This window comes from Cryptomeria japonica, chromosome 6 (assembly GCF_030272615.1).
Source record: "Cryptomeria japonica chromosome 6, Sugi_1.0, whole genome shotgun sequence".
Taxonomy (NCBI): Eukaryota; Viridiplantae; Streptophyta; class Pinopsida; order Cupressales; family Cupressaceae; genus Cryptomeria; species Cryptomeria japonica.
Window position 1 is genome coordinate 555,732,306 of NC_081410.1, and position 72,089 is coordinate 555,804,394.

The window sequence follows — 72,089 nt, forward strand, 5'->3', positions numbered from 1 at the left end:
GTTATTTCCTTCAGCTACAATTTCCATTTATGCTTATGTGATTGATGTATACTTGTGTATGTAATCAAATGAGCCGAGTTTGATGATGTTATTGTGTCTTTAAGGTGTATTCAATAAAGGGTGCGTGAAACAAGTTTTAAATCTTTAAAAATCTCTAAATTTCTTGAGTTTTTCACTTTCCCGAGTCTGACTCCGAGTCTGATTCGGCCTTGCCGAGTCCGAGCCGAGTCCGAGTCCCGTTTCTTTGATATTAATATAAAGTAGCTCTGCCAACTTTGATTAATAAAAAACCTTATTTTTATCTTTATGTACTATATTTGAGCACAAATAACAAGACAATTTTTTTTTTAAGGAATATCATGTTGTATTTCCATTTCCTGAGTTTTTGACAAATTTTCCATGTTTCAAACACAGGTCATTAAATTCTATTTACAGTTTTGTCATACCGTGTCAAGACCATATGAATTGAATGCTAATATGATTTCAATACAGCTCAGAACTATTGATGAGAAGCTTCAAAATTTAAACAAACATGAAATAAGGTAGTTCAGCAAGAAGAATAGGAATAGAGGATGAGCCTGACATAATCCCAATGGCAGAATTCAAATTTCAATTATTGCTCTGCAATTTTAATATAATAATATGAAATAGAGTAAGATGTTCAAATTAAAGTGTTAAATAGCTACACCATGGCTCAATGTTTCAACAGATTTCGAAATAAATATATTCAAGAAAATGGATAAATGCATATTATAGCATGCTCAATTATAATCACCCTATACTTGTTATTCAACCTATCCAAAAGATTGTGACACTAAAAAGGTAGCCAGATTCCACATACGAGAGGACATTCAAGTTTGATTCACCACTTCTGAAATGACATATGAAACATCACATTCCACTATGTCTGATCTTGTAGCCTTTTAAAAGCATATATCAAGACCATATTGACTAAATTAGAAAATTCTCGCAACTATGAAAACAAAGGTACACATGAAACTGTGTTGTACAAGCACCTGATAGTCACTGGCACTGTAAATGCATATGCAACTATTCGATAAATCGTTTTCAAGAGCTATATCATCAAGATGTTGAAATAGTCTATAAGAATAAGTCTGAAAAATAGGATTGACCAACTGGTTGGCATCAGAATGATACATCTTTAAGTTCAATGGTGTCATTATTCTGGCCAGGACTCTGTGCTATATCTTGCCCAAACTTTCAGGCATTGCAAGAATTGAAAGGCAGATTTCCTAAGATTCAAGATATTGTTAACTACTCGAGCACCACAGCATTACCTTTCTAGAAAATTCATAACAAATCCAGTAAAAGAAGAAAACAATAGAACTTGACCATTCTTTTCAAGAGTTGTAATCAAATTCCTTACCTTCTCCATAGGAATCCTAACTGAAACTTCTAGTTATCATCTGGCAAGACAAGTTGTAGGGGAGAAAACAAAGGGCTTTGCAAATTTCCTTTGAATTGCATTATCACCACAGTTAGTCTTTTTTATTTGGAACTCTATTTCTTGAAAAATACCTTGGAGAGTCTTCCCTTCTGCAGTGTTATACAAGTCCGTAAAAGCTCAAAGTTTATGAGCAAAAATAGTTCTATGCCTATAATTCAGCCGGTTACAATTAGTTAATATTGTTTGATGGTTTCCTAAGGTACCTGAGGAAGCTCCACATTACAGTAGAGACAAAAAATAAAATGGCTCCAACAGCAATAGCATATTTGATTCCAAGATTCACCAATAAATTAACTAGCAATCCTGCAAAAACAACCCCAAAGAAATTGGCAGAAAGAGCATCCCAGAAAGGCATATCTAATATCGTAGCTGCAAAGGCTCCAGTCCATGCCCCAGTTCCAGGGAAGGGAACAGCCACAAACAATATCAGGCCAAGCCATTGGAACTCTTCTATAGGACCTGCTTTTTTCCTTGTTCTTTCAACTAGATTTTGCAGGAAGCTTGAAGCAACAGAACTCCTCTTTCCCACAAAATCTGTGATCCGTTTCAAATAGAGTAAAATGAAAGGAATAGGCACCATGTTTCTGCAAAGACAATTTAATTGATCAATGTTATAATTAACACAAACTTGAAACATAATTAAATAGACAGCTAAATGAGGGAAAATTGATTCTGCCGATTTGGATTTGCCTTTTGTAGTCTGTATTGTTTTCTGTTGTACAGAGCAGAGAAACAGGTAAGGATATGATACAGGGCACAGATCACAATAAGTGATTGCATAAGGTACTTGATATGATTTGCGCTTGCAGCTTTTTGATTTCAATATACCAAGTGAGCAAAAGGACACGAACATCAAATTTATTGAAGCAAACGAAATAATTGATGAAATGTACAGCAGCTCTAACTATGATGTAATTTTTTAATCATTTAGTTTATCATATCACATCACAGAGCTAAAATATGCCAGAAACAAAAACGCAATGACAAATCAAAGATGTGTCAGCTGAAATTTCACAGATATAGAGATGCATCCCAATTAGCTTGGGCTATAAGAGGAAAGCAGGAGACAAAAGAAGATGATAAATATAGAGAATCAAAGAAGAAAACCATCAGATGTGGTAGATATTGAGGACTAAGAAGATAACAGAGCTTTGGAAACCTTAGGAGGCTCTTCATTTGTTATGCATCTAATGCTTACAGAAATGGGGCATCTAATTTCAAACAAACTGGAACAATTCTATCAAGATATTGAATGTACTGGTCATTGAACTACAAGCAAGAGGAATTGAAGCCGAAACAGGTGAAAATTTTTGCACAGATAACGCTGGCATCAGAAAAAAAGGAATGTTTGAATTAGCTAGGCATTGTTTCTCCAATGTGATCTCAGATAGCATTAAAAATTAAATATTGAGCTGCAGGAATAACATAGGGATTCCCTCTTTCATTGTTTTTCTATTTCTGAAACAGCAATGGAGATGCAAATAACCTGGAAACATTTCCAAGATGATTCGGACTATTTCCAGAATTTTTAAATCTTCTCAATATTTTGTAACAACCACCCTCGGTTGCTACTAATTATTTTTTTACAAGTACCAACTTAATTGACCAAGCATCTTTGTTCTTAGCTTAGAAGTGTTGACTTAATAATTTCTTCAATTACTTATGCTTACACTCAAAGGTGGTAAGCCCCTAATGACAAGATCATCCCTAGACCTAGTCCTATGCCTCAAGGGTTCATTCTTGATGACCCTGCCTACGTATCCCTTCAAAAGGCTTTGTAGTTTACCCTTGAAGGTTAGTGGGAATTCATTATCTACTCTTGTATGAGTTCTTTGATCTCTCTTTGAACCAGGACTATTTATTAAAATAAGTCCAATCAAAATATAGCAATAAGATAATAACTAATTGCCATCAAGTAGTGTACATACAGACACAATTACTCAAGGATTGTATCCCTTCACAATTCCCCAATTCCACAGAGTGACTCAAGCGTACCTCACAAGATGACTGGCCCATACATATCACATATACATAGTGACTAGCTCTGGCATACGTCACATATACATAGTGACTAGCTCTAGCATACATCACATATACTCAAAGACTAGCTCTATCGTGCATCACATACATAATAATAACATTTACACGGTGAGAGACTAACACATCCACAATGGCTAACTATCACTTGCCCATAGTGCATCCCAATTAAAGGAAATGTCGATGCATTTCACACTACACCATGGGTCACATTCCTTTCCCCAATCTTCTGCACCAATGAGCAAGAAGAAAAAAGGATTCGATGTATCCTATACTACATTGAGTGTTTGTCCTCATCCAAACATGGTAAAGTATACTATTTCTGTGTCAAGATATGCCCAACATTCTACTATGAGCTTGGTCCAATTATTACCTACCTACTTGTTGTGAAGTATTCACACATCGCCCCATTGCAAATGGGGACCCCCTGCTTTTTGCTTTCTAGGGTTTGCTTTCTAGGTTTTTTTAGGGTTTTGCCTATTAGCCTTTGTAGGATGAGTGTTGTCAGGGGGGATCGTTGGATAGCCGGCTCTACTTGAGCTAGGATGGGTCAGTGGATGCTCCGAGTTGGGGTTTCCTTCAAGGTCTTCCTTAGGCTTAGTTTTTGCTAGTGGTGTCCCATTTGAGTCCGAGGAAGTCAGAGAGTGGTTGAGCAAATTTGGCAAGGATATAGAAAGAAATGGATCTAGGATCAAGTCTAAGTCAAAGTCAAGTCAGTTTGGAGGTGAATTGAGCCTACAAAGAGGAATTTCGCTCCTGACCCTTCCAAAGGGTCCAGAGCGAAATTTATATTTCCTCTATTTTGCTCTTTGGCATGACCAAATTTGTAAAACTTCTAAAGCATGGTTTGGGGGCCTTGGGCACATGTTTGCCTTGAGGAAGAGGTTTAAGACTTTGAAATGATGAAAATCAACCTAGGAGGAGAATTTCACTCCTGACCCTTCCAAAGGGTCCAGAGCGAAATCCTCCATTTTGCCCTCTCTTGGCCCTAAAAACCTAGTTTGACCCTGCCTGGACCCAGTTAGGTGATGGATTATCTTGACAGTAAAAGGAAGAAGTTGTTTTGATCAATTTTGGAGGAGAATGAAGTGAACCTAGGTGAGAAACTAGCCAAGGATATGATTTTCGCTCCTGACCCTTCCAAAGGGTCTAGAGCGAAAATCCCATTAAACCTCAATTTCTCACTTATCAAGGCCAAGTTTTGAGTCCTAAGGCATGTATGAAAGTATTTTGACTTGTTCTAAGCCTTAGAGAGTGACTTGAGGTGGAGGAGATGAAGGATTTTAGCCAGGAAGATGAATTTCGCTCCTGACCCTTCCAAAGGGTCCAGAGCGAAATTCACTATAAACCTCTTTTGCTACCTTGTTTAGGATCCAATCCTTGTTCCTTAGGTGGAAAATGATATAAGTTTGCTTCTTGAGGTAGTTTGAAGTTGGAAAAGTGAGTGATCAAGCCTAAACTAAGATTTTCGCTCCTGACCCTTCCAAAGGGTCCTGAGCGAAAATCTTCCTAGACCTCATTCCCTTCCTTGTTTGACCAAATTTTGACATTCAAGACATGATGAAAGGGAGATTGGGCATGTTTTTTGCCTTTGAGAATGTTTGAAGCGTTGAAGAGTGAGGATTTTGTCCAGGAGGGTGAATTTCGCTCCTGACCCTTCCAAAGGGTCCAGAGCAAAATTCCTTACACACCTATTTTTTTACCTTGCTTAGACCACAAACCTTGTCCCTTGAGTGGAGAATGATGTTTAGCTACCTTCTAGAGAGGATTGGAGGTGGAGAAATGAAGGATTCTAGCCTAAAAAGTGAATTTCGCTCCTGACCCTTCCAAAAGGTCCAGAGTGAAATTCTTGAAAGCACTCATTTTCCCTCTAGCCAAAGTCAAGATCTTGGTGGAAATGCAAGAGAAAGGATCTATGTTTGCCTCTCAAAGAGGATTGAAGTTGGAAAAGTCAAGGATCAAACCAAAAACATGATTTTTGCTCCTAACCCTTCCAAAGGGTCCAGAGCGAAAATCTTTGTAGCTCTTATTTTTCTCCTTATTTTGGCTAAGCTTTGGCATGATGGAGAAGGAATTAGTATGTTTTGGCCCTAAGAGGGAGTGGGATGCTTTGGAAGATCAAGATTTTAGCCTAAAAAAGAATTTCGCTCCTGACCCTTCCAAAGGGTCCAGAGCAAAATTCACTATAAACCTCATTTGCTACTTGATTTTGGCATCAATCCTTGTTCCTTAGGTGAAAAATGATCTAAGTTTGCCTCTTGAGGTGGTTTGAAGTTTGAAAAGTGAGTGATCAAGCCTAAACTAAGATTTTCGCTCCTGACCCTTCCAAAGGGTCCAGAGCAAAAATCCTCCTAAGGCTCATTTCCTCCCTAGTTTGACCGAATTTTGATTTGCAAGGCATCTTGAAAGGAAGGATGGACATCTTTTGCCATTGCAAATGTTTGGAAGCATTGAAAAATGAAGGATTTTGAGCCAAATAGTGAATTTCGCTCCTAACCCTTCCAAAGGGTCCAAAGCGAAATTCCTAGAAATACCTATTTTTCCTTGGATAAGGTCAAGTCCTTGGGTTTTTATGGCGTGGATGGAAGTGAGATAGCATGTCTTTGCCTCTTGAGGTGATTTGGAATTGGAGAAATGAAGAATCAAGCCTAAAAAATGATTTTCGCTCCTGACCCTTCCAGAGGGTCCAGGGCGAAATCTTTTGAAACTCCTATTTTTTCACCTTGTTTGGGCCAGGCGAGGAGCTAGTTGTGAGGTAATGTTGAAAAGAGTTCTAAATTGGCCAGGAATGCAAAATTCGCTCTTGACCCTTCCAGAGGGTCCAGAGCAAAATTCTTATGGGGCCTGTCCCTGGGAAGGATTTTGAGCAAACTTTATTTTGATGTCTTCTTGTTGATGATTTAAGGTAGAAAATGCTATGTTAAAATGAATTTATTATATGACCTTAATCATCTTTTGGTTTGTTTTGCAGATGAAAGAAGACCAGGCCAGAGCAGGGACGACCTCTTCCAGTCCAACATCACCAAGGACGACCTCTTCTAGTCCAGCATTTTAAGGAAAGGTACACCATCCATCCTGCACATCAAAGACAAAGGAGGTTAAAGCAAGGGTCCATTAGAGAAGCAGATAGTTTCAAAAGAGTTAATTAAAGTTAGCTTCTCAACATCATCAAATTGAACATCAACCAAGTTGCAAGTGTTAGACAAGGTGGCGTCCCAATCATCATTCCTCCAGTTGGGTTAGTCCACCTCAGCATGTCCAGATTCAATGTAACTGACTCATCAAAGATAACACAAACTTCGATGTACCTACCCCGGTTATCCATTGGTCGAATATTCCAGAGAAGACATGTGTCCAAATAATGCAATTATTTCATTGGCCAAAATTGAGTTTGTTGTAACAAACCCTAATTAGGGTTTTCATTGTAAAATCTCGTCCATTGATCTCAAATTGATCTATGCCATTGAATTGTATTGTGGGCACTATATAAGCCCTGGCTCCTCATTTGTAAAGGCTAATAGTTAGTCTGTAGTTAGAAGGTGAATAATTAGCTAATAGTGAATAATTAGTTGATAAAATAGCAATTAGAGTAGATTAGGAGGACAAGGCAAGAAATTGTTGCCATTGATTGTAAATAAACTCCATTTTCATTGAAGTTATGGTGAAGTGTGTTGTTTCTTTGCAATATGCATGGTCTCTTGTTGAATCTTCATTTTAGATGATAGATAATTAAATTGAATGAAAGAAGTTATTGAATGCACTCGCGTGGAATCCACCTAGTCCAAACCACTAGCCTTTTGCTGACTATAAGAGCACCTTGCGTGGTCAACTGGCATAGAACGAGCTTAATCCCGAGTCATAGCACCTCTGTTGTTCATGCATTATCTTGAATGGTGATCAGTATCTGATGGTGTACGATTTGGACATATTTGAAACATCCCTTAGAAGATCGCACTGAGTTGGTGTTGGATTGTTCAAACCTAATGGTGAGACCCAGCCCAGTAGGACTCCACCTAGTCATTCAATCATCTTCTCGCACTCTAGGTAGTAGAGTAGACTTCCTAAACCCTGCATCTTTTGCCATTTGTTTATCTTCCAGTTAGTAAATAGGACTTGTGATTCCAGCAAATCAGACGTTCAAGTCATCGAGTGTAAGTCCCCTTGTGATTCCAGCAAAATCACATCATACCATGAAGAGCTTATCCATGAGTAGAGATCCTACATAACAGAACCTTGGAGTTGCCTTGACTGATCCTTCGGCAATATCTTTAGCAGTCGGGAAACTTTACTCAAGAGAGGATAAGGTACCCTAGGTATTTTATTATGTGTTCGCATGTGCATAAAAAACATATCAACACTACTCTATGTATGCGGGAAAAGCGGGTCGATAGAACTCGATATGTAAAAATATTCCAAAAAGACTTGTCCACACACACACACAGGACTTCTTGGTGCAAGCTATGGAGTCATGACGTATAACTCAGCTTCCCAAGGTGGGTCCCATGGTTCTCTATCCTACAATGTCCCTCAAACCAATGTTTTTGCTCTCAGATCACTGAGCAAAATGGTTTAGGGATGGCAAATGCAAGAACGAAGGATGCTTTGATAGATTTTAGAATGAAATGCATCCTAAGCTATGCATGATTCTAGAAATGCAATAAACTAGATTTATAAGATGACAAGGTTAGTATGAGTACTATCCTAACATGATATATTTAGTCTATGATTGAGCTAAATGATAAAGAAAGTATTCTAAATATGCATATTTAGACTAATTCCTGATTTAAAAGAGGCTAAAATGGTGAGCATAAAAATGATATGAAAGCTTGAATGTATTTGAGCATAAGTGTGATACTACAAACTTGGATTTATAAAATGGAGGATGGAGAGCTCTATTTATAGCAAAAATAGGACAATGGATGGTTAGGATTGAAAGAGTTGATCAAGGGTTGAGTTTGAAAGTTGGGAATCCATGTTTGCAATTTGCACCAATGAAATGGTGACAAGTGTCAACATAGGGTTGGGTTGAGAGAAGGGGTTGGAGGCATTAAATGCCTGAGAAGACCTTATGGTTATCTAGAAGGTAAGGGTCAAGCCTAAATTAAGATTACCCATTGGATTAAGAGTTAATCCAAGGATAAACCCTTGTGCAAATGATTAAGAGATAATCATGGTCAAAGCATTAAAGGCCTGATGAGACCCTTGGGTTGGATAAAGGTTGAGTTAAAAGAAATTCTTTAACTATGTAAGAGGGTTTGAGTTAACCATTAATGGTTATGAAGACTTTGGGGAATTAAGTGGTTGAAGGCTTGAAGCCTTTAAAGGTTATCAAAGATTTTGAGGAATTAAGTGGTTGGAGGCTTGAAGCCTTTAATGGTTATCAAAGACTTTGAGGATTTGAGAAGTGACCTCCCCTTGCTTAGGGATGTGACAAAGTTTAGAAGAAGGGTTATGCTAATTAGAAGCGATTAGAAGAGTCTAGAAGGGATTAGAAAGGGGTTTAGGAAGGCAAGTGGGAGATGTAGGATTTTGCAGGTGGATGGAGGGATAATAGGATTTAATTGAATTTAATGAATTTCATTCAATTTGGTTGCAATTTGGGGAAATTAAATAAATTAGATTTATTCAATTTAGGATAATTATTTAATTAAATTTGAATTTAATTAAAAGTGTATAGGGGGAATTTAATTGAATAAAATGATTTATTCATTAAATGGGTATAGTGAATTTAATTTAAATAAATTGAGTAATTTACTTAATTAAATAGAGGAATGCGGGTAATTTAATTAAATTGGATTTAATTAAATAGAGAAATGAATATAAAATATTCATTTAGGAATATGGTCATTTTTATACGTCTACACTCTACACTAAGAATTATCTTCCCTGTAGTCCATCGGATGGCTAATCAACAAGGACATCCATTGTCTACATACAACTGGCCCCCAAGCCCACATGCTCCTACCGAAATCTATCCAATACCCTAGATCAATGTGGGGTATCCCTCACTTGCATGCAACTGGCAGTAACCATCCACTAACTAGGTGGTACAGCTAACAATCTATCAGCATAGTACGCTCCTTGACTATAGTCAATCTCAAGTCGATAAGCTTACCTTAAGTGGGTCATAGGATTTATCTTTTGGTGATCACCTCGAATAGAGAGGACTAGTCTACATACTAGAGGAATACAATCCTCTACCTATGCCATCGTAGGGTCCTAACTCCATCCTTCGCCATAAAAGTCAGCACATGTACTTGGCTTAGCACTATAATTGGAAGAGAGGTTCCTAATTCAAAACAAGTAGATCACAATTGACTAATCTAGGAGTATATACACAGTCTTAAAGGTCTGGGATTAAATTTCACAAGCACATAAGATAACTATTGGAATCAATGAAACTGGGAGGGGGGGGGGTGAATCAGTGTTCTACAATTTACAAATTTATTAAATTGATTCTTAAACCACCGGATGCATAATAATGAAAGTAAAGTGCAGAAACATAAACCAATCAACCACAAAACCATAACACCAAGATTTTTACGTGGAAACCCGGAAAGGGAAAAACCACGGTGGGATTTGAACCCACAATATTATTATACTATGGCCGGGAGTATGATAATATTACATAAGGGGAATGCACATGCATTCAGGCACATTGCCTAGAGCTCGCTGCTCAAATACAAAAGAGGGCTACAACCCGAAGGAAGGCTCACTGCTTTACAAGTGAATAGAAATGATTACAATAATGAATGAACTGAAGTATAGCATCTACATATACCTAAAAGCAGTTCCGATTACGCTCAATTTGACTTTTGGAACTGTTATGTCTCTCTGCTTTGTTTTCTTGCTTTGTCATATACCGAAGCACCAAAATCTTCAATCACATTTACCAATCTCCGCACACTCGCTCATACAAACTTCTCACACTCATGTTATCCCACAAAATGCTTAACCAAATCGATCTTATAATCGCACCAACAAAACAAATCAATTTCCATGTCGGGTTCCAAAAACCACATACCACGCAACATGAAACGTGTAACCAACAAGTCGGCTCAATCCGTCCACAAATCCATATGCGGACCCAAACAAGATGATAACAAGCTTCACATAAATCAGCCCAATCTCCTCTAACACTAAACCAATCACCGAAATCATCCCAAGGATTTTGGACCACACATTACATCAAAATGGCTTTGTTCTTCTTGGATTACCGGATACCGGACTTTCAATCTCGCTCATGAATCAACACCGAGTATCAGGATTACAAAACAATTTGTCTCGAACCACAAATCATCTGCCTCTATCACCGCAACCAAAGTTATGCAACCAAAATTAAGATATGCACATTGTACTCATAGTCTACCGGTTACTGAATTCCACCTTCCAGACTTATGCCTCATGATAATATGACTTCTAGTAAATCAAATCTCCATGCACTAGATATGAATTCTGAACTGAGTTGCCATCAATGACGACTCCTAAGCATTTCTCATGCATCAACTTTCACCGAAACAGTGTCTCTTGCCAACAATCTCCCCCTTTGGCATTGATGGCAACACTGTGAAAAATGAACTGTACACTCAAGACTGCAAAACTTCAAAACTTCAAACTTTCCCAAAAATCTCCAAGACTTTACAAACTCAACAAGCTCCCCCTGAGGATTTGCACCATTTTTCACTACGCTCTCTCCCCCTTTGACAACAATGCCAAAGATAGAAATTTGCCAAAATCTATGTACAGGGATATATGCAGTTATTTACAAAAATTTGAAAATATTTGCAAAAATTGTCTTTAGGCTCAACAAGTGGTTATCCCAAGCCTTCTTCAAACTCTCCAAAATACTAATCATCCCACTGAAAAGATATGCATGCATCTCTGCTCCTCTTTTGTCTGCTGAACACTCTTATTCAGAGCATCCTTTGCATCGTGCATACTACTCATCAATGAGTATCCGGGGAGTGATAAGGCTTCTTACTTCTCCCACTCTGTCCTTTTCCTGATTTAAGCTCTTAATCTTATCCAATATACTCATAACTTGACCTTCAAAATTGCTAGCCAAAACTAATTGAGGTGCATAAGACTGAGATATGCTGGCAAGCTGGCCTTCACATTCTTTTATTTTTTTGTCAATGTCAATGGTAAACTTCGGCTAAATTAGACATGACTTGTATATTTGGTCGCCTTCATCTAATGCATCTTGTATACTCTTCATAGCAGTTATTAAACTTGCCTTGTCTCCCTCAATCATCTTCAAAAATGTTTTAAGTCTCATAGCATTAAACTAAGTCAAAACTCTAGCGTCTGCAGCTTTCTCCAAAGACACAAAATGAGATTCTACAGCATTCAACATACTCCTAAGCTTATCGGAGGGAGTATCAGTTATATCCAGTTTGAAGGATGGCAAAATCTTCTCCAATACATTTGCCGCCAATGTTATCAACTCTTTGTCTGCGGTGTGGGACTTGAGTTAGTCCTCATTGGCTTTTGCTTGTGCAAGAGTTGCTAGCTTCAATGCTTGAATAGGAGATAATGAACTCAGATCAATAGGCCCTTGAGTGAAGTCATCTGAATCGATGACAACTTGTTTACCCTTGTCAGCTACAATGTCTCTTGCCACTGTCACCAGAGCCTGATCATCCTTCTCTACTCCTTTCTCCTTCTCTGTTACCTTTGCACTTGCAGCTTTTACTGTATCTTCACCATTCTCCGCATCAACTTTACCAATCTCCTCAACTACTTTCACTGAATCAACATCTATTACCGGAGGGTCTTATTCGACTTCACCGGAGTTATCAACCCTTTGATCAACATCAACTACTGCATGCACTTCCGGAACAGATGTATCATGTGACTGCTCTTTCGGATGAGTGTCATCATGTGCTGGATAAACATCATACCTGTGCTCTTTCAAAAACTGTCTCAGAATTGCTTCGGTCTCTTTAGTCACTTCATCTATTTTACCGAGCATGATTCTATTAACTCTCTTCTTGCTTCTGAATCTTTCCTTTGCTATCTTTAACAATCTATCGACTTCGGCCTTAGAAATTACAGAATTCAAATTTACTAATATATATTCCTTTATCCTTTCATCTTCCAAACTAGTTGTATGTCTCCTTGCATCCAAAATATCTTTGAGGCTCTTGGGTATCATGGATGATAATTCTATTAATGCTTTACTAAAAACATCCATATACTGTACAACTGCTTCTTCCATAGCTCTTTGATCTTTATCATCAAAATTTTCATAATATATAGGTACATTCTTCAAATTTCCTTCCTTAAGCACTTACTTTGTCGGACTTCAGAGCTTCATCTAATTCAGATTTTTGTTTCTTGCTTGCTCTAGCTCTATTGGATGGCTCAGCTTCTGTCCTTGGCTTCTTGGTTGGTTGGGCTCCATCGAATTGAGGCTTCCTTACTACCCTTGCATAAGTGGTTGTCTTCTTCACCTCTTTCACCGCTTCATTAGATTTTGTTTCTATATCCTCAGCAGTGGCTGCAACATATTCTCTTTGGGACATCTCCTTCTTCCTCTTCTTTGCTCCATCGATTGACTTGGCTTGTGGCTTGGGTGGAGGGATAGGCTTCTGAACACCAGAGGTAGGTGCAAACCGGGCTTGCCTTGGCTTGGATTGCTTGGGAGGAGTGGAGACCAATTTTGTCTTCTTGGGCTTTACCATGTCCTCCTCCTTCAGTATATTCTGCTCCCTAGCCCTTTGAACGACTCCTTTTGATACTCCCATTTGTTTTGCAAGTTCTTCAACCTCTTTTCTGACCTTCCTCTTCCTTGCAGGCTCAGTGAATTTTTTATACAGGTCAAAATCCTTCTCCTTGTAGGTACCGAACCTCTCTTCCTTCTCATCTACCAGTTTACTCAACAGGTGTTGAGCATATGCATCAAGTGTGTTTACATCTACCTCATACCCCATGGGCATGATCCAAATTGTTCTAGGTTCTGTTGCCTCCATGTGGCATTGATCTTTATCTACCATAAAGCATATGGTATCTTCATATTTTTCAACAATGTCTTTTGGGATCCTCTCTTTGCTTTGCATCATAGCCTGAAATGATTTGAAGTAACCCCACAAAGCAGATTTCTGAGCTATTGTATCACCCAATCCTTGCAAACCTTCTTTGATTTGGACTGCCACCAATTTATCATAAGCCCACTAAACTTTTCCTATGTCGGGGATCTCATTCAAGAAGTAAAGTGCCAAACAAACAATCAAGGAACCAAATTTGAAAACATGTTTCTTATCTTGCTTGATCTTCTTCAGATTGCTCATTAGCTCACTGAGAAGTACTCCACACAGATCATATCTTTTGTCCTCCTTAAGCATTTGATAGGCCGCATATATTGCAGTACCGGACACTGAATTCTATCTGTTGGACTGGTACACCTTGTATCTTGTCACCATCAAAGCAAATCTTACATCATGCTCTATGATATCACTTATTGTCATTGATCGGTTGTCATGTTGGGATCTGGTAAGTGCGTTCACTGTTGTGTTCTTGACATTTCTCGGACCGGGGATCTCATTGGTTGCACTCAAACAAGTTACCGCTTGAATGGCTTGCTTTGTGATCTTGTGAGGTCTATCTAGCCATATAAACTCATCATGGATTCGGCTCAAGGCATACCTGACCCATTCGAGTTCATTGAACACCGGAAAATGAACAAATTGGATAAAACCCTCATCTTGCAATGATTTAAATTCGAGCTTCAGATTCCCCATTCCATCCATCATAAGCTTGGTGTACAATGATAGGATGTCTGCATTCCCAAGCTCTTCGATATTACAGTGAATATATGCCCTTATATCTTCATTGTGCAATATGCCATACGATACACAGGGAAATGCTCCTTCCGAATCATCTTCAACCGATTTGAATGGATGTCTCTTAAACACTAGCCTTGCCCTTTCAGTGATTTTGACCACCAATGGAGTTGCTACACCAGATGCAGATGCCATTTTGAAATTAGGGTTACAAACAAATAGCTCAAACACAAATAAATACTTTTTCAAGTTCAACCGGATGCTAGGAATCGCTTTCGGATCGCTTCAAGCTCTGTTATCACTGCTTAATCTCGTTCGCCTCGCTCTCCTGCTCTTCTTCTCTGTTCGCAATGTAAGGAATGAATGATAGAATGCCCTTTTTATCTTCTGAAAAACCTAATTTCACGTTGTAATAAATGCACAACCCTAAAGGCTTTCTGGATACCCTGTTTCTTCAAAAATTCATCACCGGATACTCAAATAGGTGTGAAATCTTCCGGATATCAACTGCATAGCTAATCTCCATCATCTGCAACCTTCCTCTGTCGGTTACAGATCTCCGAAAAGGGGTTTTAAGAATCTGCATGAAAAGCTTCTCCCTAAGGCCAAAATGCCTTAGTTACTAGATGAGGTTCCAACACCGGAATCAAGTGTGGAGCCATTCTGAACATTTGAATCTTCCTTCTTAACCCACATCTTCTTATGCTGCTCTCTAATTTCTTCAACCTTTGCTTTGCCCTTCTCATCTGATTTGTTCTTGTCTACCGAGCATTCTTGCTTCCGCAATATTTTGCAATGTGACCAGATTTGTTGCATGCATAGCAAACAACATTTCCTTTCATAGGCTTGAAGTTCATCTGATTTGGTCTCATCCTGCATTGGTTAGAAATGTGTCCAAACATTCCACAAGCATAGCATCTCTTATTTTGGAAATTATTCATCACTGCTCTACACGTGTTTGACTTATGACCAATGTTGTTGCATTTGAAACATTGACTGGTAAAGGTATGACCAGTATTCATCACCCTATTTTTGCATTCTTTTGCCATATGACCGGCTTTATTGCAAACAAAACATTTACCATTGAATTTATAAGCATTAGGCTGTCTTACCGGAGGTCTTTTGTTCTTCTGATGATTCCTTCTCCAGAACCGGAGGATTCTCCTTTCTCATATCCAAGTCCTCGCATGTCTTTTCCACTTCTCTGACTTTCTAGCATCTCATCTAGCCTAGCTAAGCTAGCTTTGAATTTTTCTTTGTACTCAATGGCAGTGGAAAGTTCATCTCTCAGAATTATGATCTGCCTTTCAAATACTTGTCCATCATTCTTGGATTGCACCAATTCAAGTATCGACTAATCATTCTCATAATTCAATCTACAACATTCATCAGATCTATCCTTCAATGACTGAATCTGATTTTCCTCATTCTTCTTCCTGTCTTCAATCTCCTTTGTCAGCTTCATCACAATGGATTGCATCTCATTCTTCAGGACTGTATTCTCTCTAGCAAACTTCTCACATTCATCTATCTTGTCTTGTAGGGCTTGATTGTCAATGCTTTGTTCTTCTTTCTCCTTGAGTTTATCCATCGATTCCTTTCTCTTCTCTCTGGATGTGCTCACTTGTTCTTTCAAAGATTCAATGAAATTTTCAGCTGCTTCCAGACTTCTCCTCAAGCTACTTTTCTATTTCATAGCTGCATCAACATCTTCAAGTGCCACAGTGAGTTGCTTCTGCAAATTGGAGTCCATTGATTCAATCTTCAAGGTCTTCCTCAAGTTGTTAGGCTTCTTCCGAGAAACTAGGCTCTGATACCAATTGTTGGAATCAATGAACACTGAGAGGGGGGGGTGAATCAGTGTTCTAAAATTTACAAACTTATTAAATTGATTCCTAAACCACCGGATGCATACGAATGAAAGTTAAATGCAGAAACATAAACCAATCAACCACAAAACCATAACACCAAGATTTTTACGTGGAAACCCGGAAAGGAAAAAACCACGGTGAGATTTGAAACAACAATATTATTATACTATGGCCAGGAGTGTGATAATATTACATAAGGGGAATGCACTTGCATTCAGGCACACTGCCTAGAGCTCACTACTCAAATACAATAGAGGGCTACAACCCGGAGGAAGGCTCACTGCCTTACAAGTGAATAGAAATGATTACAATAATGAATGAACTGAAGTATAGCATCTACATATGCCTAAAAGCAGTTCCAGTTAGGCTCAAATTGACTTCTGCAACTGTTTTGTCTCTTTGCTCTGTTTTCTTGCTCTGTCATATATCGAAGCACCAAAATCTTCAATCACATTCACCAAACTTCGCACACTTGCTCATACAAACTTCTCACACTCATGCCATCTCACAAAATGCTTAACCAAATTGATCTTATATATCCGCACCAACAAAACAAATCAATTTTCATGTCGGCTTTCAAAAACCGCATAACACGCAACATGAAACGTGTAACCAACAAGTCGACTCAATCCGTCCACAAATCTATATGCGGACCCAAACAAGATGATAACAAGCTTCACATAAGATGGCCCAATCTCCTCTAACACTAAACCAATCACTGAAATCATCCCAAGGATTCCAGACCACACGTTACATCAAAATGGCTCTGTTCTTCCTAGATTACTAGATACCAAACCTTCAATCTTGCTCACGAATCAACACCAGATATTAGGATTACAAGAGAATCTACCTCGAACCACGAATCAACGCCGGATATTAGGATTACAAGAGAATCTGCCTCGAACCACGAATCATTTGCCTCTATCACTGCAACCAAAATTAAGATATGCACACTATACTCATACTCTACCAGTTACTGAATTCCACCTTCCAAACTTATGCCTAATGATAATATGACTTTTAGTAAATCAAATCTCCATGCACCGGATATGATTTTTGAACTGAGTTGCCATCAAAGACAACACCTAAGCATTTCTCATGCATCAACTTTCACCAGAATAGTGTCTCTTGCCAACAATAACATGGATCCAACATAAAATGGCCTCTACTCAATAGATAAACAAACCAACTATAAGGTAGTCAATGCTTTCACTTCATTCGATTCGTCATTCGAAAACATGTTATGTATTAAATACAAGTTATCAGTTTTTGTATAAATTTCATAACCATCTAATACCCCCATAATGGACTCATTTGAATCCTAGTGAAGAGAGAAGGTCAAACTAATTAGAAACAACCCCATAACTTGGGAGTTATCCACCCCCTAGACCCTCTCCCTATGGACTTAAGGTCAGCAGGGCATCCTTCACCCAAGGACCACCTATGTTCCCACTTCCAAACAAGTCAAAGTCACACGTAGTTCTCCTCACAAGGTTTCTCAAAGTTCAAAGGACTCACACACAAGTTCTCCATAATTAAGGTTTCATTAAATAATTAACTAATAATAATAGTTGGAAAATCATAACTAAGTTCATACTTAACCAACTTTTGTACTATAACACTTCCCTTTTAGGATGTCAAAGTTTTGACTCAATGTCCATTCATTATTATTCATAAACCAACTTGAACATCCCAAGGTCAGTTTTATCAACCTAGGGTCTAAATTTATTATTCAACCTGAAATTACTCTAGTACGCACAAACCCATAGCAAAACGCTTCCATTTGAAATTCACATAATAGAATTAATATGGAGGATCTTCTACCCTTGCGGTCAATATTTATCTTAGTCATATAAAAGTCTTTACCCCAATATCCAAATACCATTCTAAATTTATATAGCATATATTATCATTACACTAAATGAGGATAAATTGACATTAAAATTACTTAATTCACCTATTGCCACTATAATAGAATTTTCCAAATGGCCCATAATCACATGCATCTTGGTATCTTCTCAATATAACCCTACCTCTAACATTTCTAGTATTACAAGCATCCAAAATCTCATGGGTCTAACAATATAGGTGTAACCTTGCCTTGGTCATTAATCCTACCCAATATTCCATTACCCAACACAACCATCAGTACCCCTTCCTTCATTCCCATGATAGCTCTAGTAACAAGGTTCTCATATTTAAAAACGTTTGTAGACATCATGTAGTCATATAAAGTATTTACCACGGTATCAACGGATTATCAGAATTAAAGATATATTTAGTAAAGTGTGGTGGTAGCACCACTAAAAAAAGTCAACCTTAATTACAATGTAATGCAATCAGAAGTCAAGGCTCATATTAAATATATCTTATTCTTGGTTCATGTTATAAGGTTATCTTATAGCTAAAGATTTGATCCAAAACTATTTGCCATCTTATTTATCTTAAAGTTCAAACATAAAGTTATTCAAATAATTAACCCTTCATTATAGTAAGCTCAGATAATAAATTTTCCCCAAATCATCTCCATGATGCAAAGGTTACTGTTATCATAAAAGCTTGCACCCTTGCTAAGCTATCAACTCGGCAACCTTGTGAAACATGGAAACAACCCCGAAGTGTGGGACCTTGCGCAAGGGGGGTGAATCTCTGAAGAAGGCCGGCTTCCTTCTCAATCCAGGTGTAGGTGTTGAACCAACTCAACACTTCAAAACTTACTCCTAAGCCTATCCTAACAACTTACAAAGGTAAAGGGAAGAGAGAATTGCTTAAAATAAAAGGAGGTGATGCACCAAGAAGAGATTGTTCCTCTCCCTACCCGAAATACGCAAAGAATCAATTGAAATACCTAGGAGATGCAAAAACTTCAGTTGTATGAGTGACCCCAATGCATGTATGGAGGTTACAATTCGTTGAATGTCAAGAGGGGAGAAGGTTTACCACAAGTCACACTCAGAAATAAATTAACACAGCATATATGAGAGAAGAGCCACAAAACATACACCTATGATAAGGTAAGGAAACATACACAGCATACATAAGTTGAAGAAAGGCAAGAATAGCAATTTCAATTCATTCGAAGGCCAATGGCCAAACTTACAGTTGCAAAATGCAGAATAATACAAGAGAAGTGAGAGAGCATAGAATAGCTCAAGCCAGCAAGGAGAGAACCCTTTGCAATGAGGCTTAACAGCCTTTATATAGAAAATTGGTTACAAGAGTGATCATGACCCCTGTGTGTAGAGAAATGTTAGTCTAAGAGTGCAAGGAAGTGCATGCACTTGACTTCTGTACATGCAAGCAACCTAGCTATACCCTGAAAATGCAATCCTGAGAAGGGTGGATTGACTGACCTTCCAAAGTCGGAGCATGCAAACATGACATTAGTCACCACAACAAGCATGGCCCTATACCTCTCTTGATGAAAATCTTGCCAAAAACATTAAATGCACCCTTGTGGCTCCACAAAAGAAGGTGCACAAGTCACAAAAGTCGTCGGAGCATTTAAAGCTTTGAGTGTTGATCACGCCATCCAGAAGTGTTGCCAGCCGGAAAGAAATCTGAGGACTTCGGAAACTCGGGTTCCTGAAGTGGGGAAGACAAGGAAAGAACTTCGAAACCTCCGAGTTCTAGGGTTCCAGGAAGGAGAAAGGAGAGCAGCAGGGAACTTCGAAACCTCAGGGTTTCGGAGTTCCGGGGAACTAAAAAAGGCCTAAGGAAGGAACCTCGGAACCTCAAGGTTCTGGAGTTCCAAGAAAGAAGAAGGGAAGCAAAGGAAGAGAACGTCGGAACCTCGGAGTTCCAGAGAAAGAAAGGAAGAAAGGCTAGGAGGGAACCCTGAATGGGGTTCTGGAGTTCCGGAGAAGGCAAGGGAAAGGAACTTCAGAACCTCAAAGTTCCGGAGTTCCGGGGAACTGAGAAGGAGGCAAGGAAAAGGTGGGACTTAGCAAAGGAACTTCGGAACCTCGGGGTTCCGGAGTTCTGGGGAAGGGAGGAAAACGAAGAGGGAACTTCGGAACCTTGGGGTTCCGGGGTTCCAGAGTTCCAGAGAAGAAAAACAAGGGAAGGCAAAGAGAAGGGAAGGCAAAGAGAAGGAACTTTGGAATCTCGGGGTTCCGGAATTTCCGGGGAAGGAAGAAAAGACTAAGGGAGGAACTTCCTCAGGGCAAGGCAACACCTCACACTTCATAATTCTTCTGCTTTTCTCCTTGATCAACTGGGACAGTACTGGTCCATGGATCGTATCTCTGATCGGTTCTTACTGATGGACCAAGGGTGTCATTAAATGACAACAGTTACGTTGGTCACCTAACAAGAAATTCTCTTTGTTTGCACAAACAATACTTGATCATTGGACCAAGACCCTATGTAATAGTGAATACAAACATAATTCCACATCCAAAAGTTATATCCTAATACAAAGCCATATAAGGTGTAATTTCCAAAGTCTCACCCTACATCATGTAATAATATGTTCTTGCACATACATCTTATATTCACAAATTCAAAACTTCTCATTAATGTATAAATATGATCAAATGGTACAATTTGGTATATCATACCAAATTGAATGCTCACACTACCAAGTATAGAGATAGCGGATTTAATTACTAATCCCTCCATAGTGATGATCTATTTATGAGTATGTAATGGGCAATGATAACATACAATACCATACAACATGTTTCTATTCATGATTCTAAAGGAACTCTTACAATATTGTTCATCTAACTAAGATCAAAATACCTGACCCAAACTAATAATAATAGTGTCCTACATATCAAGATATTATAATTTATAACTAAGAGGATATCATAGTATAAGATCACTACAGCCCAAAGTGTCACCACAACACACCCAAGATGCAAACCTTGATATGGCTCCATGAGGTGTCCTATTATAAACTAAGTTACTGATTCTTCCCAAAAAGCCTTGGATCCTGATCCAGATTCCGCTCGGGTCCTGGTTCGAGCCTGATTCTCGGTGGATTCCTCTTGGGTCCTTCCCAAGTGGCTGGGTCCTTTGTGTGACCTGCGTGTTGGTTCCCAAAACCACAGATTGGAAAACTTATGGGTTTGCCAAATCCTCAACTAATCCAACTAGCTTTGGCCAACGAATAGGGATGGTCGAAGACCAAATCCCTCTGCGCTTAAGGCTCCACTGAACCTAGGTGGGTATACCTCTCCCTCTCAAGCACAAAAAGAGTTATTTAAAGTGGATTTAAGCTTTATGGTTAGCAAATGCAAAACTGGCAAATGATTGTTCTGCAATTATGCTTTATTATGTGCTTTAAGTGAATGCCTTTGAAAGAAAAGAAAATGATTATGATAGTATAATAAAAATATGAATGCTTTCAGGACTTAAAAGAAATATGCAAAAATCAGTTCATATAGAGTTTGGGAAGAATGTTTCTCTATCAAGGACCTTAGATGCATGGCCAACCAAGACCTTAAAAGATGAATAATAGACCAGTGCCTCTATCCAGGGATATTTATGACACTTTGTGGACAAAAGATCTTATCAACTCCTGAGACAATATTAATCATCAACTATGAAGGTTTCAGTATGTGTTGCACAAACAATGAAAACCCACTCTCATATTTAATGTAACATCATGTGATGGCACATCATAGCAAATCAAATGACAGATTTATCAAGAGGACAAAGACAACTTATCAACACAAAAGTATGCACAATATTTAGAAAAAGAAACAATGAACCTTGTATATTAATCCTTAGGAAATGATTGCATGCATAAGCTACACTTGAAAATACTCCATTACAGTCTGTTTGCACAAAAAGATACTTCTTCTTCCTATAGACTTCCCTAATACATATAACTTGCAGTCCTTCCAGGCAGTATATTTTTCCATGAACCCTCCGAATGGATTTTACATACAAAATGACTTATTACAAACACATGCTAAGAGATACGAATGAAAGGACACACCCTTTCATTATCCTAAACAACCTAACTAAAACATCAATTGCACTATAAACATAAAACTAAACAATGAACTAAGATTTTTGATCCAGCTGTTGTCCACACTTCTGAATGTGCCACAAATAGCCCGCATCTTTGTAGGTTGTAGCGTTGAATACAGCATCCCTGGCTGTGTTCTCGATCACGTAAAAGTTCTCGAACTAATCAGCTGTGTCATTCATATCAAGAATATCCGTCTTGGCAATGGCTTGGGCTGCACTAAGCAAAGACTTACACTCAGAAAGCCATACGGTCTTATCCTTAATTACACCTGCATCATCTACCAAACTGGGAACACCATGCTGAACAATTTGCTGGCACTCGTCAAATTCAGATTTCAATTCCTTCGTAAATTCATCATGTGTGACAAGCAAACCCTGAACCTTTTTCTTTACCTTTTCCCTAGTCGATGCATCTTGTAACAACAGGTTGAGTCTATCTCGAATTCTGGTGTTAGAAACCGTATTGTCCATGTTTCTCTGATATATATCCCAGAATTCATCCAATGCCTTCTCCATGTTATCATATTTTTTACTCGTCAATACACAAGCAAGCAGTATCAGCCCTGATGCTCTTCATCTCCCTCTTCAACTTAGTGTGCTCATAAGCTAATTTTTCAAATTTCTTCTTCCAGTGGCCTCCTGAATCAGTAATTTGAGGGATCGGATGCCCACTCCTCTTAAGGGTTTCCTCATATAAGGCCTTATATTTATTTTTCTCTGCTGTCTCGTGTTTCATCTGAGCTTTATTGAATTTTGAGATATTAATACCTATGTCAGTAGTGACCGTAGGATCTACCTCTCCAACTTTCAGGGTCATCATGTGACCAAAAGCTTTATCCACATCTATGATTTTTGGCCTTTTATTCAGGGGGTACAAGGCCCATAACAACATTGCTTGTTCATCCGGATCATACCTCGATCCAATGAATATATCATTAACCCCTTGGACATTCAACTTGAAGTCCTTGTTGTCTACATGTAATAAACTATCAAAAAAGAATGATGCACTCAAATCCCATCCTGGGAAAAGAATAATACCTGCTTCCACTAGGAACTGCCTTCCTCTCTGAGGGGTCATTGTTTCCATTTCTGCATCAATATCAGCTTTAAGCTTCTGCAACATTTCCTCCTCATTCTCTGGTGTGATATTTGGCATTGCTTCCCTCAGCTTCTTCCCTTTGAAGTGGTATAAGAAGGATTTAAGCTCTTTAGACTTGATGAATTGATCATCTGAAACAAATGAAGTGTGCTCTATCATCCTTTCATCCGTTTCTGCATTTAGCACAACGAGGAGCTTATCCTGTGCTTCTAGTTCCTTCTCTTTCTCAAGTGCACGGAGCTTGGAAACTACTTCGTTCTCCCCTGAATCACTTTGAGCTGGGTCTCCCTCACTATTTTCTAGTCTCTGTCTTTTCTCCTCCAGTTTCTTCTCCAAGGTCTCCATAACCTCTGCAAGCTCCTCCACTTCCTTATTCTTACACATGTCTTCAAACTCATCCTCCTGATGAAAGTAATCTCCCAACTCTTGTCTCTTCTTGCTCGTGTGGATGTAGCCCTCAAGATCATAATGCGTTCTAGATGTGTGCTGGAACAGGTTGTACTCATCCACCAACTTCCTGTCAATAGCATCATATGCTCTAGTAGATACAATTTTAAAATTCAGGAAATGAAGTGTGCCAGGGAGGAAGGCTTGCTTGTGTGCACCTTCGAAATGTTTGGCAATAGAGACACTTAATTGCCTTACAATTTCCAAAAAAGCAATCATGTCCGGTGCAGGCTTCAATAGCACATAGGGGTAACCTTCAAATCCATAGCACCGAACAAAAGTGTAGTTTTGGCATGAATACCAATCACCCCAATTGTGATTAACCTTCGGATTTTTGTGCTCATGAGGCCTAAGAAACTTCTTTACATCCTCAGAAAATGATCCCTGCAGAGGCTCACCAAAGAGCAAGAAAATTGGCTTAACAAAGAATTCTTCAAATTTGAGGTAATGAGAATTTACATATCTGTAATATTGTTGTGACGTATTCACACATCGCCCCATTGCAAATGGGGACCCCTACTTTTTTTTGCTTTCTGGGGTTCGCCTTCTAGGTGTTTAGGGTTCGTTTGTTAGCCTTTGCATTTTGAGTGTCACCAGGGGATCAATAGGATGGTAGGCTTTGCTTGAGCCAAGGGAGTCAGCAGGTGCCCCAGAATTAGGGTTTCTTTGAGAGTCTTCCTTAGGGCCTGGTTTTGCTCTCGTTGCTAATTGTGTCTTGCTTGGTGAGTGAGTATCATCCTTGAAGGTCTGAGTTAGGTCGAGTTGATGAGTGATGAAGTCTGGAATGTCATCCTGATCTTCAAATGCCCTGAAATTTGGCTAAGTCTGGAATGCCCTGATCCTGAAATTTGGCTAAGTCTGGAATGTCCTGATCCTGAAATTTGACTAAGTCTAGAAAACTGAAGAATCCTCCAAAAACTAGATTTTGCAATATAACTCCTGGAGGTCCGAAACCACTCTCAAACATCCTGGAAGTATATATGGAATATAACTTAAAGTATAAGAACATACTTAAATGTTATATTCCATAAAATGATCCTGGCGGAGAGTCCAAAATGTCAAATTTCGCTCCTGACCCTTCCAAAGGGTCCAGAGCGAAATTCTCCATAAGACATTCTACTTTGACCAAAACCTAGAACTAACGCATTCCCAGGCTTGAATGAAGGTAAAAGCGCTTGTTTGAATGAAGAAATGTGAAAATGAAGTCAAGATCTTGGCCAAGAATAGGGATTTTGCTCCTGACCATTCCAAAGGGTCCAGAGCGAAAATCCTTGAAGACCTCAAATTCTCACTTATCAAGGCCAAATTTCTAGTTCCTTAGGCATGTTTGGGGGTGTCTTGACATGTTCTAACTTAGGAGGTGAGTAAAGGTGGATGAGGTGAAGATTTTAGCCAAGAATGTGAATTTCACTCCTGACCCTTTCAAAGGGTCCAGAGCGAAATTCTTGAAACACTCATTTTTTCCTTTAGCAAGAGTCAGGACCAAGGTGGAGATGCATGAAGAAAGATCTATGTTTGCTCCCCAAGGAAGATTAGAGTTTGAAAAATCAAGAATCAAGGTCAAAACATGATTTTCGCTTTTGACCCTTCCAAAGGGTCCAGAGCGAAAATCCTTATAACTCCTGTTTTCTTCCTTATTTTGGCTAGGCGTTGGCTTGATGGGAGATGAATGGGTATGTTTTTGCCTTGAGAGGGAGTTTGATTGATTTTGAAGAACAAGATTTTGGCCTAAAGGAGAATTTCGCTCCTGACCCTTCCAAAGGGTCCAGAGCGAAATTCATCATAAACTTCATTTGCTACCTTGTTTGACAACCTTCTTCCTCAGGTGGAAAATGATCTAAGTTTGCTTCTTGAAGTGGTTTGAAGTTTGAAAAGTGAGTAATCTAGCCTAGAATGAGATTTTCGCTCCTGACCCTTCCAAAGGGTCCAGAGCGAAAATCCTCCTAAGGCTCATTTCCTCCCTAGTTTGACCAAATTTTGAGTTGCAAGGCATCTTGAAGGGAAGTGTGGATATGTTTGGACTTTGGAAATGTTTGAAAGCCTTGAAAAAATGAAGGATTCTAGCCAAGAAGGGGAAATTCATTCCTGACCTTTCCAAAGGGTCCAGAGCGAAATTCTGGATAGGTCCTGTCCCTGGCTAGGTTTTTGAGCGAATTTGACTTTTTAGGCCTTGTGAAGATCAAACCAATGTTGCCAAGTTGGGAAGTGGATTCAGTATGGGGAGTCCAGATGAAGTGAAGTGAAGAAAGTGAAATTTAGTGCGAATAGGCAAGCAAAAGGTGAATTTCGCTCCTGACCCGTCCAAAGGGTCCAGAGCGAAATTCATCAAAGTCACTATTTCCTCTTCGTGTCAAGACAAGATTTTGATTCCTAAGGCATGAAAAGGCTGGAGAGAGGTTTATTTAAGCCTTGCAAGATGAATTGGAGTGAAAAAATGGGGTAATTGAGGCCTAATCAAGAAAATCGCTCCTAACCCTTCCAAAGGGTCCAAAGCGAAAATCTTAAAATCACCTATTTTCCTTGCAAGTCTAGTCAAACATTAGGTTTTCATGGCTTGGATGGGTGCGAGGAGACATATTCTTGCCTTTTGAAGTTAATTGATGTTGAAAAATGATGGAAATTAACCCAAACCAAGGATTTCGCTCCTGACCCTTCCAAAGGGTCCAGAGCGAAAATCCTAAGATCACCCTTTTTCCTTGCAAATCAAGTCAAGATTTTGGTTTTTTATGACCTGGAGAGGAGTGAGGCAATGTGTCCTTAGTCTTGGAGGAGAATTGAAGTTGAAAGGATGAAGGAACATGCTCAAAACAAGAAATTCGCTCCTGACCCTTCCAAAGGGTCCAGAGCGAAAAACACTAAAACCATCCTTTTCTCCAAATTTTGTGCTAAGTCAGGCCTGGACTAGGGTGAGAAAAGCTATTTGGAATGCCTTGGAAAGATGTTTGACCCTCAAAAATGTGAATTTTGAGCTAAAGTTGGAATTTCGCTCCTGACCCTTCCAAAGGGTCCAGGGTGAAATTCATTATAGGTCCTGTCCTTGGCCATGATTTCTAGTGAAATTCTCTTTTCTAGTCACTTTGAGGTCAAGAGAAATGTTGCAAGCATGGGAGAGGGATCCAAGGATAAGAGTCCAAGTAAACAAAGTGAAAAGAATGGAATTGAATGAGGATAAACAAGCAAATCATGAAATTTGCTCCTGACCCTTCCAAAGGGTCCAAAGCGAAATTCTTCATCTACCTATTTCCTCCTTGTGTCAAGTCAAGACTTGGAGGCCTAAGGCAAAGTTGAGGTTAAATTGATGTTACTTTGCCCTACAAGATGAATTGAAGTGAAGAAAATGAAGAGTTGTGACTTAAAAGGTGAATTTCGCTCCTGACCCTTCCAAAGGGTCCAGAGCGAAATTCCCAATTTCACTCAATTTGCTCATGATAAAGATCAAGGTGAAGAGTTGGTTGTGAGGTAATGTTGAAAAGAGGTCTAAATGAGCCAAGAATGCAAATTTCGCTCCTGACCCTTCCAAAGGGTCCAGGGCGAAATTCTTATGAAGCCTGTCCCTAGAAAGAATCTTGAGCAAACTTCATTTTGATGTCTTCTTGTTGATGATTTAAGGTATAAAATGCTATGTCGAAATGAATTTATTATGTGTCCTTAATCATCTTTTGGGTTTGTTTTGCAGAGGAAAGAAGACCATAACAAGGACGACCTTCTCCAGTCCAACATCAACAGGGACGACCTTTTCGGTCTAGCATCATCAAGGACGACATCTTCCAGTCCAAGGTACATCATCCATCCTGCACATCAAAGACAAAGGAAGATAAAGCAAGGGTTCGTTGAAGAAGCAGATAGTTTCAGAAGAGTTAATTAAAGCTAGCTTCGCAACATCATCAAATTGAACATCAGCCAAGTTCCGAGTGTCAGGCAAGGTGGCATCCCAGTCATCACTCCTCCATGTTGGGTTGATCCACCTCAGCGTGTCCAGGTTCAATGTACCTGACTCATCAAAGATGACACAAACTTCAATGTACCTACCCCGGCTATCCATTGGTCGAATATTCCAAAGAAGACATGTGTCCAAATAATGCAATTATTTCATTGGCCAGAATTGAGTTTGTTGTAACAAACCCTAATTAGGGTTTCATTGTAAAATCTCGGCCATTGATCTCAAATTGATCTAAGCCATTGAATTGTATTGTGGGCACTATATAAGCCCTGGCTCTTCATTTGTAAAGGTTAATAGTTAGTCAATAATAGCTAATAGTTAATAGTTAGTAATAGAGGCCAGAATAGTAGAATAGCAATTAGGGTAGATTAAGAAGAGAAAGCAAGACATTGTTGCCTTAATTGTAAAGACTTCTTTTCATTGAAGATATGGTGGAATATGTTGTTTCTTTGCAATGTGCATGGTCTGTTGTTGAATCTTCATTTTTGATGATAGATGATTAAATTGAGTGAAGAAAATTGTTGAATGCACCTGTGTGGAATCTGTCTAGTCCATACCACTAGCCTCTTACTGATGGTAAGTGCGCCCTGCGTGGTCAACTAGCATAAAATGAGCTTAATTTTAAGTCGTTACACGTCTATTGTTCATGCATTATCTTGAATGGTGATCATTGTCAGATGGTGTACGATTTGAACATATTGGAAGCATCCCTTAGAAGATCGCACTGAGTTGGTGTTGAATTGTTCAACCTGATGGTGAGACCTAGCCCAGTAGGACTCCACCTAGTCATTCATCCATTTTCTCGCATTCTAGGTAGTAGAGTAGACGTCCTGAACCCTGCATCTTTTGTCATTTGTTTGTCTTCCAGTTAGTTAATAGGACTTGTGATTCCAGCAAATCAGACGTTTAGGTCATTGAGTGTAAATCCCCTTGTGATTCCAACAAAATCACATCATACCGCGAAGAGCTTATCCACGAGTAGAGATCCTACAAAGCAGAACCTTGGAGTTGCCTCGACTGATCCTTCGGCAAGATCTTCAGCAGTCAGGAACTTTGTTCAAGAGAGGATAAGGTACCTTTTAGGTATTTTATTCTGTGTTTGGTCGTGTATAAAAAACACATCAACAAATACCAAAGGGAAACCCATAACTGCACTGGTTGATCCTGTCCATTCTTCCCAACTGTATTTACATTCAAACCGTCTGGCCATAACCCTCTAAATCTCCCATAAAATAAAATAATATGCATTAACAACGAATAATGCTTGAAATGCTTGTCTGGATTTTCTTTCAAGTTCAGGAAGCCTTCATGAAGTCTATCCACCAGGTATGAAGCAAAATCAAAAGCTCTAGGCTCATGTCTCTGAATATCTGCTGCTAAAACCAGCGGTCCTAGGTTTGCTACATCAGGAGCTTCAACTCCTCCAACCTGACCACATGCCATATATGTATACTGTAAATATTTCTTGAAAATAGTCATATCATAAGGAGGACCATCTTCCTCTGTTAGCCTCCCCTTCTCTGCTTTGTGGATAGCAAGGTTCCAACCTTGGTATGTAGTGTCCATTTTTCTGTATTCCTCTTCCAAATCCACAAAAGATAAGGGCACCTTCGCCTCTAGGTCTACTGCAAAAACCTCCTGAATTTGTGGCTACTGCAAAGTGAACTAAAGCAGTCCCGTCGGGCAACAAAATGCATCGCTTGTTTGTATCATAATGTCTTACCAGGAGCTTCAATAAATCAATATTTACAAAGACATTAGGTACCACGAGTTTACCTATACTGGTATTCCACGGGTTTGAAATTGGCATGGGCTCATCCCTGCGGAGGTAATGAAAAACAGCTCGTCCCCTCGCACCATCGTGAATACATCTCCAATTTCTCTGTATCTGTCTTCCAACTGGTCGCGAACATGCAAATTCACCTTAGCTCTGCGTGACCTAGCTCCTGGAGAGCCCATCTGATCTATCATGTCTTGATTTAATTTCCTTCGAGCCTCACCAAGTTCACCCTTCGATTTTTTTGACGTGCTACTGGATATTTCAATGACCTTTCGCTTCCCTTTTGAGCTTGACCCTTCCATCTTTGCAAATCCTTTTGCTCTATGCTTAGCAACTCAAAATATTTCTTAATGAACACCTGATAACTTTCTGTAATAACTTTGTGCAAAATGTTGTTATGCAACACTAGCTATATATCCCCAAGGAGTCCAATCTTGTAATTAATTACTACAATCTTGATAGATCTGCTTCGTGTGGCATCGGACCTACTCAATGGATGCATTTAATGGAAGCCATTTTGTCAATTTTTCACATCAAGACCTTCAACGGCTAATCAGCGAGAATTTTCCCAATGATTCAATTGTTTGGCATCGTTTGTTATGACTTTACTGCTTCTTACCTTCTGATCAGCACAATCTATCCCGATCGACTTATCGGGTCTCGGGATAGCAATTTTTCTCCTCTCCCGATGGATACTCCTTCAGTTTCGGCTTTGCTTTTTGTTTTCACGATCCATCGGCATAACTCTCCCCGATGCATCTGCCTTCGGTTTTCCTTTACTTAACCCATCGGGTATCGGCATAGTTCATTTTATGTCCCTCCGATGTCCTGATGACCTCAACATATCAATCCACATTCTAACTAAGCTCCCTGCGTTATCGACACAACTTACCCCGAAGAACTCCTTGCAACTCACCATTCGCCCTAACAGTCCTATTGGGATTCGGCATAGCATAAAATTTCTTCTCCCAATGTCCCGATGAGTGTTCACTTAATGTTACTTTATCGGTATAATTCACACCGATATCCCCGCAAGCTCTTTTATCTTCATCGGGGGTCGGAATAGCCTTTTTCTATTCCTCCTGAAGTCCCGATGAGTCTCCGATGCACTTTTATGCTTTACACCTCCGAGTCTGTTTTATCGGTATAGGTAATACCGATAGTTCTGCCTTCCAATTCTCCATGTCATCGTGGATCGGCCTCACTATTTTTGCACTATTCCGATATGGTCTTTTTCTCCAATGGACCCGCCTTCAGTTCCCTTCAGTCATCAGGTATCGGGATAGAATTTTTTCATTATTTCCGATCTCCCCATACATGCCGATAGAAAATACCCAACTTCTGCCTCATCGGAACAAGCTATCCCGATGGTATGTTTTTCCAAGAGCGCGCACCGTGTTGAATATTATTTAAGTGCTCCAATGAATCTGCCCTTTGATTTATCGATATATGTCATGCCAATAATCCTTCTTTTGCTTGCCAATGCTGTTTCATCGGGACTACTTATGCCGATAATTGAAATTTTGCAATTTTGAACAAATGAGCCATCCACCTTGAATATTAGTGATCCCAACTATCCCACAAGGTTTGATACACACTAGAAAACAATCTTAGGTTATACCATAATGACTTCTCCGCTAATTAAATGCTTCCATACTGGATTCCTTGTGCAGTCTATACTCAGTGCATGCCCTTAGTGTGCCCAAGTGATACCTTGTCATTCCTGAAACAGCTGATCCTTAGAGAACTTTACTCATGCTAATAAGGTTCCTGCACATGCAAACCAGCAATAAATGCTCATATGATAAAAGAAAAGGCCTCCATATAGCACAAAATATTTTGTAAAAATATGTGCTAACACTGCGCAAGACCCACAAAGGACCCAACCACCTAGGAAGGACCCGAGAGGAATCCACGGGGAACCCAAGTGGACCAAGGCCCGTGGGTTCCCAAAAATAGGGCCCACGGGTCATAAAACTACAAAAAAAATAAAAAAAACACTTTTTAAATATATTTTTAACCTCTAAAGCCTAATTTCACCCCTTATGATGCATGAAATGCATCAAAACATTCATCCAGCTCATTTCATTTGCATTTTTAAAGTTTTTTTCTCCACAGCCAGGTTTTGAAGTTTTTGCATTTTTCTTTGAAGGTGAAGACTACGGAGGTGTGAGACACGCATCAAAGGCATAGGAATCATTGGAGAAGAAAGATTTAGCCATCAAAGGTGAGTGAATCTGAATTGTTTTCAAAAAAAATTTCAAGTTTTTTTCAAATTTAAAAAAAAAAAAAAGTTTTTTAATTTTTTTTTAAATAAGTCTTGTATATTTTTTAACACTTTGTATGCATAGTATGGGGTTATAATGCCGAATTATTTTCATTTTTTTTCAATAATGTTGTGTTTTCTCTTTTTATTTTAGGTGCAATATTCATATAATCATACATAATGGCTAGAACTAGAAGTGCAAGTGCAAGATCTAGTTCAGTTGCCCAAGTTCGAACTGAAGATAATCCCTTTAAAATTGATCTAGATTCACCACTTTGGCATTATACAACAATGATCAAGCCAGTGTCTGGTGGTGGGAGTTTTCTTTGGCAGTGTAACAATTGTGGCATTGAGTATACCAACTCATACTATCGAGTGAAAGGTCACCTTTGCTTCATCCTTGGACGTGGAATAAAATTTTGTAAGGGATCAGATGGCAAGGGGCTGTCAAAAGCTCTAGTTTTGGAATATATTAGAGAACAAAAGGAAGCTGATAGGACAAGTGGCAAAGCAAAGACTAGTCATCCACTTGTCCAGTTAAGCTCAAAGACTAAGAGGCCTTCTAGTAGTATTGGCTCCACACGACCAGCTGGTTCACATCCTTTCATGCCAAAACCACCAATTGTTTCACTAGAGAATCAAAATGTTGTGGCTTCATAGAAAAGAGACCCATTGGACATTGCCTTCAAAAATGAAGTGAGAGAGATTGCATATTAGAGCATTGGGTGTTACCTTTATGGCAATAGGCTTCCTTTCAACCTTGTTAGATCACCTTACTTTCGGGACTTGGTAAATACCCTTTGCAATACACCTAATTATGTTTGTCCGGGGTATGAAAAGGTGAGAACCACCTTATTGGCAAAGGAAAAAGCATCCGTAGAGTCACAGTTGAAAGTCATCAAAGATACATGGCCGAAAACAAGTGTGACCATTGTTTATGATGGATGGAAAGATTGTAAAAATAGGCCATTGATCAAAGTTATAGTAGTGTGCCCTAAAGGGGCAATGTTTTTGAAAGCAGTGGATTGTGAGGGGCAAGTGAAAGATGCAAGTTTCATTGCCAATATCCTCATAGAATGCATTGACATGGTGGGGCCTGAAAATGTTGTCCAAGTCATTATGGACAATGCTAAAAATTGTAGAGCAGCAGGAACTATGGTGGAGGCTACATATGGTCACATCTTTTGGACACCATGTGCAGTCCATTCACTCAATTTAATCATGCAAAAGATTCGCACACAAATTGATTGGGTGAAAAAACTGTACGCAGAAGGCGAAGAGATTCAAATGTTTGTGACTAATCATCATATGTCACAAGCCATTTTTAGGACCTTCTCCAAGTTGGAGTTGTTGAAGGTAATTACTAATTTTATATTTTAGTTTTTTTATTTTTTATAGTTGATATATGTTGTGTATTATTTTATGTCATGTTAGGTTGCTGAAACACGATTTGCATCTCACACGCTCGTCTTAAGACAACTTGTGAAGGTGCGAGAGGCCTTGAGTTCTATGATCATCAACAGATTGTGGAGTGTATGGAAGTTGTCCCACACAGAAAGAGCTCTAAATGTAAGAGCATTGATCCTTGATGAGAAATGGTGGGATAATGTGGAATGTGTTTTGAATTTTATTGAGCCCATCATGAGCATGATTAGGTATGCTAATACTGATCGCGCATGTTTGGGTGAGCTTTATGATGGCATGGATTGCATGGTGGAGAAAATAAGAGAAGTAATAAAAAGAAAAGTAAATGACCCAACGGAAACATTTTTCAAAGTTGTGCAGAAAATTGTTGTTGATCGTTGGAACAAGATGACCACCCCCTTACATCTCTTAGCATTTGCTTTGACGCCAAAATTTTATAGTGCAAAGATGCTTACAACACCAAAGAGGGTGCCACCATATAGAGATGCAGAGGTTGCTTCTGGCTATAGGGCTACCTTTAAAAAGATATATCAAGATGAGGAGACAAGAAATGTTGTCATGAGGGAGTTTGGCCAATTTCTATCCACAAAATATCATGATGTTATAGCTCTCAATGCTAGATATGGGATGGATGAAGATGAGTGGTGGTATGTACATGGTCAAGGCTCCGTTTACTTGAAACCTCTTGCAATTAAACTTCTCTCCCAAGTATGCATCTTTTTATTTTTTATTTTTATATTTTTCCAGTTCCATTTGATGCTATCATATTTTTATTTTATAATTTATAAATTTCTAATTATGTTTTAACTTTTAACAGGTTGCAAGTTCTTCTTCAGCTGAGTGGAATTGGATTACATAATCCTTCATCCACTCAATCAAACGTGATCGTTTGGGTGCAAAGAGAGTTGAGGATTTGGTCTATGTACACCCCAACCTTCATTTGTTGTCACATAAGGACCCGTTGATGTGTTTTTTAGGACTACGTCGAACACAGAATAAAGTTTCCAACGGTCACTTCACACTCTCGTTTAAAATTAGATCGCATGCTAAGATTGCAAAAAAAGATCAAATGGCTAATCTCAAGGTTCCTTTTGCGCGTGGACGTGACTCAGTTAGTTAATGGGTTTGTTGTTAACCCGAGTGGCCTTACATATGCTCACAGAAGATTTTTACAAATTTGCAAGTTCAAGGATTTCCATGCGAATGATTTGCAATGAAAGCTCTATTTTTTGGATTTTGGGGTGTTTAAATATGCTGAAAGTAAATGAGTGAAGGGTTTAGAAAAGTAGGCTAAGACTAATCTAATCCTACGAACAAGGAGACGAGATTACTTATGTGAAATCCAACCACGCTTCGCTTCGCCAGCAGAACACAACTACATGAAGGTGGTGCAATCTTTAGAGGGTGTGTTAAAAGATTTTCAAATCAAAAATGGAAACCATCAAATCGAACAATCTCCACTCATAATCAAAGTTAAGCATACACATATAACGGAGGCTCAGGCTAACTTTGCACAGTATGCAACAATCAGCTGCACACCAAAAGTATGAGCACGAACTTTGCAACAAGCAACCCTATCAAATCCAGTTCTTTTAACGACATGAAAGCAAATCTAATCTATACGAAGAGAGTAAGACCATGCGAGCTTCAAAACAACACGGGAACACACCAAAAATAGAACAATGTATTAAGTGTTTGCTTCACAAACTCTTAGCAACAATCTCTCCTTTTACAAATGAGGGGGGTCACCCCTTTATATAGGCCTTGGGCCATGAAAACCATGCAAACCCTAATTAGGGTTTTGTTGACGTGTATTTTGTACACAATCATACACAGAATAAAATACCCAAGGGTACCTTATCCTCTCTTGAATAAAGTCTCTGATTGCTGAAGATGTTGCAAAAAAGGATCAATCAGGGTGACTCCAATGTTCTTTTATGTAGGGTCTCTACGTGTGGATAAGCTCTCTGTGGTATGATGTGATTTGCTGGAATCACAAGGGGACTTACATTCGATGATTGAACGTCTGATCTGCTTTGAATATTGCTGGAACACAGGCTCTTACTAACTTTGACTTGAAAAAAAGGAAAAAAGAGGAGGGTGAGGAAAGAATCTAATCCTAATACTAAGGAATGTAGGAGCAATGATTGATCTTTGATGAAATTCTAACTAAGTCTTGTTTTGACATCGCAGGACCATCTCCACAAGGCTAGTGCGATCTTCGAAGGAAAGCTTTGTGATGTTCAAATTATCACTGCAGGCATAGACACCATCAGGTTGATGCATATCAATGAAGAAGCGACAATTGAAGTTAAGCTTAAGCTGAATGATTCCAGTCGACTACGCAAGGCAAGTCTGCAATCAACAAACTGCTAGTAGTATGGATATATGAATTTCACCATTAATCAAGCACATTTCTTCCACTCATCTAATAACATGAAATCAAATATGAGAAGTATAAAGACCATGCAAATTGTCGAATCGACCCATAAATTTCACCATTTCTTCAATGAAGTTACAAGTCTTTTACAACAACATCTTGGCAACAATCTTTGCCTTCTCTCTCTACTCTACTCTAATTGCTATTCTATCAACTTCTAACTACTCTCTATCTACTAACTGCTTCCAACTATTTCCAACTCTCTAACTGCCTTTACAAAATGAAATGCCAAGGCTTATATAGTGCCCTCAATACAATTCGATGGCTTAGATCAATTCGAGATCAATGGCCAAGATTTTACAATGAAAACCCTAATTAGGGTTTGTTACAACCATTACATAACATTTAATGCTCGACCAATGAAATAATTGTATTGCCTGGACACATGTCCTCTCTGGAAAAATCGACCAATGGATAGCCGGGGTAGGTACATCGGAGTTTGTGCCACCTTCCATGAGTTAGGTACATTGAATCTGGAAATGCTAAGGTGGACCACACTGATTGGAGAAGTGATGACTAGGATGCCACCTCGTCTGACACTTGTATCTTGGTAGATATTCAACTTGATGTTGCTGAGAAGCTAGCTTTAATTAATTCATCTGGTACCATCTGCTTCTTCAACGAACCCTTGTTCTAACTTCTTGTGTCCTTGATGTGGAGGATGATTGATGTACCTCGCCTTGGAATACTGGATTGGAGAAGTCGTCCTTGATGACGTTAGTCCAAAGAAGGTCGTCCTTGTCGATGCTAGGCTGGATCGAAGAAGGTCGTCCTTGTCCTTGCTTGATCGTCCTTGATCTGGCTTGATTTTCCTTGAGGCGAGTCTTCCGACTTGTAGAACTTTCGAGCTTGGGAGTCGCCATCTTGATACCTACACAACATTTCAAAATTAGTAATATATCTTGAAATCTAAAAATTAAACTTTAAAAGGAAGATTCAAGATTTTAATTAGGAAACTTCATGATAAATCTTGAGTTATCATTTCCTAATTTAGGATTTTCAAAGCAAAATTTAAATCTTCAAAAAGGGTGCCAAGGTGATTACGCCATACCTCCACTTGGGAATTAATTCTAAAAAAAAATGATGCAAAAACAAGATGAACTTGCTAGGCAAAATGTAGATCAAAGCTCTCCCTTGGATAAAATGCACCTCCTTTAGCTTGGAAAAGCACTCCACCTTCCTCTTCAAAAAATCTGGAAATTCGCCTTCAAAAGTCTTCAAAAATCTGGAAATTATCCTCCAAACTAGCAAGAAATAAGCCTCTCCAATAGCCTTCAAGATGAATTTCGCCTTCCTTAGTCTCCACACTTGGTAGAAATTCGCTCCACACAAGCTCTTCCAAATCGCACTTGAAATGATGAGTGAATGATTTGAATACTGAAAAACATGCCTCAAATATATAGAGCGCTCACCATTTTATTTCCATGGGCCGACTTGGAAAAATAGGCCAAAAGATAAATAAAAATTAATAAAAGAAGAGGCCGACTTGATAAAAACATTAAATAATACCCCAAGCGCTCCAATTTTATTTTATTTTTTTTAAAATAATAATAATTAATTTTAAATGCCTTTATAATTTAAAAAATTCGATTTTTTTAGGCTCAAAATTAATTATTAAATACCATGCGCTTTTATTAAATGCCAAAAATATTTCAAGGTTTTATCGAATCTGGCATTTAATGTAATTTGAAGGATATTTGGCGCCCAATCATGAAAAATAATGGCTATTAACAAGGTCGCTCTGGTCCCTTGGTGAGGGACAGGAGCGCCCTAGCCAATCACCTTGGTCCCTTGGTGAGGGACAGGAGCGATCTCATTCTAGACCTCACACTTCTTGTTTTTTACGTCCAAGATGGCATTTTTACTTAGAATTTCGAGTTCAATTTATTCGATCTTTGAAATGAGTGCACTTTAAAACCATTTTTGCCCTGGTCCCTTGGTGAGGGACAGGAGCTATTTTGCAAATCCAAGCTTATCCGCCCTTTGTTAGCCTTCCAAATTATATTCAATGGATAAATCATGTTTTCCTTGGTCTCTTCAAATCATAAAATTGTCTTGATTCTGCAAGAACAGTGCAAATTTGAAATTCAAGCTCCGGTCCTTCAGTGATGGGACGGGAGCACTTTTGCAATTACAAGCCAATTCGTCCTTTGCTAGCTTCGAAAATTATCTTCAACGGATCGATTGTGTCTTCCTCCATCCACCTCAAACGCGAAACTTGCTTTCCTTTTGCCAAAAACTTGCCTTGAGGGAAAATCGCTCTGGTCCCTTGGAGAGGGACAGGAGCGCCCTAGCCAATCACCTTGGTCCCTTGGAGAGGGACAGGAGCGATTTTGTTACTTAGGCCGATTTTCTTCATTGTGGCGTACTTAAGTTATATTCAACGGGCAAAACATACTTCCCTTGACCTCCTCAAATCGGGAAACCACTTAAATCTTGCAAGGATAATGCGAAATTGGAATTCAAGCTCCGGTCCTTCAGTGAGGGGCAGGAGCGATTTTTGCTCTCAGGGCCAAATCTTTTTACTTTTCACTTCAAATTTCCTTCGCTGAGGAAAATATCATCTCTTTACACACCATGAATAAAAGTTGGAGTCCAAACAAGGTCTAAAAATGTGTATATGAATAAAATCGCTCTGGTCCCTTGGTGAGGGACAGGAGCGAATTTACCTTTCTAGACAAATACTCCATCATTTCATCGTCCTTAATCAAGTCTGGATGCTCTATCACGTTCATTTTGTCCTCCATCATGCCTTAGATGTCTCAATTTGTCCAAACAAGGTCAGGAATGACTCCACTAAGCCTTTTCGCTCTGGACCCTTGGTGAGGGACAGGAGCGATTCGCCTTGGACCCTTGGAGAGGGACATGAGCGCTTTTTGCTCTGGACCCTCAGTGAAGGTCAGGAGCGAAATTTGACTTTTCGAACTCTCTATCAGGTCAATTTTAATGGAATATAACATTTAAGTATAAGTGACTTATACTTTAAGTTATATTCCATATATACTTTCAGGATGTTTGAGAGTGGTTTCAGGCCTCCAGGAGTTATATTGCAAAATCTAGTTTTTGGAGGTTTTTCAGGTTCCAGACTTAGTCAAATTCAGGATCAGGACATTCCAGACTTAGCCAAATTCCAGGATCAGGACTTTCAGACTTAGCCAAATTTCAAGATCAGGACATCACTCAAGCCGGACTTGCTTATCCATGTGATCACCTGGGCGACACTCAAAATGCAAAGGCTAACTGACAAAACCCTAAAAGACCTAGAAAACAAACCCTAAAAAGCAAAAAACATGGGTCCCCATTTGCAATGGGGCGATGTGTGAAAACGTCACAACAGGTTTCACCCTAAAAGATTCTCCACTCAAGATGCAACAAGGTGGGAATCAGCAATTAAAACCCATCATGCCCATACACAATTAATTCAAATAAGCCCAAAAAAGGCATCCGTTTGTGCATTAAATGCAACCCATTACATCAAACTTGCCCAAAATATAACAAATATTCCCATGCAAGAAATAAATGTCCATCATTCCCTCATGCGATGGCTACATGCGTAGAGAATTTGTCATAAAACCATTAATAAGACGGCTGCATGCAAAAAGATTCTCCATGCATTCAACATGCATTGACCGGGCCGCCACTTGGTCAAAAATATTCCAGCAGTAAATGCGCCGCCACTACTCAGTCAAAAATATTCCAGCAGTAAATGCGTCGCCACTACTCAGTCAAAAGATTCTCGTTCAGGAATGGACGACCATTATCCCACTCATTAATTGCATACGCAATGAATTTACTGATGACGGCTTCTAGCTCCCTGATGGAGACACTTGGCACACTTTCAATATCAAACTCCATCAAGGTAATTTCCTCCTCGCTCTTGGAAAAGACACTTTCCCACTCCATCATGAATTCCTATGTCTTCTTCATTGTATTGGAAAATGAAGAAACATTTGCAAAATGTTCCTTAGTGAATGAACCTACTGTTGAGACATGGACCAGCTAGGACTCGAACCTAGGACCTTCCATACACTGTTGGAGTGCTCTACCACTGAGCTACTGGCCCCTCTTGGACCGGTCCATTGTCGGTCCGGGTGTGACTTATTTCCAACACCAACACACCCCCTTAAGCCACACCTCTCGTGTGCTTGGGGCTCCTAGCTTGGACCTGGCTCTGATACCATGTTGAGACATTGACCAGCTAGGACTCGAACCTAGGACCTTCCATACGCTGCTGGAGTGCTCTACCACTGAGCTACTGGCCCCTCTTGGACCAGTCCATCGTCGGTCCGAGTGTGGCTTATTTCCAACGCCAACACCTACAAAGAAGAACTCGTGCAACTAGGATTTCAGGGAGTTCACCGTTACTCCATCCTCGTTGAGCTTCTTTGCAAACAACGCTTCAATTACATTGATGACTTCTTCTTGCACCCTTCTGATTGAGTCTTTCAAAGTTAAAGACTCCATACTGAATTTGTCAAAGGTATTCTTTCCTGAGCAAACTGCACAGAACCACCGGGGAAAGTCATAAACCTCGTTCTCCTGAATCACTTTCCCATCAATCAGTGTTTGCTTCGGAATCTTCATTAGGGCCCTGAGTCGCGGAATGGTTAAGTCCTGATATATGTGAACATCTTCCCACAATCCTTTCGTTACCTCCAATCTGTTCAGAAGGGCCATGAACCTAGAATGAAGTTGAGCCAAGTCCTTAATGAATTTTCTTATTGGAGTGTAGACATCCTCTACCAATTCCCTGGAACTTTGTGCCATTGCTTTGATTACCTCCGTGTCATTAACAACTTCCTTAGGGAGGGAAGGAGTAATGAATGAGGAACTTGCTTCCCTGAGCGGACACTTAAGACTTCTAATGTATTCGCATAAGGCTCTATTTTCTTCCCTCGGACTCTTACATTTTGCCTTTGTTTTCTGCATCTTTTCTTTCATGGCTCAAGAAGATCCTTCAAAGTCTCCAATTACTTGTCCCGTGGAAGCATGACCAAGATCAACCTGTCTGATAACATAATCTTCTGGCCTTATTTCATTCTTGTCCTTATATACTGCAGGCTCAGCTATGTGCAAGGTCCGGGATCTAGATTCATCCCTCACGACCTTGGAAAATTTCCGAGGAGCCTTCTTTTCTGCCAGTTGATCCATCCTTTTCAACAGCTCTTTCTAATTCTCGAGTTGGATCAATTTCCTTTTCCAGCTTCCTTCTTAGTCTATCCATCAACCAATCAGGAGCGGGAATGGAGTGGCTATGGATTTCCATCTGCTCTTGCTCTTATGATTCTTCCTCCATTTCGCCAAGGATGGCTTCAAAGAAACTATCCTGACGAGTTTCTTCCTGGAATGGAAGATTTGACTTCTTGGTTGATTGGGTCTGTGTGAAACACTGATGCTGAGTATATCCGATGCTGGAGTATTGCCTAGAGATGGATCTGCTGGATTTTCCTGCGCGAACATCTCTACCTCTCGTACACTGGAAGAACTTGTTGGTGACTACACCCTTTCTACCCTTGCTCTCTTTTGCAGAGGTTCTTCCTGTTGCATTTCTTGTTGAACTTCCTGATGAACTTCTTGATAGATTTCCTGTTGTGCTTCATGATGAACTTCCTCTTGGGCTTCATGATGAACTTCCTCTTGGACTTCCTGGTGAACATTCTTCTTCCTTACCGTCCTTGGCCTGTTTGGAGCACTTTTCCTTTATCAAGTCGGACTTCTCCTTCTGTTTGGGCCTGTGAAGATCCTTCAGTTGCTTCACTATGGGAATCTAGACTTCCCATCAATTGATAGGTCAAGTGAACGTTTCTTTCCTTCAACTTCCTTATCTGCCGATCAGCCCAATGTTTAGTGAATTTCAACACAGGTCTAGCCAGGGTATCCAAATCATCAATTTTGGGCTCCGACCAGTTTGGCAGTTGAATGGGCTGATCTTTCACTTTCTCGAATTCAGGTTGCGTCAAGTACGAATCTTCTTTCACTTGATTCGGCACTTGGATAATTTCACTTACCTTGATGGTTTCAAGGGGCAGTCTGTAATACATTTTCTTCTGGACTTCAAGGTCATCCTTGGCACTTACCCAATAATCCTCTAAGTGAAATTTGTGTATGAATTTCACTCCAGCAACCTTTCTAATTTGGCAATAAGGATCATACTGAGCTCTAGATGTATAATATGCCAGGCGATAGAATGCTAATTCCTCTGCTGCTTTCTCAACCGCTTCCAAACTTGGGCACACTTCCACAAAATCAGCTAGGACAACTGGGAATTCAATAGACTCCTTCCTTTTCTGCATTTGATCATAAGTTGTCAACTGCCTCATGAGTTCTAGCAGTACCAGTTTGTCAAATGGATACCTTGGCAACTTGTATGATTGGAATGCGAACCCTTGCGTCCTGATATATGTGAATTTTGGAAATTGTAAGAACGTGGCTCCATACTTCTGAACCAAGGCCCTAGCTTGTGGCGACACCCTTGTGTGCAATTCCTTCTACATAAGTCTTGTCAGGTACATAGTGAAGGTGTCGTTCGCGAGCTTGTAAGAACTAACATTGTGAAGATGCAGTTGAGGATAACACTTATGCACTTTCAATTGTGCTGATCCGCAACCCATGATTCCTTTTGTTGGTAGACCATCAAATCCTCCTCTTCTTGCAAGCATATAAATTATGTAGGAGCTCATGAAGAAGGATTGGGACTTCCTTTCTTTCAAATCCCTCAATTGTTCGTGCAAGAAATGGCTGATCAATCTAGCCCAATCTACTAACCCATTTGCATTCATGATCTCACCGATGTAGAAGAACATCCATGTTTCAAAATTCACAGTATGTGAACATCCCATTATACTTCTCAGCATCTTTATCAAGTCCACATATTCTTGTTTGAATTCGAAGATAGTGAGAGTCTTTGGCATTTTGGAGATATGTGGCCTAGGCTTTAGTAACCACTGTTTGTTGATTATATCCGTACACCTAACAAGACCCGCATCATCATTGCTTGAGCTCCGCTAATGGTCCTGTATGTCATGGAATAGTGTGAAGGAATTCCGAAAGCCTCGGTGATTGCTTCCAGATGTTAATGCATGATAGCCTCGGTAAGATAAATGATTGAATGAGAGATAAATGAAGTCTCTCATTCAAACATTTATCATTGTGAGGGGGCACAACCAAGTGATGTCTTGATCAGCCATGTCCAAAAGACATGGCCGGTCAAGGCATCGCTTGACCATACCCAGCCCACTACATATACCAAATGAAATGAGTGAGAATGGACATTGAAATAAAAATGCTCCTCCTCTCCTGCAACATAAAAGAAGACAATCAGATTTATACAACAATTCAGTGATAGATAATACATAGAAGATAAATTTTAATTCTGATCCACAAAATTAACATGGTATCAGAGCCAGGTTTCCTTCTATAAAGCCTAACCGCCTGAAGGAAGATCCGATTGAGATCAGATTGATATCTCCTTGAAAGTCTCGAATATGACCACATTGCAAGAACTTGTCCTCTCAAACTTAAACTACAAGCGTCCCTTGCTGAAGTCAGAAATTTAGATGTATGTTCAGAAAAACATGTTCTCTAGAAGAAACTCAAGATACCTTGTGATTGAGAGGGAGCTTACTAATCAAGATTGAGCACTTCTAAGGTAAAAATTGTAAATATTGATTATAATTATTAATAATAATAATAATTTTATGGGCCCTGTGTAAATCATAAGCAAATGACGACTTCCAAATGATTTCCACTTGTATTTTTGAGGTTATTGGAAGGTGACGATCTTACAATAACTCAAGATTGTGGATAGAATCGTTGACTGAGGCAATCCACGTAAAAGCTTGTGGATAGAATCGCCGACAGAGGCAATCTACACGAGCTCATGGATAGAATCGCCGACTGAGGCAATCCACGTAAGAGCTCATGGATAGAATCGCCGACTGAGGCAATCCACGTAAGAGCTCATGGATAGAATCGCCGACTGAGGCAATCCACGTAAGAGCTCATGGATAGAATCGCCGACTGAGGCAATCCACACAAGAGCTTGTGGATAGAATCGCCGACTGAGGCAATCCACACAAGAGCTTATGGATAGAATCATCAACAGAGGCAATCGACTCAAGAGTTTGTAAATAGAATCGCCGACAGAGGCAATTCACATCTTGAAACTATGGTCCCAAGATAAGCATCATACAATTTATGAATATTGCTCCCAATACCTTTTACATTTATCTTACCTAGCTAAGAGGGAGTGTTAATGCATGATAGCCTCGGTAAGATAAATGATTGAATGAGAGATAAATGAAGTCTCTCATTCAAACATTTATTATCGTGAGGGGGCACGATCAAGTGATGTCTTGATCAGCCATGTCCAAAAGACATGGCTGGTCAAGGCATCGCTTGACCATACCCAGGCCACTACATATACCAAATGAAATGTGTGAGAATGGACATTGAAATAAAAATGCTCCTCCTCTCCTGCAACATAAAGAAGACAATCAGATTTATACAACAATTCAGTGATAGATAATACATAGGAGAAGATAAATTTTAATTCTGATCCACAAAATTAACACCAGAGTCAAAGTTGCCAGTAGTCTGCCATCTAATGTTGAAATTGTCTTCCTCTTCGGATTTGCACATTCCAGAATCAAATCCGGGCGTTGAATAGCAGGAGGAAAACCAGCTGCCGCAATAATTCCACTTTTGACAAACTTGACAGCTGTTGGGGATGGATTATGTCCTGTTGTTCCAAACATTCTGATCTTGAAGGCAGCCAAGTTGAATGTGCCCAAATTTGTATCGCTGATCTCCTTCCACCTGGAATTTATCTGGGAAACTGGAAGAAAGCCCTTCATCTCCGCTTTTATCTGCACCTGCTTGGTGATGGTAGCCACCTTGCTTGATTCCGCCATCCTGAAAAGCTCCTTGAAAATGATGAAAAATCCACTAAGTATGACTTTTTTACTTCTTCTCCAACTCTTCTTACTTGAAACTCGTACGTGAGAAGTGAAATGTGTTTCCATGCTTATATAGAATTTCTCAAATCGTGCTGCTAAGTTAGGAGGCATTAATTTTGGCAGTTGCATTCATTATGCGTCATACTTTCCCAATTATCTTGCCATGCACATGGAATCTTTCTTGTTGTTGAGTTCAAATTTGGAAATTTCTCTTAATGCACTAAGTCATGCGTCATACTTAGGATATTCCTTGCCAACTCACCAACTTTCCATTCTTTCAAATTTTAGAGGGAAATTAGAATATTCTTCAAGATTCACCTGATTTATCATCTCGGCTTGACTTTTCCTACTTCGAAGGGAATTTTCCACACTTTTCCACCATCTCCTATTTTTTAGGGATTTCCCTAAAATTTAGGCCCCGGGTCCAAGAGAGAGAATTCTCTCACGAATCCAAATCTGCAAAAAATTTCGAAAGAGAGAATTCTCTCACGAATCCAAATCTGCAAAAAATTTCAAATTCTAATAAGATTTGGTGTCTAAAAATGGAAATTTTCAAATTTTTCCCGAGGGGATTTTTGCTTTTCATTCTTCCTTGACCATGCCTTAGACAATTTTCCTCCTGGACTTGGAATTCACTTTGTCATAGAATCTCCTCATCTCCTTGATTTTCCCTGACTTAGCCATTTCAGCATTCTTTCCTTGGCCAACGCGTTGATTCCTTTTATTCCATGTAATTTTGAACTTTCTCCATGCATCATTCACTTTGGCACCCCATGATTTCCCTGGGCGCTATTCTCCACATGTGAAGGAATTTACACTTCCTTGAGTTTTCCATGACATGTCCATTTTAGTGCTCTATCTACCATGTTGGGCGATGAATGTATCTAAGCAAGGAATTCATCACATTTTGATTTCTCCAACACATCCCGATTTTGGCGCCCATCATCATTCCTAGGCGCTATTTCTCTTTGGTCAAGGAATTCCATGATTTCCATGTTTTCCTTGCTTCCTTACTTTTGGCACCCCCTTGAGGACCTGGGCGCTATTCTTCACAAGGCATGGATTTTTAACCTTTTCAAACATTCCCTTACTCCCTTCATTTGGCGCCCTCCATAGTGCTAGGGCACAAACTTGGCTAGGGCAAGGAATTCATGAACTTCAGCATTTTCCAAGGCATATTGAGTTTGGCGCCCCCTTGCTTCCTAGGGCAGCATTTCGAGTTGTCCAAGGAATTCATTCATTTTGCTATCTTCCACGCCACCCCCACTTTGGCGCTCTTAACTTGGCATGGCCACAATTTCTTCATGAAGGAGGAATTCATCATTTTCAATGAATTCCATAGCCACTTGAGTTCAACACCCTACCTTGGCTTGGGGCAGATTTTTGACCTTAGCTTGGAATTTTGAACTTTCCACACTCTCCATGGAATGTCCATTTTGGCGCCCTTCCTAAGTATAGGGCACAAATTTCCACTGTGGAAGGAAATTTAACATTTCTTCCTTCCCTGATGCCAAATTCCTTCACTTGGATGTCAAATTTTTCACGTTGGTTTCCAGGCTTGGATGATTTTTAAGCTTTCCACTTCAGGACTTGATGCCAATACTTAGCCATTTTTGACTCACTCTATCTGCTTTTTGACTTTCCAGATTTAGAAATAGTCGTGAATGTTCAATCTTCATTGCTTGCCTGAATGGCCCTGTCAAAAACAAACTTTCCAAAATGTCAGTGTCAGATGCCAAAACAGGACACAGGATGACTTACCATAAATAGAAACTTACTAAAAATAGAAATTACTAAAAATAGTAAGTTTGATTTTTGGCAAAATGAAGACATTCTGAGATGCAGTAAAATCCTTACAAAATAGGAACTTTCTAAAAATAGAAAGTTGCTCTGTTTTCGCTCAAATTTTACTAGGAGGTTCCTCGAAGGGTCCTAATTCAAGTTCCATGCTCAATTTTTCCAAAACCCTAACAGAAAACAGGACTAAAGGCAAAAACCCTAAAACTAACAAAACGAGCCCTAGACTTCACCAAAATCACTCAAACGAAAAGCAAACTTAATCAATTTGACCCCCGAACACCTACAAAGCAGAGGGACTAACGAGACTGCCACCAAAAGACCCCAAAAACCAAAACAAAAGACCAAGAGGGCCTAAAAAGTAGGGGGTCTCCATCTGAGATGGGGTGATGTGTGATTAGGTCACAACAGGACCCTAAATATAGTGCGTGTGCAACAAGGAATTGGGATCTAACCCCTAAGTGTGCTGATTTAGATGCTACAGTTGCACAGCTTGCCCAAGTCTCTATAGACAAGGCAGCTATGGAACTTGAGAGAGACATGGCTAGTGAGAGTGGCATTCCAATTGATAGTGGTTCAATTAATGCTGAATTTGAACCACTTGGTGACCTTGGGCTTGGGTTGGATGCTTCAGATGAAGATGAATAAGGAGTTTAAATCCCATATATGGCTTGTAATTTGAATTTTTATTGTGTCATGACATTTTCACATTTGAAACTTGAATCAGTTGAAACTCGAATATTATCTTTTTTGCAAATTATGAATATGATATTAGTTATTAGTTATTACATTTACGATATATGAATATTTATTGGCATTGACAATTATGGATTTATGATTTATGATTTATGTGTGGAAAGTCACATTTGTATGGATTGTATCATTGTAATAATCAATAATGGTAGTGATAGTTTATAAATTATATAATTATATTTATAATTTTGATGTTTGAAAATATGTGTGTGTGTGTACGAACGTACCCGTACTCATACCCAAGTTTAAAAAAAATTGTCGAATCCACAAATCCGTACCAGATTTCGTATCTGTATCCATATCCGAATCAGTAACTTAGATTATAAAGAAAGGAAATCAATATATTCCACCAGCCAAAACAACTACCCATATTAAAGTGTTGTTCTACTCCTACATTTTGAGTTATAGTAGCATGCCATGATCAATCCCTACATATGTTCCAATATAAAGAACATTTATTTACATAATCTAGATTATCAATACCAAAATCACAAGTTATTGTAGCATTTTTGGAGCAACGACCTATACCCTTAGGTTGCTCGATGTAATAAAATTTATGCTTGATATACACATCCAATTGCCATTACCACTCACTTGTACTAAGATATCATGGACAATTACTATAATAGCCCAATAAACGTGTTCCTCTCCACCATATTATAACTCTTGATTTACTTTACTAATAATATTATATGAGAATATAACCTAGATGCCATAATAATCGTTCACTTTAATAGGGCAATAGTATGGTTTCTCAACAATTGTGTTAATCAACAAAACTCTTATCATGTTTCCCTGAAGAGCTACAATGTCAAAATGATTAATATATCACTTAAACTTTATATGTCCCTTATATGAAAAGAATGCACCATATCAATTCTATATCAACTTGCAACATTGGAAGATAATCCCATAGATCACACCAACATTCTGATGCAAAGAAAATAACATTCTAAAATATCTAAGAACGTGTCCCATAAAACATTATAATTAGAGTTATCCCAACATGTTTGCCCAATTACTGTTGTACTAAGAAACGTGACTTTCCTCTCTATACCTCTCAAACCCTTTTCAGTCATAGAAGTGAATAATCCAGAACCAAAGGTTATTATAGACGAAATATAGTGGAGGAGAGTACTTATCCTTAGAAACGGTGTTGAAAATATTTCCAATGTAAGCCTTTAATTCTCCTATCTCTTCCAATTCCAATGTTCTTATTTCAGCACAGTTGGAAGGATGGCATCAAAATTGTGGACCCAATTTGCATATGCCAACTGCATTTTCTCAAGCCCTTTAAATTTACTCATCTCATGAATATCATGTGCCATTGCAATCCATGAAACCCATTTCTCAAGGAATTTCATCTTCATTTATGCTGTCTCTTGCACGGTTTCTCCTTTCTTCTCTCCCTAATTTTTCCTCTGTTCGCTTCCTCATGCCATCTCTCCTAACGTGCCCTTCCTCTGCAGTTTCTTGTTTCTCATCTATTTCCCATGACCAATCTCTTCGCCATTTTCTTCTTCCTTGCGACTTCTGCATACCTCTCCAAAAATAGCACACCCATCTATCCTATTATGTTTTGATCGTTGTCCATGACCTGTTTAGAAGCTCTCATTGTGGTGTGCAGGCCGGCAGGATGCGGTTCAGTAATAAGGAATTGGTTCTTTCTTCTTCTGCTCCCATTTTGCACTGGCAGGGAGAACACTAGCACCGGTTGTAGATTTTGGCTCTACACCTATCGATTGCATTTGCTTAATAGTTTCAAAAGAATTTTGAACAAATATAATATGTGTGTATACTGCATTCCATAGCATCACATTTCTTTCAGGTATTCTGTCAAGTAGTTCACATGCTTTGTCTATGCTGGCACAATTTGCATATGTGTACCAGAGCAGTTGCAAGTACAACATTCAGCAAAATTCCTCTCTCTTACTGCTCTTGACGGATGTTCCTGTCTTTTTCCCCATCAAACATCTACCTATCCCCTTCAAGAGCTTATGCAGAGCTGGCTCCCCTTTCATCATAGGCAAAGATGTCAATGATAAAAGCTGTCAAATTGTTTTCTTTTTCTTTTCTCTCCGTCCTTCGACATTTTCATTCATTTCCTGTATGTCTGTCCATTCCAGGAGACAACATTTTTGTGGTTTCTCCTCCATTCGCAAGCTTGATGGATATCCATACTTTTGTCAGGACTCCCATTCTGCCACCCTTTCCGAATGTACTCAGGGAAGTGAAAGATGTAGAGGGATAAACCATAATGCATACCCAAGTACCCATGCTTAATTAATAGAAGTTGAAGGAGGTCACTTGACTCGTCCTTTCCCTGTTTACCCATCACTTCCTTGAATATTTTATTTTTATTAATATTTCATATGTTTAGTGCCTATTCAAAAGGGATACACAGGAATGTGACATATTTATGCATGAAATCTGAAAATAAATTGTTGCATATTATTTTGTAAAGACATTTACACACCATTTCAATACTGAGGGTTCACAAAAAATCAGTGTTTCCGCTATTTAGCAAGGTGCAAGAACTAAAAATGCATCAAATGAAGTAGCACCCGTTTACTCCAACTAGAGAAGAAACCTGCATTATATGAAAGAGCGCCTATTTACTTCAAATGGAGAACAAAGTACACTATTCCATGCTGTGCACTTTTGTACCTCACTAGTCTATGGATGTGAGAATTGCTATGTCCCATTTAATTAAAAATATTTTTGTGGCCTGCCAGTTCGTGGGGTTATGTAATGAACTTCTGGGGTACAAAAAAGCACCTTATAATACAGCAGAGATTTACTCAAAACATCTGGAAATGGATTTGCACCATTCCACTTATGCAGTTCTGCACCTTGATAGCTGGGCGTCTTCTCTCATTTGAGTTTTTTAAAAGGAAAGAGAATAAAAGAAACAAGGTAAATTGAAGATCTAACGTTAAAGAATTGATCTCTTAATATTTTCCAAAAGAGATTGTCAATTGGAAATAAAATTTGCCTCACTCGATATAACAATAATTTTACCTTTGGGAGTACATCAGACTTTTTTATAGAACATGTAAAATCTTGAAACAAGTTACATTTTAGATATTAAGTTTTAACGGAAAATTGAGAATTCAATATTAAAAAAAAATTTGCCAAGACTTCTATGGTTCCATAATATCTTCCAAACAAAGAATAAATGAAATCTTTAACCAAGTTTGCTCCGTGACCCATAAATTTTAATTGAGCAGATCCTCGCTCAAGGCTAAAATGCTATCACAGTTTTGTAAGATATGAGAATTCAAACCTCAGCTGCAAAGAAATTCTGGCAGGAGGAACACCTGAGCGATCAGGTGGCCTGATGATTTTAGGCAATTGCTGGAGGAATCACCCAGCCTTGGAAATAATAAAAGCCTCCTAATTTGTGTGGATATATTATATTATTATGTATTGCTTCTTTTTATAGAGGCATGGGGGAGGCCGCGCTAACTTTATTTTATCTGATTTTTTGTTCTGCTATTGTCAAGACTCAAGAGGCATAAATTTGAAAATTCATTCTGTGCAGAACCCAGATGAGAGAAAGAGGCATCGAACTCGGGATTAACAAAAATATCTACAATACATAACAGCTTAGATTAACATGCTAAATTACATTAAGTCAATACTTAAATTTTTAACCATAAGTTCAAAAATGATATTAACATGCTTACCCCAAGACAGCCAATACGGAAATTTTGAAGGGCTGCAACTGCATCCAATACCCCACAGGAATAGCCCCTCTCAGCTCCAGTACAGGAAGACTAGCTAATATAAACACTATAACCTCATCAGGCCACCCAGATCTCCTCATAAACTCTGCAATCTTCAACCCTAACCCCGAAGCCTTGATGGACGAATCTGTACTGGCAAATGCACTGCTACACAAAACAGACACTGAAGCCACCACAGAGAGCAAAATCAGTGTAGAAATCCTCATGATTCTCCATTGAAAAAATCTTTGGATGAATCTCTGTAAATCCCGATTAGAGGAGCCAGAGGGCAGCTGGCTCTCATAGTCAACATTATTCATGGGCTGGGACAGGGCTTGAGACTCTCTGAAGACTATCCGAGGTGGGGCTGAGATCCCAACCTGAGCTACACAGAATTTCCTATCCTCATTAAAACGATTTTTGAAACTAACCTAAAAAAAACCCCTTAGAAGCAATGAATCTAGAAAATGTGTAAATTAAGGAATTGGAGATATTCAAATCACAATGCCCGAAAGTAAGCCCTTGCACAATGACAAAATTAACCACAGTAATACCTATACTTACAGTCATAAGCGGGTGAACGAGATTAGACACAACAGCTGTAAGATATTTGCAGCGATAACCTCGTACATAAAATTTTAAACAAGGTCAAACAAAATTAGGAAATTAAACTATTTTTTTTTCCTCAGTATTTGGATCGAAGAAAAAAGTTCACATTTTCAAACTATTATTATGAACTCTAAAAATTTTACGTCTTTAACAATTAAAAAATCTGTTTAAAAACTGTACACCCAAGTAAAATACCATCTAAACAAGTAAGCATTCGTTCACATTTTCAAACTATTATCATGAACTCAAGAAATTTTATGTTTAAAAATTAAAAAAATCTATTTAAAAACTGTACGCCCAAGTAAAATACCATCTAAAGAAGTAAGCATGTTTCTATATACTGAATACCCATATACACGATCTTGTAAAAAGTATACACGATCTTGTAAAAAGTATACAGGATCTTGTAACTAAGTATACACGATCACTAGTAACTAACAAGAAGTTGTTAAATGTCCTCCAACCTTATGTTCCTCTATCCTCTAGTACCTATAATCATTGGGACAATTTTTTATTTTTTAGATTTTTTTGATACTTTTACATTTTGACATGACAATTAATGACTCGTAAAAAGAAAACCCTATTGAACAAATATGATGCAACTTTAACACAAAATATATCTATGATAACTAATTCTATGTATTTGAAAAACTAAAATGACTATAACTAAACAATAAGTTATATTGAAAACCTACTAAAACTAATAGAAGAAGGCTACTGAAACTATTAATAGTTTTCCCAAGAGGCGTGAAGATAAAGCTAAAGATGCTCCTCTTTTTCACTAGTCACAAGGCTATCAATGGAATCAAATCAATTAAACTAACATCAACAATGGGACTCGCATAAGCCTATTATAATTCAAAATAGATTGAAAAATCTAATTAGATCAAGTGGTTGGAGTCTTTACATAACTAATCAAATTAAATGGAGATAGCAACATCATTTCAAAGAAAATGACAAAATTTGAAATCCTAGCCTATTTTTATCTATTCCTTGATAAGTCTCAACAACTTCTAGTGTGTTCTATGCATAGCTACTCTTGAGCTAGAAAGTTTTAGTTTTGAGGTCAAAATCTAATGAGCTATGTAGAGTAACATTCACTAGGTGTGTATGCATAATCCAAGTCTTTGACATTTGTTTAAGAGAATTGTAGAGATCTAAAGCCATCATGGTAATCCACACAAAACTAACAATAAAGGTCTTCATTCTAGTGCTCAAAGAATTTGTTGTTGTATAAATAGCTGATTTGAGAGGGGAAAGAAATTGATCTTTGGTTGAGTCCTATTACACCATAATTGTAGCCATAATCAATACATTTATAAATAAAATTTGTAATATAATTTGGAATGCTTTTAAGTGTTTGATATGTCATGGCTACCTCCTATTGAACACACACCAAATGCTAAGAGGGGGGCTGAATCGGCATAAATTAAAATTGAACGGATTACAAAACTTATGTTAACCAATTAATTCCAGATATGCACATCAAAAGCATTGACCAAGTTCATCATAAACCATCTACATAAGAACACCAATATTTTATATGTGGAAAACCTGAACTAAGAAAAACCATGATGAATGTTAACTCACAATATAATCCACTATATATATAAATGGTTACAAAAGAGAGAGCTCATTGTTTCGATCTTGCAGACCAAGGCTAACTGCTCATGGTGCAAGATACAAAAGAAGACTTGCAAACCTGAAGCTAACTGCAATAGGGTAAGATACAAATTTACAACTTTCAAGAAAATAACTGTATGAATAAAAGCATCTCCATATGTTGATTATAGTTACTATTAAAAGCACAATCTCTGACCTTATTGAGATATCTAGACCTCAAGATCTTCTGGATTACTACTTCTACATCCACTAACACTTGTGCACTATAATACCATTTGTCATAGTAGCACAAATCACATCGACATCCTTACATCAAGTCGCACATACTCACTGTCGAATCCAATTCACTTGCATCTCACATGTATATCTCTATATGTATCATTTTCAACAAATCATCACATATATATACCAAATCAAAACAAAACATTCTCATCAAGTCGAGCAAAAGAAATATTGTAACGTGTACACCTATTTTGGACTTGAGATATACAACCAAACCAAAACTTAAAATGTGGAACATATACCGGACCTAAACTAACATCCCACGAGCAACACCAAACCAATAGAATATATCACACGGAATCACTGAATCAAGGAATGTATCCCAACACATGCACTGAAAGAGTTTGGATCAAAATAGGCAACACCTGGCCCATACAAAAGCTTCCAATTGTCCTCACTATAAAAAACAAGATAATATTAAATAGAACAACTGCCAACATAACCTGTCTATATCCAACCAATAAAAACCAATCCTAACAACCTCTGGTAAAATACTTAATTGAATTCACACAACAGACGTCGAATCCTACACAGTAGATGTCTAGACTAGAACATATCTGAACCACATTATTTAACATCAATGACAACAAAGCACACATATGTAACACCTCCTTGCCAATAATTATAATAGTGAGATGCATTTTCAAGGCACATTCCAAGGTATTGTATGAAGAAAAATGGCCCATAAGGCTCTCAAAGTGATAGTACTTTCTAGTTAATTGTTCATCAATTGTCCCAATTTTGTTCAACATTCAGGATGACCTCATTCACCCCAAAGAATTGGTTGCTTCTCCATTGAAAGAGATGCTTGGACAAGGGGTTATTTGACATGTATTCTATAACCAATAACTATTGATACCCTTTAAAATAGAAGCCAATCAAATTTATTGATCTTTTGTAGTGAGATTTTCAAAAATCTATCGCTTTAACCACATACTATCAAGGCATCTGAGAAGGATTACTTTGGAAAGAATTTAACAAATATCCAATTTTGAATGAATAAAACTCTAAGATCTTAAAATGAACATAGAGTAAAACATATGTTAAATAATAGCATAGGAAAATTCCACACAATCAAATGGGAGGATAATCTCATTGACCAATTTCATTAAATCATCTCTAATATTGTATGAGGGATTTAGGCAGAGGTTGAATTATTTTTTTTTATACACAATATAATGGTTTCTATTATGTATTTCATTCCATAATTAATTATATATTTATAGGATTTTTCATGTTGTATATTATAGGAGTGTTGTTCTACCTCCTATAACTAATCCTTTACATAGAATGACTTGTTGAAAACAACTCATAATAAAATTAATATTCATGCAACCAATATATTATTCTACACATGATATTTTAACAAACTATAACAAACCTAATAAAGTAATATTCCTAACAATTACTAGTTTAAATAAGTTAATTCATAGGCAACCAAATTTTATGACCTTATACAATTTTCAAATGTCTATTTTATTTATTTCAAGATGACATGAGTATAATGTTACAATATCTTAATATATTTTTTTAAATATGGTATCTTAAGTATTAAATTCAAATATGATTCCAAAGTTGTTCAATTTGAAGGGTTTGATCATTGGCCTATATCTCTACATTTGAATAAAACCAATAAACCTAAGGGAATTCCTTTCATAATGGAGTATTTTTTGTTTGAACAAATTCTAATTTCAGAGAATCTCTTGAAGGTTGGTGAAAATTTGTAGAAAGGAGTTGCAAGACGTTCATAATTTATAAAAAAATGTTGAATGTTAAGATGCAGACAAGGGTATGGATTAAGGAAAAAATGAGAAATCATTTGAAAATAAAAATAGCGTGGAAGTTGATCTAAGTTGTTGAGATGGCTATTGAAGAGAGTGGATTATCTGATGTTATCAAAGAAGCTCAAAATAAGCTTTTTAAATATTATATAAGAGTTCTTGTAATGGAGGAAATACTTTGACATCAAAAGTCTCAAGTTAGTGGTTAAAGGAAGGATATTGTACTACCATTTAATATTTTTCACTTGGTGACAAATATTAGAAGGTAAAGAAATAAAATTATGATTATTAAACTCCTTTTAGGCTTGGTGGTAGAATACATGGACATGATAAGATAGAAGGTATGAATTATTTCATGTCGCGATTGGACTCGACACATGCCTCAAATTCAGAGGCACAAGGAACCACAAAATATTCCAAGGTTGCTCAATGAGGTTCGAATTAATGAATTTATTACTCCTTTATTAAGTGAAGAAATAAAGTTTTCTGCTTTCTCTTTGGGTACTACGAAGACTTCTATTATTGATAGTTTTCAAGTGGAATTCCTTCAAAAAATATTGGGAAAATAATGGGTGAGGATGCTTGGAAGGCTATGAAAGGATGTAAAAATCAAAGAGCAATATTGGAGACATTGTTGGAGATTGTTGGACATTGGTTGATATTGTTGGCATATGGACACTCCAATGAGACATTGTGTGTGATTGAAGGTTTTGTCATTGATGGCAACCTTGCAATCCTATGGCACCGGCAAGACATTATACCGGCAAAGCATTACACAGGCAACCTTGCGATCCTATGGCACCGGCAAGACATTCTACCGGTAAAGCATTATTCAAGCAAGACATTACACCGGCATCAGCAAGATCACTCTACACCGGCACCGACACAGAAGAAAAGATGTATACTGGCACAGAGGCCGACAAGATTTTTGATATGTAATATTTTGTTTATTATTGTAAGCCGACTTGGCAAATTGTAAAATGACTCTTGTATATAAAAGAGATCATTGTAGTCATTTGTATGATATGGATAGGAAAGCATAAAGAAAATTACAAGGCAGACCTAATGTACGAATTATAGGTCAAGGGTATATGTAAAGAACAGAGCAAGAACCGGTACTGAATCTGGCATTGAAGATGCTATTGTAAAGCAGTACAGATCATTGGATTTGCATAATCCTAATTGTAAGTCAGTGTGACTTCTTATTGAGCAGTGTGCTCTAGGCAGTTGGCCTTTCTGCATGTGCAGGCCCCTATTGTAAGTAATATTCTCTTATTGGCCAGTAAGTGAATATTGTGGGTCACAAATCCCACCGAGGTTTTTCCCCCACCGGGTTTCCTCGTTAAACATCTTGTGTTATGGTGTTCTTTTTATGTGGATGTTTTTTATTCTGTTAATTACATTAATTCTTGCATATCGGTACACTATTACTTTATGTTCTGCATGTTCTATTTCAAGAAAATCACATTACCGGCCAGTAACTGATTCACCCCCCCCCTCTCAGTATCTGTGGGAACCCTAACAGATATGTTGTCATTGATGTCAACATATGGAGAGAATTGTTGGATAGAGGAATATGTTGAATATGTTCTCTATGTGTTTCAGTGTTGCAATCAAATTGAATGAGTTGGTTTAACCCGTGTTGTAGATGAGATGATGCAGATTAATGGGTTTTGAGATACTTATCTCTAGTTGATTCAAAAAAAAATTCAGAGGTCTATATGAAGAAGTGATTGAGTTTTGTGATCCTACATACTTACCACATGCTGCTTGGTTTTTCAGTTATCAGTGTTGACAGGTTTTCATAAATCCATGTGTATTGCTCGGGAATTATAATATCTTTAGTTGCAGATGTGTGGGATGTATTTTGGACATTGATGTGTTTCCTCAATTTGATTGGTACATGATTTGGAAATCCACAAGAGAATATTTCAGGTTGAGAGTCAGTTATGTTGGTGTAATTGAGCTCCGATAGAGAGATGATGATGATTCTAGTAATCCAAGTTGTTGCAGTTGTTGTGGTGCAATTCACGTTGCTTGTGAATGTTTCTAGATCATGTTCCATGTGTATTGGTGGTCTGCATTAATTATTATGCGTGTTACTGAAGATTTTCCTTGTCTGGTGATGTTTTTTGTGTTATGCGACATTCATGATATAGTAGCGTGTTGTGGATGATCGAGGCATAATTATTGGAAGTGGTTCATATTTGTGGTGGTTGTTTAGGTCCATATTATGTCTTAGCCGACATTGTTTTGGTCTGCATGCATTGTTATAGTATGTGTAATTATATTTTTGTAATATGTAGTGTGTGTTGAGTCGACCTCTATTTCATGGGTTGATGACTTGTATAAATGAATGCAATAATCATTGAGAGGTATTATGATATGTGTGAATATTGTATCAATCATTCGATAGCAGGAAAGTTGTGTGAAGTTATGTGAAGAAGTGTGTTGCAAAGAAGATTTGACAATGAGCTTAACTGGAACTGTACTTAGGCATGTGGAGATGTTATTTCACCAGTTTGTGACTCTTTGGATGTAATTTGAATTCTTTTGTAAGTCATTGAGACTTCTTGTAAGGTAGTGAGCCTTCCCTAAGGGTTGCAACCCTTCTAGGTTTCTTGTTTGAGCAGTGAGCTCTAGGCAGTGTGCCTGAATGCATGTGCATTTCCCATTGTAATATTTTACTCTCTTAATAAGGTATTATCTCATTGTGGGTAGGTTCCCACCATGGTTTTTCCCTTAACCGGGTTTTCCACATCAAAAATCTTGGTGTTATGCGTGTTATTGATGTGGTGTTGTTTCATGCTTTAAACTATTAATTATCAGATCTATTTTGTGGCTTAAGTTGTAGTAAGTTTTTGAGAAAATTGATTCACCCCCCTCTTAGTTTGTTGCATTGTTGCCAACAATTGGTATCAGAGCTAGATCCACTGGAAGAAACTTGACCTCTTGAGGATATCTGGGATGGAAACCTTCACTTTCAAGAAGGATAGTTTGAGATTTAATGGAACGAACTACACTCTCTTGAAAAGTCGGATGCAATGTCATTTGAGATGCATTGGAGAAGAATACTGGAAGATTACTAAGAATGTATATAATGTTCCTTAGAATGGTCTTGTTAGCAACAACAAGGAAGGAAAACTAAGAGGGTCGGGTGAATCAGTTTTCAACGGATTAAACCAATAAAGCACAATCTCAAATTTGATCAACTGCAGCAAAATGGAAGATAACATCAATAACAACAACACACATAACACCAATATTTTTGACATGAAAAACCCAGTGAAGGGAAAAACCATGGTGGGAACCTACCCACAATAAGATAATACTCTGTAGTTGTATGTGTAAATATTAAAATGGGGAATGCACGTGCATTTAGGCACACTACATAGAGCTCACTGCTCAAATTACAATGACCCAAAAGGCTCCAACCATCAGGGAAGTTTCACTACCTTGCAAAAATATTTGGACTACAATCTGGAAAGAATGAACTGCAAAAATAGCATTTGCTAATGCCCAATGATAGTTCTGATTAAGACCTTTTGTTCACTCTTCACCAATATCTTCTCAATACACCACACAAAAGGATGAATTCATTTATTCACACATACACCACTCTATGATAATGCAGACACAACATCAACACCCAAATTACATGAATACTACACCCATTTATACAAATCATCAACCTTGACTACAAGGTCGGCCAGACCCTTAACACCTAATTATAAATTTATATCACTTGATATATAAATCAACTACCAGACCAATACAATGATATAGATAGAACAACATGGACCTAAATCAAATCTCCAAACACTCATCACCACCAAAATTTTGCCAAGACCAACTGCAACATGTTACACCACCAAAATACCGCATAACATGAATAATGTCACCGAACCAAGAAGATCATCAAGAATCCACTCAACTATCAATGTCGACCACCAAGATAAATAGGACATGATTAGTAAACACCAACAAGCACATTAGAACCATTTGCAATAGTTGCACCAACACCACTTATTCAAATCTTCATCGATCAACATTCTAACACTCAAGAACACTTAACAACAACAACTCAGATAAGAAAGACAGCTTCTGGAGCACCAAATCATGAACCATCTGAAATGAAGATACACATGAACATCCAAAACACTCTTCCAAATCCGAAACCAAAGATATGATCATACCGGAGCATAACAGATCAAATACCAAACTCTTCTAATATCATGCACACAAAGCTCCAAAGATAAGGCAGTTTTTCACATGCATCTCTCCCCCTTTGACAACAATGCCAAAGATATGAACTAACATAATGTCTCCCTAGAATAAATTCACAGCTCTGAACAACTCACTGAATACTCTGGCTGAGTAGTAGCACCAACTCATTAATCTGGATGAAGAAATAAGAATGTGAAGTCCACCAAATTGATGAATCTCAATGCACCTAGTTCTCATCAGGAGGGGCAAAGACTCCTAACTTGTCTCTCAAATAAACAAATGTATCTGCAAGCAAAGGCTTAGTGAAAATATCTGCAATCTGATCTTTTGTAGATACATACTCTAGTTTTACTTCTTCATCACTAAATTTCTCCCTCAAGAAATGATACTTAATTAATATATGCTCTATTTTAGAACGCAGTACCAGATTCTTGGAAATATTAATAGCACTTGAATTGTCGCAGTAAATAATAGTAGGCTCATCATACACAACTCTAATGTCATTCAACATATGTTTCATCCAAACTACCAGAGTACAGTTGCTAGTAGCAAAAATGTATTCACCTTCAACAGTAGATAGAGATATAGCATCTTGTTTCTTGCTTGCCCGCCCATGAAACCAACTTCTTCCCTAGAAAGAAAGTTTCGTTGGTAGTGCTATTCCAATCACCTACATCACCTTCCTAATCAACATCAGTATAGGCACATAGCATGAAATCATCATTCTTCGAATACCACAGCCCATAATCAATAGTTCCCTTCAAATATCTGAAAATCCTTTTAACATCAGTAACATGAGTCTCTTTAGGATCAACTTGAAATCTGACATAAAGACAAACAACATGCATGATATTTGGTCTAGTATGAGTTAGGTACAATAATCCTCCAACCGTATATCTATACAAGGTCTGATTCACTTTCTGAGATTCAACATTTTTAGACAATTTGCATCCAGTCACCATAGGAGTTCCAACAGGTTTAGAATCAGCTAGCCCAAATTTCTTCAATAGTTCCTTCACATACTTAGATTGAGAAATGAAAATACCTTTACCAATCTAAGTAATCTGCAATCGTAAGAAGAATTTCATCTCACCAATCATAGACATCTCAAATTCCTTTTGCATATCATTAGAAAACTTTATACACAAATCATCATCTCCTCAAAAATAATGTCATCCACAAATACTTCAACAATAAAAATATTATCATTCTCAACCTTAAAGTATAGGTTACTATTAGCAGTACCTTTACAAAATACCAACTTCATCAAATACTTATCTAATCTTGCATACCAGGCTCTAGGGGCTTGCTTTAGTCCATACAATGCTTTCTTCAATCTGCATACCATGTCTCCTTCATCTGATAAAGAAAATCCTTTCACTTTCTCAATATAGACTTCCTCCTCAAGATCATCATTCAAAAAGGTTGACTTGACATCCATCTGATAAACCTTGAAATTTTTGTAAGCAACATATGCAAGAAACAATCTAACAACTTCAATCCTAGCTACAGGAGCAAAAGTTTCTTCATAATCAATACCTTCCATCTGAGAACATCCCTTGCATACCAATCTTGTTGTATTTTTTACTACTTCACCGACTTCATTCAGTTTAATGCCAATCACATTCTTGTCTTTAGGTCTTGGAACAACCTCCCAAGTGTTATTATTTTCAATTTGATTAAGCTCTTCCTCCATAGCTTTTATCCAATTCTCATCCTTACATGCTTCAGCAATAGCTTTAGATTCAATCTTAGAAATCAGGCATATATCTTCAATAGAAAGTCTTTTCCTAGTCATTACACCCTTGTTTTTATCACAAATAATCTAATTCTCAAAATGATTCAGTTTCACATACCGCGAAGTCTTCGAATTATTCTGATTCTCAGGCTCTTGAACTTCTTCACCGACAACAACAATACCCGGATTAACTATCTCTACTAGATTAATCTACTTCAAGATCTCAGTCTGTGCAGGCTTAGAAACAATATCCTGATCATCAATCTCATATCCGCATGCTCTGATATGATTTCCAAAACATTAATCAACCTTCACATTTGCACTTTTCACTATCTTCTTCAACCTCTTATTGTAACACTGATAGGCCTTTCTCTTTGTAGAATATCCCAACAAGATTCCTTCATCACATCTTGCATCAAACTTTCCTATATCCTCATCTCTTTTGATATAACATTTTCTTCCAAAAACTCTAAAATATCTAACTGTAGGAACATGACCAAACCATAGCTCTTCAGGAGTCTTACCAGAATCACCTTTTATATGCACCTGGTTGAATGTGTAAACAACAGTGCTAACAGCTTCCTTCCAAAAAGTTTGTGCAACATTCCCTTCAATCAACATCATTCTAGCAACATCCAATATTTTTTTGATCTTCCTTTCAACAACTCCATTCTATTGAGGGGTTGTAGGAGCAGATAATTGTCTTCTAATTCCATTCCTCTCACAAAATGTATCAAAACTCTCCTAATGTAAATTATCCTCCTCTTTTAGATCTCAGACACTTCAGCTTCAACCCTGTCTCAGTTTTCACCTTTGCTTTGCATATCTTGAATTTCTCTAATGATTTTGATTTCTCCCTTAGAAAAGTCACCCACACCATTCTAGAATAATCATCAATCAACAACATGAAATATCTATCACCCTACATGCTTCTCACTCTTGTAGGACCACATAAGTTAGTATGCACAAGATCTAACAGTCTATTAGATGTATACAACTTTCATTTAAATGATGTTCTTGTTTTCTTTCCCAACAAACATTCTTTACATACCAAATTAGAAGGCTTCACTATCTTAGGCAAATATCTTATAGCCTGAGTAGAGCTTATCCTTATCATATAGTCAAAATTAACATGACACATCCTCCTATGCCACAACCAACTTTCATCTATTTGAGCAATCAAACAACTTCTCTCATTGGCATTCAAGTGAGAGATATTACCTTTAGTTTTAGTCCCTGTTGCAATCTCTATACCAGAGGCATTCAAAATCTTGCATTTACCATTCTTGAATTGCAAATCATATCCCTTGTCAACCATCTATCCAACACTCAAAAGATTATGCTTTAAACCTTCAACATATAAGACATCATTAGTATTATTCTTACCATCAAAATATATAGAACCTTTACCATGAATCACACAAGCTTTATCTTCACCAAATCTTACTATACGACCATCATACCTTTCCATATTCACAAATTTACTTTTATCACCTGTCATATGATGTGAACAACCGTCGTCAATTACCCATTCATCTTTCTCTTCAATCTTAGCAGCCAAAGCTTTATCCTCAATAATGCAGCTTGTAGGATTCATTGGTACTAGATCATCTTCTTTGATAGCAATAAATATAAATTCATCGCCTGAATTCCCATTGTCCGATTCCTCATCTTTCACACCTTCATCAACAACATAATAGCATCTCTTTTGATTTTTTTACTTCCGATAAGGCTTGTGGGGTTTATCATGCTTCTTATATCTATCATTCTTATCAAATCTATCATATCTTTCATGCTTATCATACCTAGACATTACTTTTGGACACCTAGAGGCAAAATGTCCTATCTTATTACAAGACAAACATTTCAAAGGTAACTTTCCATCATACTTACCGGATCCCTTAGGAAATCTTTGAGCAATAAGTTCTTTAAGATCATCCAACTCTTTCTCTTGATCTTCCATATCTCTCATCTCTCTCTCATATCTTGAAACCCTAGAAGAACCCTCTCCTAGATCATACAGTTGCTTCCTAGATACATAGGCTTTAAATGCAATCTCATATTCACCACGTGATTCTCCAAATTTGCTCAACTCAAATGCAGCCAACTTACTAACCAACATATCTCTTGTCATAGTAGTCACGCTCCAGATCTCATCAATAGAAACAATTTTATCTTTGTAAGCAAAAGGCAAGGATCTCAACACCTTAGAAACAATCTCATCTTCCTCAAGGGTTCCACTGACACATCTGATGTTCATAACAAGCTCATTTACTTTATCCATAAGAAAAGTTATGTTCTCATCTTCTCCCATCTTCAGAGTTTCATATTTTCCCTTCAAACTCTGCAACTTTAACTTGTGCATCTCCTTCATACAAGACCTCTAGCTTTTTCCATATCTCATGTGCAGTCTGAAGTCCCATCACATTAGTCATCTCTGAATCGGTCAAACCACTCAGCAATGCTTTCTTAGCCCTTATGTTATGTTCAGCTTCCTTGATTTCATCAACAATAACCGGTCCATTTCAAGGAACATTGTAGACGTTCTTTTTAATCTTCCAATAATCTTTACCAAGACACTTCAAATGAACTTCCATCTGGTCCTTCCATATAATATAATTATTTCCATCAAATCTAGGACTCTCCTTCTTAAACACATAGGTTGCCATCCTAGATCTCCTCAAGTGGTTAAGCTTCTTCTGGAGGATATAGCTTTGATACCACTTGTTGGCAATAGCAAGGAAGGAAAAATGAGAGGGGGGTGAATAAGTTTTCACTGGATTAAACCAATTAAGCACAATCTCAGTTCTGATCAACTGTAGCAAAATGGAAGATAACAACAACACACATAACACCAATATTTTTGACGTGGAAAACCTGGTTAAGGGAAAAACCATGGTGGGAACTTACCCACAATAAGATGATACTCTATAGTAGTATGTGTAAATGTTACAATAGGGAATGCTCATGCATTCAGGTACACTACCTAAAGCTCACTGCTCAAATTACAATGACCTAGAAGACTCCAACCCTTAGGGAAGGTTCACTACCTTAAAAAAAGATTCAAACTACAATCTGAAAAGAATGAACTACAAAAATAACATCTGCTAATGCCTGATGACAGTTCCGATTAAACTCATTTGTCTGCCCTTCACCAATCTCTACTCAATACACCACATCGAAGGATGAATTCGTTTGTTCACACATACACCACTCTCTAATAATGCACACACAACATCAACACCCAAATTACATGAATACTACACCCATTTATACAAATCATCAACCTTGACTACAAGGTCGACCAGACCCTTAACACCTAATTACAAATTTACATCACCTGATATATAAATCAACCACCAGATCAATACAATGACATAGATAGAACAACATAGACCTAAATAAAATCTCCAAACAATCATCACCACCAGAAATATCGCCAAGACTAACCACAACATGTTACACCACCAAAATACCACATAACATGAAGAATGTCACCAGACCAATAAGATCATCAAGAATTCACACAACAATCAATGAGGACCACCAAGACAAATAAGATATGATTAGGAAACACCAACAAGCACGTTAGAACCATCCGCAATAGCTGCACCAACACCACTTATTCAAATCTTCATCGATCAACATGCTAACACTTAACAACAACAACTCGGATAAGAAAGATATCTTTCAGAGCACCAAATCAGGAACCATCTAAAATAAAGATACACATGAACATCCAAAACACTCTCCCAAATCCACAACCAAAGATATGATCATATCGGAGCACAACAGATCAAATACCAAACTATGTGAGTCACTGAACAAAAAGACCAAACCTCAAACCGGATCAAATGATATGATCAAGTAAACTTGTGGATCACTAAAACCAATAAGGAATGAAGTAGAGAACCTAGAGATACTTCATTCTGATCCACAAATCCAAATCAATTCTCAGTAATCATCAAAACACCAAACAACTCTCTACAACACAAAACACATGAATATGTTGACATCAATGACAACAACAAATCCTAGCAACAACAATATCCAATAGGTCCTACTAATCCAGATGAGATAAAGGAAGCAGAATTCAATATTAGAGCTAAGGAAGCATTGTTGAGTGCCTTGACAAATTCTGAAAAGACTAATGTGATGGACTTAGATACTCCTCATGAAATCTGGATAAAATTGGAGACCTTGCATGAAGGTGATAGTCATGTGAAGATTGCTAAGTTGCAGAGCTTGAAGGGAAAATATGAGAACTTGAAGATGAGTGAAGATGAGAACATTATTTCTTTTATGCAGAAAGTGAATGAGCTTATGTGTGGAATCAGATGTGCCGGTGGAGTATTAGAAGAATTTGAGATTGTTGCTACAGTGTTGAGATCCTTGCCTCCTGCTTACAAACATAAAGTTGCTACTATTGATGAGATCTAGACCATGACAAATGTGACAAGAGACATGTTGATTGGTAAACTTCCTACTTTTGAGTTGAGTGAGTTTGGAGACTCTCTTCCTAAGACTGAATCTGCATTCAAAGCTACTATTTTTGGGAAGTAGAGATATGATCCGGGAGAAATTTCTACAAGAGTATCCAGATGTGAGAAAGAGATGGAAGATGAAGAAAGAGAGCTTGAGGAGCTTGAAGCACTTGTTGCCAAAAGATTGCCTAAAGGTGCCGATGAGTATGAAGGAAAGTTACCTCTTAAATTTTTTTCATGTAATAAGATAGGACATTTTGCATCAAGATTTTTGGAAAGAGATATAAATCCTAAGAAGCCATTTAATCCATATAAGACTAAATATCAGAAGAAGTGTTATTATGTTGTTGATGAAGGTGTGATAGATGATGAGTCAGATAAAGGAAATTCAGGAGATGAATTTGTGTTCATTTCTATCAAGGAAGATGATCATGTAACTACATAAACTACAAGATGCATTAATGAGGAGAAAGCTTTGACTACTAAAGTTGAGGAGAAAGATGAATGGGTAATTGATAGTGGTTTCTCTCATCATATGATAGGCAATAAGAGTAAATTTGGAAAAGTATGATGGTGGTATAGTAAGATTTGGGGATAACAAAGCTTGTGTAATCTGTGGTAGAGGTTCTATTTCTCTTGATGGTAAGCACAATACTCATGGTGTTGAAGGTTTAAAGCATAATATTTCGAGTGTTGGTCAGATGGTTGATAAGGGATATAACTTGCAATTCAAGAATGGAAAATGTAAGACCTTTAGTAGCTTTGAAACTAAGATTGCATCAGGTACAAAGATTAAAGGTAATATCTTTCACTTGAATGCTGATGGTAAAAGTAGTTTGATTGCCCAGATTGATGAAATTTAGTTATGGAATAGAAGAATATGTCATATAAATTTTGATTGCATGGTTAAGATAAGTTCTACTCAAGTAGTGAGAGATCTACTGAGGTTAATAAAGCCTTCTAATTTGGTATGTAAAGAATGTCAACTAGGGAGGCATACAAGAGTTACTTATAAGAGAAAACAACATAATTCTAATGGATTGTTGGATCTTGTACATAATGATCAGTGTGGTCCTTCTAGAGTGAGAAGCTTGTAGGGTGACATGTATTTCATGTTGCTAATTGATTATTAAATAATGATGTGGGTTACCTTCTTAAGGGAGAAGTTTGAAGCGTTGGAGAAGTTCAATATTTTCAAAGCTATGGTTGAAACTAAGACAAGATTGAAGTTGAAGTGTCTAAGATCTGACAAAGGTGGAGAATTCACTTCCGGTGAGTTTAATTAATATTGGGAAGAGCAAGGAGTTAAGAGACAATTATCCACTCCTAGGACACCATAACAGAATGGTGTTGTAGAGAGAAAGAATAGAACAGTTCAAGAAGTTGCTAGAACCATGATGATTGAAGGAAATGTTCTGCATGTGTATTGGAGAGAAGTTGTGAGTACTGCAGTATACATTCTTAACTAGGTAAATGTCAAAGGTGATACTGGTAAGACCCCTTATGAGTTATGGTTTGGCCATGCCCCTACTATTAGATATTTCAAATTTTTTTGAAGTAGATGCTATATCAAAAGAGATGAAGATCTTGGAAAGTTTTATGCTAGATGTGATGAAGGAATTTTTCTTGGTTATTCTACTAGAAGTAAGGCCTATCGATGTTATAATAAAAGATTGAGAAAGATAGTTGAAAGTACTAATGTGAAGGTTGATGAAGGTAATGTAAGACATATCAAATCTTGTAGATATGATCCTGATGATCAGGATGCTAGTTTAGATAAAGGAAAACAAGTGCAAACCCAAAGTCAAGTTCAGATTGATCCATAAAAGTCAGAAAATGAAGAGAAAGGTGCAAATGCTTGTGCAGAAGAAAGAGTTCAAGAGCCTAAAATTCAAGAAAATAGTAAAACTCCCAAGTATGTGAGGTTGAATCATTCTGAAAATCAGATTATTGGTGATAAGAATAAAGGTGTGATGACTAGGAGAAGACTTGTTGAGGAAATTTGTTTGATTTCTAAGATTGAACCTTAAAATATTGATGAAGCTGTTGGCAATATTGCATTATAACAGACAATGAAAGATTGTTGACATTTCAATAAGGATATTGAGAAGGTTGTTGATGATTATGGACATAACTGATTAAAGATGTTTTACTATCGTGATATTATTATTTTGTCATTGATGTCAAGAAATTGATTTTCTAATTCAGTATGATGTTGCCATATCTTGAGAAGTATGATATGAAGATTATAAAGAAGTTGGTAAAGACACAGGAAAGAATATGATGAATAAGGGGATAAGCTATTCAATGGGCAACTCTACCAAGTTAGACAATGATGAGATCTTGATGTTTTAGATTGTTTTAACATCATACATATGTTGTAAAATGTAAAGGTTAATACTATACTATGTTATCAAGCAAAGAACCTAGTCGGTAAACCCTAAGGTTATCGCTATCGGTTAATGAAGGCAAAATGTCTACCGAGTGAAGTTTAGTATTCACCGAGTTGTAACCAAGCTGTAACAGAATGCATTAAATGTTTACATGTGATATTTAATGAATGATGCTGATGAGATGGAGCGGATCAATGATTGGTAAGCCGTGGAAGTAAGTTTGTTAACGAATCTAAGGCAATGGAAAGTCGGCAAGAAGATCTACAGCTCAAATTGAACTGCATTACCCTAACACAAGTTCCAAGGTGAATATGCAAGTTCCAAGGTGGGGTAAAATGTTTTCAGATCGAAAGATACATTGAACCTGGACAAGATTGAAGATCTGATGGCTATGATTGATCATGGGCAATGTGATCAATGAGATTAAGCGGTTAGAAAATTGTTTGTAAATAGGAAACTGTTGATAAACAATGCATGCGGGCAAGTGTATGCACAGGGATGCTACATAGTGATTACCGAGCACAAAAGCTTGAAGACCTGTTAGAATAACAGAGTATTGATGCCCAATAGATAGACAAGATTAGTTCTATGTCTAGATTGTATTGAACAAATAGGAATCTGCTTTAGCATTTTAGATGTGAAGTTGCAGATAGATTTTTATTACTGTTATTTTGTGAAAGTGACAGGAAATCTCTTAACCGAGTGGACTTAACAATCTTATATGTAAATCCTCTAGCAAGGTGACATTCTGATTGAGTGTTTGAAATCCTTTGACAATGTCACTTCTAACAAAGTGAAGATCCTAACAGATCTGAGGGAAATCCCTTAACCGGGTCACATCTAGCAATGTGTTTGTAATCTTTAACAGGATTTGCTTTTAACCAAGCATACTCTAGAAGAGTATATTTCTTAGTGGGTCCGAAATCCCACAGTGGTTTTTCCCTATTTGGGTTTCCACGTTAAATTTGGTGTTATGAGGTTTATATTGTTCATATGCTTTTGAGTTTGCATGTGTTGACAGTTTTTGGTTATATCACTGATATATGTGTTACCGAGGTTGAATCTTATGTTTTTATGGATGATTAAGTTTGTATGATTCACCCCCCCCCCCTCTCATCTTGTTGGCTATTGGATCTGTACTTATATTAAGTATCAGAACTATCAGAAGCATGTAAAGATGAACATTGGATTAAAGCTATGGAAGAAGAATTAAATCATATTCAGAAAAATGATGCATGGATTCTTGTTCCTGGACCTAAGGATAAAAATCTAATTGGAACTAAATGGGTATTCTGGAATAAGTTCACTAAAAAGGGTGAAGTTGTTTAAAATAAAGCTAGACTTGTTTTTAAGGGTTATTCACAAGTGGAAGGAATTGATTATGAGGAGGCTTTTGCTCTAGTAGATAGAAGTGAAGTTGTTAGATTATTTCTTGCCTATGCTACTCACAAAGATTTCAAGGTTTATCAAATGGATGTCAAATTAGCCTTTCTTAATGGTGAGTTGGAAGAAGAAGTCTACTTTGAGCAATTGGATGGATTTCAGTTGACAAATGAAAAGGACATGGTTTGCCAGTTGAAGAAAGCATTGTATGGATTGAAGAAAACCCCTAGAGCCTAGTATGCTAGATTGGATAAGTATTTGATGAAGCTTGGATTCAATAAAGGAACTGCTGACAGTAATTTTTATTTCAAGATTGATCAAAATAACACTTTGATTGTTGAAGTTTTTGTTGATGACATTATCTTTGGAGGAAATAATTGTCTATGTAAGAAATTTGTTGAAGAGATGCAGAATGAGTTTGAGATGTCTATTATTGGTGAGATGAAATTATTTCTGGGATTGCAAATTACTCTGTTGGAAAAAGTATTTTCATATCTTAGTCCAAGTATGTAAAGGAATTGTTGAAGAAATTTGGTTTTGAGGACTCTAAACCAGTCGGTACACCTATGGTGACCAGATGTAAGTTGACAAAGGATGATGATTCTCCAAAAGCTAATCAGACTAGATATAGATCTATGATTGGTGGATTGTTGTATTTGACTTAGACTAGATCTGATATAATGAATGTTGTGTGTCATGTTGCTAGATTTCAAGATGATCCTAATGAATCTCATGTTACTGTTGTAAAAAGGATATTCAAATATTTGAAAGAGACAATTGATTTTGGTTTGTGGTATCTTAAGAATGATGACTTTACTTTGAGTGATTTTACAGATGTTGATTGGGTAGGTGATGTTGATGACCGAAAGAGTACTACTGGTGGTGCATTATTTTTGGGTAAGAAGTTGGTCTCTTCGGCAAGTAAGAAGCAAAATGCTATTTCTTTATCTACTGCAGAAAATGAATACATTGTTATTGCTAGCAAATGTACTCCGGTAATTTGGATGAAGCAGATGTTGAAGGATATATGAGTTATTTATGATGAGACTATTGCTATATACTGTGATAATTCAAGTGCTCTCAATATTTCAAAGAATCCAACCTTACATTCCAAAACAAAGCAAATATCAATCAAGTTTCATTTCTTGAGAGAGAAGGTGAATGAGAAAGAAGTCAAATTGGAGTATGTATCTACAAAAGAACAGATTGTAGACATCTTTATGAAGACTTTGGATAAAGATATTTTTGAGTATCTCAAAGAGAAGTTAGGGGTGATTGTGCCTCCTTATGAGAACTAATATGCATAGATTTGCATCAGTTCGATGAACTTCACAGAGATATTTTGTGATCCAGATTGATGAGTGAGGCTGCTACTCAGGGAGAGTAGTCAGTGTTGGTGTTTAGTGTTTCATATGTACAAATTTGTGAATCTAATTCAAAGGGGGAGAGAATCCTGATTCCCGAGCCTTTGTCATTGATGTCAAAGGGGGAGAGAAGAGCATGTGAAAAACCCTAAATCATTTTGAGATTTGTGATTCGAGTTGTTTGTCAAAGAGGGAGTTGATCCTTGCGATTTTGAGGGAGATCGTTGTGAGTTGATTTCTTTCTTTGCATTGGTTGTTTTTCTCATTCATATATTGTCATCAAGGCCAAAGGGGGATATTGTTAAAGATTATTGGACATTGGTTGAAATGTTGTCATTGATGTCAACATATGGGGAGAAGTTTTGGATAGAGAAATATGTTGAATATGTTCTCTCTGTGTTTCAGTGTTGCAGTCAGATTGAAGGAGTTGGTTTAGCCTGCGTGTTGTAGATGAGTTGATGCGGATTAATGGGTTTTGAGATACTTATCTCTAGTTGATTCAACAGAAGTTTCAGAGGTCTACATGAAGAATTGATTGAGTTTTGTGATTCGGCATACCTACCACATGCCACTTGGTTTTTCAGTTATTTGGTGTTGATAAGTTTTGGTAAATCTGTGTGTATTGCTCTGGAATTGTAATATCTTTAATTGTGGATGTGTGGGATATATTTTGAATGTTGATGTGTGTCCTTAGTTCGATTGGTTCATGATTTGGAAATCCACAAGCGAATCTTTCAAGTTGATAGTTAGTTATGTTGGTGTTCTTGAGCTCCGATAAAGAGACGATGGTGATTCTAGTAATCCGTGTTGTTGCAATTGTTGTGGTGCAATTCACGTTGCTTGTGAATGTTTCTAGATCACGTTCTATGTGTATTGGCGGTCCATATTGATTATTGTGTGCATTATTGAAGGTTTTCCTTGTTTGGTGATGTTCTTCATGTTATGCGACATTCATGATGTGGTAGTGTGTTGCGGATGATGGAGGTGTAATTCTTGGAAGTGTTTCATATTTGCGGTGGTTGTTTAGGTTCAATCTATGTGTTAGACGACATTGTTTTGATCCGCATGCATTGTTATAGCATGTGTACTTATATTTTTGTAATATGTAGCGTGTGTTGAGCCGACCTCTATTTCATTGGTTGATGACTTGTGTAAATGAACGTAATAATCATTGAGAGGTATCATGCTATGTGTGAATATTGTATCAATCGTTAAGTAGAAATAAATTATTGTGAAGTTATGTGAAGAAGTGTGTTGCGGAGAAGATTTGATAGTGAGCTTAACTGGAACTATACTCGGGCATGTGGAGATGCTATTTCATCAGTTCATGACTCTCTAGATGTAATCTGATTGCTTTTGCAAGTTAGTGAGACTTCTTGTAAGGTAGCAAGCCTTCCCTAAGGGTTGTAACCCTTTTGGGTTTCTTGT

The 72,089-nt window shown here is 37.9% G+C and overlaps 1 protein-coding gene across 4 annotated transcripts; it reads right to left on the minus strand.

Annotated features, from left to right (window-relative positions):
* Positions 1–1,463: 1,463 nt before the first annotated feature.
* LOC131048182 (uncharacterized) lies at positions 1,464–51,780 on the minus strand. 4 transcript variants are annotated; one of them, XM_059207486.1, is made up of 3 exons: positions 51,342–51,780; positions 50,739–51,157; positions 1,464–2,052 (listed from the first exon to the last, which is right to left on the minus strand). In XM_059207486.1, the coding sequence occupies exons 1-3, from the start codon at positions 51,345–51,347 to the stop codon at positions 1,638–1,640; spliced, it is 840 nt and encodes a 279-aa protein (XP_059063469.1). In that variant the 5' UTR covers positions 51,348–51,780; the 3' UTR covers positions 1,464–1,637. The 4 variants fall into 4 exon arrangements, with proteins under 4 accessions (XP_059063469.1, XP_057838055.2, XP_057838054.2 ...); XM_057982072.2 differs by having other exon boundaries at positions 50,739–51,162; XM_057982071.2 differs by having other exon boundaries at positions 51,332–51,780.
* Positions 51,781–72,089: the final 20,309 nt, after the last annotated feature.

Coding starts and splice junctions, on each gene's coding strand:
- LOC131048182 (XM_059207485.1), bottom strand. Junction 2,053..50,738: donor TCCGTATTGGCTGTCTTGGG/GTAAGCATGTTA, acceptor TTGTCTTTGCAG/AAACATGGTGCCTATTCCTT.